The 67,895-nt window shown below is 39.5% G+C and overlaps 2 protein-coding genes and 5 pseudogenes across 7 annotated transcripts; 2 read left to right on the top strand and 5 right to left on the bottom strand.

Annotated features, from left to right (window-relative positions):
- Positions 1–4,546: 4,546 nt before the first annotated feature.
- LOC307143067 (transcription factor HES-5-like) lies at positions 4,547–5,112 on the bottom strand (the record flags this gene model as incomplete). The annotated part of the gene is made up of 2 exons (XM_079844333.1): positions 4,547–4,951; positions 5,056–5,112. 2 exons carry the CDS (start codon positions 5,110–5,112, stop codon positions 4,547–4,549), a joined length of 462 nt encoding a protein of 153 aa, XP_079700459.1.
- Positions 5,113–14,092: 8,980 nt separating this feature from the next.
- LOC307143064 (transcription factor HES-5-like) lies at positions 14,093–15,007 on the bottom strand (annotated as a pseudogene). Its single transcript has 2 exons — positions 14,775–15,007; positions 14,093–14,661 (listed from the first exon to the last, which is right to left on the bottom strand). The product of its transcript is annotated as a transcription factor HES-5-like (transcript).
- A 1,998-nt stretch (positions 15,008–17,005) lies between these two features.
- LOC307143070 (uncharacterized protein) lies at positions 17,006–17,372 on the top strand (the record flags this gene model as incomplete). Its single annotated transcript, XM_079844335.1, has 2 exons — positions 17,006–17,055; positions 17,141–17,372. 2 exons carry the CDS (start codon positions 17,006–17,008, stop codon positions 17,370–17,372), a joined length of 282 nt encoding a protein of 93 aa, XP_079700461.1.
- Positions 17,373–28,787: 11,415 nt separating this feature from the next.
- On the top strand, positions 28,788–29,807 carry LOC307143057 (transcription factor HES-5-like; annotated as a pseudogene). The gene is made up of 2 exons: positions 28,788–29,020; positions 29,134–29,807. The product of its transcript is annotated as a transcription factor HES-5-like (transcript).
- Positions 29,808–36,016: 6,209 nt separating this feature from the next.
- On the bottom strand, positions 36,017–36,927 carry LOC307143065 (transcription factor HES-5-like; annotated as a pseudogene). Its single transcript has 2 exons — positions 36,695–36,927; positions 36,017–36,581 (listed from the first exon to the last, which is right to left on the bottom strand). The product of its transcript is annotated as a transcription factor HES-5-like (transcript).
- A 14,466-nt stretch (positions 36,928–51,393) lies between these two features.
- On the bottom strand, positions 51,394–52,149 carry LOC307143063 (transcription factor HES-5-like; annotated as a pseudogene). The gene is made up of 2 exons: positions 51,917–52,149; positions 51,394–51,803 (listed from the first exon to the last, which is right to left on the bottom strand). The product of its transcript is annotated as a transcription factor HES-5-like (transcript).
- Positions 52,150–61,210: 9,061 nt separating this feature from the next.
- LOC307143061 (transcription factor HES-5-like) lies at positions 61,211–61,966 on the bottom strand (annotated as a pseudogene). Its single transcript has 2 exons — positions 61,734–61,966; positions 61,211–61,620 (listed from the first exon to the last, which is right to left on the bottom strand). The product of its transcript is annotated as a transcription factor HES-5-like (transcript).
- Positions 61,967–67,895: the final 5,929 nt, after the last annotated feature.

Here is a 67,895-nt window from a genome sequence, read left to right as displayed (position 1 = left end):
AATGAAAATGAAAATACTGAACTGCATTGCCATTTTACATATTGCATTGCAAATGGAATATTGCTACCCATATGCTTCCATATATATTTAGTATTGCACAGCTAAATAATCATGTAGAATTAATGATTCATCACGTCAATATGTTCAGGTAAGTTTGCAAATACACGTTTAAGATATACACTGTCAAATTTTTTTTTTAAAGTAAGTAACCTGGTTGCCTTCAAATGTTGAGTTCATTGAAATTTAAAATTTGAGTCAATACAATAAAGGAAATTGGTTTATTAATATAAACTCAAAATATTATTGTATCTGAACCACATAAATAAAAATTTTGCGACAAATCATGAAAATAGCACAATTTGGCACGTTTCACGGCATTATTACAAATAAAACACAATTACGCAACATGCTTACAAAATCTTTTACTAATATTTGAATAAAGAGTGATAAAGTTCACTTTTATTTCAACAAACTCAATTTTAAGGCAACCAGGTAACTTACTTTTTAAATATTTTTTTTACAGTGTAGAAGCAAAAATATTTAATATGCAAATCAATGCATTTCATTATTAAGGGTTATTATAGTTAACTAAAACCATAAAAACATATTTGTTACTTGAAATAAGGAATACTGTTAACTAAATTAAAATATAAACTTGATGTACTAAAATAAAACTACAACAGAAATAAAAATGAATAAAAACTATGAATAAAAATGTTTTAAAACATAAAAATGACTTTACAGGCGAAAAATACAAAATATTTTTTAAAAATGCAGTTCAAATGATAATAAAATAACATTGTGTTGAATTGAGGTATGGGAAGATTGAATATATTTACATATTTGATAACAATATTTTAAGTTGCTGACCTCCAAGAAACCTTTTGAAACCTTTTTAATGATTTAATTCAAAATTTGGTTTTAATGTAACATTTTTGTGTCATTCAAACACTCTAGGGTGGCTTTTCTCCCAAAATGATTGTATCACCTGGAGTTGGGACTGATGACACACAGGCATGTTCCAATTACAAGCCTTTGTGTGCCTGGGTCTGAAGCGTCTGATGCTTTCCCACACTCACGGGCCAATCACAGGGCTGTCTGTAACACTTGATAACATCAGCAGCTTGGACCTGAAGAGGACAAGAGGAGGAGGAGGAGGAGGGCGATCCTGAAAGGGGATCTGTCTGTGTGTGTGTGTGTGTGTTCACTAGAGGTGTGCCGTCTCCTGATTACACTGCCTGACACCTTCAGAAACCAAAGGCTTCCCGCTGCTGTAAATTCAACAGAGGCACACGGCCATCCTGAGGTCTAATAAAATGCGTCTCACCTTCAGTGTATGCGGTGAGAAAAGTGTGTCAGCACTTTAATTCTATCCTCAAATCTCAGTGAATAACTCGGTTGTGAACTTGGTCAAATCATATTTTTTTAATGAAGTATAATTGCTTGCAAGAGTACACCTTGCTCTAAAAGAATTATGCATTTCAATTAATAGTAAAAATTCTGTCAAATTGAATAATCCTTACATATTATGAATTATGAGTTTAATAAAAAACTAAAAATCACACAAACTAGATTGTCCACTCCCTTGTTCCATTACACTCTAAAAAAATGCTGGGTTAAAAACAACCCAAGTTGGGTTGAAAATGGACTAACCCAGCAATTGGGTTGTTTTAAGCAAAAATGTAACCCAACCGCTGGTTTAAAACAACCCAATTGCTGAGTTTGTTCATTTTCAACCCAACTTGGGTTGTTTTTAACCCAGCATTTTTTAGAGTGTAAGATTTACAAGGAGTGTAAATGTTTTATTACGTTTTTTTACTCATTTAAAATTCTTAATTCCCAAAATGAATATGTACAGATTATTCAATTTGATGGAATTGAAATGTGTAAATCATCAAAACTGTGTAAAAACTTTTAAAAATGCTGGGTTGTAAATTAAATGCATACAATGCATTTTAAAAAATAAAGTGTTTTACAAATAAATTGTCAAATACTACACTCTAAAAAATACTGGGTTGTTTTAACTCAAATTTGGGTCAAATATGGACCGTTGGGTTATTTTTTTTTAATTAAATCTTTAACCTAACAATTGGGTTTATCCATATTTGACCCAAATTTGGGTTAAAACAACCCAGCATTTTTTTAGAGTGTAGTATTTGACAATTTATTTGTAAAAAACTTTATTTTTAAAAAATATATAAAAACTTGTATCTGTTGTACTTGCATTTAATTTACTCCTAGAATATTTTATTTAAATTAAATACTTCAACTTGACTGCATAACTATAACCTGTATGTTTATTAATTCATGTTTATATTCTTTTTAATGTGTCTTGTTTTCAGTGTTAATTGTTCCGAAGCCACATTTCCACCTAAAGTTTAAAGAAAATAAAGTTTCTGGAATATAAAGAACTTTAAAACTCGCATGACCTGTAACAATAGATCACTTCAAGTGTGCAACAAGTAGATTCAAACAACAAGTGAATGACTGTTTCCCAGGGGGCTCAGATTTAAATGAGGGCCAATAGAAGGGAAGGGTCAGGATTCACACCGCCATACCTAATGGATGATTTAGTACGGCACACTTCCTTCATGTCGGATCTGAAACGGGAGCCAGAGTCGCGGGTGTGGGAAATCCTGGGAGAAGCCGGCCCCACACATGATGGGAGACGCCACACCAGCTGTCTGATGAAACCAGAGCTGACAGCACACACTGCCTATTATCAAGGGTTTCACAGTACAAACACCAACATTAAGGCCCTGCGCTCTCTCACACACACTCAACTAGTGCATGCCACTGATTACCTTATTTAAAAAAATACTTAAAGGGCATTAAATTGGCATATTTCTGAAGTTATATTGGCTGCTACGTCCCTGACGGTGAACGTGATTTCACCAAGTGCAACATTATCAACATATTTGTTGTTCCTGGATCAACATTTCAATCGCTCTAAAAAATGCTGGGTTAAAAACAATCAAAGTTGGGTTGAAAATGGACAAACTCAGCAATTGGGTTGTTTTAACCCACACTGTAAAAAAATCCAACTTATGTTTTGTATGACAAATTCAGCTTTTAAAGTTTATTCAACTACACTGAACAAATCCAACTTATGTTTTGTATGACAAATTCAGCTTTTAACGTTTATTCAACTACACTGAACAAATCCAACTTATGTTTTGTATGACAAATTCAGCTTTTAAAGTTTATTCAACTATTTAACATGAAAAAAGTTTGTACAACTAAGTTGAGAAAACTCAAAAATGTTCTGCAGCTGGTTGCCTTAAACTTTTAAGTTTTCTCAACTTTTTTTTTTTTTTTTTTTTACAGTGCCTCGGTTGGGTTAAATGTTTGCTTAAAATAACCCAATTGCTGGGTTTGTCCATTTTCAACCCAACTTGGGTTGTTTTTTAACCCAGCATTTTTTAGAGTGTACAGCTTATGTCAAGTTTAGGCTTTCAACCAGCTTGTTTTTCACCTATTATTTCACTCTGGTTTTAGGGATAACTTGTGTAGGTTTAGGAATAGAACTACATTTTTGGGCAGGAATGTCTGTTCCTGACACGTTTACACTCATTTACTAGTCAAAATGTAAGGGATTGTTCCTGTAGGGGGTCATTATTGGATAAAAACCCAGTTAAATTGCTCTACACTCCAACTTTGAAAGAGTTTACCATCACTCTAAAAAATGCTGGGTTAAAAATAACCCAAGTTGGGTTGAAAATGGACTAAGCCAGTGGGTTGTTTTAACCCAGCGGTTGGGTTAAATATCTGCTTAAAACAACCCAATTGCTGGGTTCAAATAACCCAATCACTGGGTTAAAACAACCCAATTGCTGGGTTAGTCCATTTTCAACCCAACTTGTGTTATTTTTAACCCAGCATTTTTTAGAGTGATGTCTTTACCATGGTTTTACACTCATTTACTAGTCAGAATGTAAAGGATTCTTACTGTAGGGGGTCATTATTGGAAAATAAACCCAGAGACATTGCTCTACTCTCCAACTTTGAAAGAGTTTCCCCTTGAGGTAAACGTGTAAATGGACGCCCATTAGCTGAGAATGAGATCACTTGACAACTGAGATGGATTTGTTTAAATTTCAAGAATCAATTAGAGGAAAGCAGGATTGTTTATATTCAAATGGTGTTTATTCATGTGACAGTATGTTTGCACAATTAACATGTCACCATAAATTAAGTGAAAAATCACATCCTTCATAAGAAGAAACAATAACATTTGCATTTGAAAGCACTGATCAAGCATATCAAACACTGCAAATAATTACTTTGTCGCAGACTCCATAGGAGTTAAACCTTGACTCTTCATTGTGAAGATTATATTCTGTCCATCCATGAGGAAAGGCATATAACGAGCGTAATACGATTCACATGGTGAAACCCATCCTTCCACAAACTTCACAACATGAAGTACCATAAAAAAGACATTCTTTCAACAGAAATGATCATAGAAATATGGAAATGTTTATCTCCTACAGCACAAGAGACGGTAAAACCACCATCTAGTTTGAGTGTGAAAGTCTTTGGGTCTCTACCAGGGTCTCCAGAGCGGTCTGTGGGCACATGGTTCCTGCTTCACCTTGGTGGGCTGATGGGAAGCCGGAGACGAGGGAGTGAGGTCTGTGGCTGACCTCTGGGCTTCTTGGCTGTGGTTCAGATGCTGACGCACAGCGTCCACCTTGGAGTTGACCGATAGGAAGCTCACGGTCTCCCTCCAACACTGGGAATAGCCGTCAAAGTGGGCTTTCTGTGGAGCCGAAGTCTTGGGCTGCAGCTGCTGCTTCAGGAAGACCACGGTCATCTCCAGGATGTCGGCTTTCTCCAGCTTGGCGTTCGGGTCCTGCTGGTTGAACTCCTTCTCCAGCATGGCTTTGAGCTGCTCGATGCAGTTGTTGATGCGATCTCTCCGCATCTTTTCCACCACCGGTTTTCTTAGCTGTTGAGGAAAGAGACGTCTGGTCAGTTCTTTGCTCCGTCTGATCACAATTCACAGCGGAAGGAAAGAGGAACGGCTGATTTGTAAAAGTCAACAATACTCACTTTATGTTTCTCCTTGTTGGAAAGTTTGGAGTAGTCGGTGGTGTAAGCCGGAGCCATTCTTTCAGATGGAGAGATGTTTCTCTGAGGAGAGCAAGGCGGTTGTGTTGGGAATGAGGCTCGTGCTCCTCCATTTATAGGAGCTCATTAGCATTACAAAGCCATGAGTCCCAGTCAGGATTAGCTTTCCCACACTCTGAGGCCAGTGGGTGAGGCGTCCTCAACAAATCAAATCAAACACTGGCTGTACAAATCCCACAGGACTTACATTTACCTTATCTGGTTTCAATTAATCAATAGGTCAATCGCTCCTTCAATAATTCAATTGAGCGTTTCATGCTCGAAATGTGTGATTAAACTGCATTTTTAACTGTTTTTATATCTAAACATTATTTTGACTTACAAAATCCAGTGCTGGGAACAGTGTTGGGTGTAACTACCAAGTAATATAGTTACTGTAATTTAATTACTTTTCCCTTGAAAAGGCAAAGTTAGGGATTACTCTTATTTTTTCTGTATTTTAATCAGTAACTTTTGATGTAATTGAAGTAAATACTGTGTAAAGACCAATTAAATATAAAACTCTCTAAAAAATGCTGGGTTGAAAATAACCCAAGTTGGGTTAAAAATGCACTAACCCAGCAATTGGGTTGTTTTAACCCAGCGGTTTGGTAAAATATTTGCTTAAAACAACCCAATCGCTGGGTTAGTTCATTTTCAACCCAACTTGGGTTATTTTTAACCCAGCATTTTTTAGAGTGTACCTACAATAGTGGAATTAACATCAACATTTAAAGTCTAAGCATGTTTTATGTATCACACTCACATTTACAATAGCCTACTTTGATCGATTAAAAAGAATAATTTATTATTTATTTGAATGAGTTAAAAGAGAGGCGTTTCATGTCTATCCTTGAATCATTTAAGGTTGATATAGGATATAAATTTTAGTTTTTTTGTACTAATTACATTATTGAAGATGTAATTAGTAAATAGTAATTCATTACTTTTTTTACCCAACTTACCCAACACTGTCTGGGAATATGTGACCCTGGACCACAAAACCAGTCATAAGGGCCAATTTTTTTATTTTATTTTAGACTTATACATCATCTGAAAGCTGAATAAATAAGCTTGATGTATGGTTTGCTAGGATAGGACAATATTTGGACTATCGATAATATATGTAAATATGAAAATCTGGAATCTGAGGGTACAAAAATATATAAATATTGAGAAAATCACCTTTAAAACTGTCACCGTCCTGCTGGCGGGACGCACGGCGCTCCTTTTTTGATCGCCTTTTTCCGTATCATATATTTTAGTAATAATCATAAATTAGGCATACGAACTCAAAATTCATCCTGTGAAACCCGTTTTGAAATTGAATGTTGCGTTACCATGGAAACGGTACTCTAATTTCTTCTACCGGGCTCCTCCCCTTAGTGGGCGGCGCCATGTTTCGTATTACAAAATGTATTTTAACTACTTTATAATCAAAATCTTTTCTAATCTTGACAAAACACATATCGTCAGAAAGGTCTCAGTCTCAAGGGTCCATATTTTGTGATGGAAGTGACATTTGGACAGAAATGTACAGGGAAATGCATCAAAAAAACAATCAATGGAATATGGATGACACCCGGTGGCTATTTTTGGTACAGCGCCTATACAAAATCTCATGGGGACTTCAATTTTTATGATATCAACTTCAAATTTGTTTAGACAAATGGCTTTGATTTTATAGTAATTTTAGATTAAAGCATTTTTATTTATTACAGTATTTTTCATTTACAGTAAATTTAAATTTCCATAACTTTTTCATACTTTCATATTCTGAAATGCTTTCACTTCAGGCGAGTATCTTCTTTAAAACAAGACCAAACTTAGGTCTATATTCCAAAGCATACTTGAATTACAGCCCTTTAAGTTTGGATAGTGCAATTTCATATTCTCAAAAAGGGGGGTGACGGTTAAGAGGTTAAAGTTGTCCAAATGAAGTCCTTAGCAAGGCATAATAATACATTTTGATATATTTACAGTAGGATATTTACAACATATCTTCATGGAACATGATCTTAATATCCTAATGATTTTTGGCATGAAAGAAAAATGTATAATTTTGACCCACACAATGTATTGTTGGCTATTGCCACAGATAAACCCGTGAGACGCACGACTGCTGTTGAGCTCCAGGGTCATATATATTTTTTAAATGCAAATTTTTCTCATTTTGTATACAGTCATAAAATGTATTTTTACTGAAACTAGGATGTATTGGTAACACTTTACAATAAGGTTGTATTAGTTAACATGAACAACTCACTGTCACTGTGCATGATTCGCTAATAATGTCAGTTAATAATAGCCTAGCCTATCTATATTTATTTCTCTGATTTCTATCAGGAAGAACACATTTCTTTAAGTCAAATTAAAGTGGTTTAACTTTTTCACCTCTGATAAAATGAAAGCTCAGGCACGTGCGGATTACATTTGTTGCACATCCATATCAGCATTTCTTTGTAGACCCTTTGTAACGTACACCAATGCCATAAACTGCGACCTGAGGCTGGGAAAGTCCGCGATAACACCTCCGCGAGTATCAAACACTGTCTGAAGCGTGTCTGTCTGACTTGCTGGTCTTCTCAACACTACTGGACTTGTAAGCAGGTGTCAGGCACACTTTTAGTGGCCCGTGACTTTCCCACAGCGGGAGAGGAAGGAAGCTCACGTGCTATAAAACCACCGTCGGGTTTAAAGCACGCGGCTCCTGCTTCTCTCTGATTGGCTGGCAGTGTGAGAACGCAAGTGAAGCGCGTGAAATGGATAGATGCTCTTTTATGATGGATAGATGCTCTTTTATGATGAATAGATGCTCTTTTATGATGGATATATAATAATAATAATAATAATAATAATAAATAATTCATTTTATTTAAGGCGCCTTTCAGAACACTCAAGGTCACCACACATCAAAGTAGCAACAATAAAAATAAATTAAAAAATACAATAAAAAATGAACAGTAAAGAGCAATACCAATAAACCATAAAGAAATCAACATTTACAAACATGACCATCACAAACACAAAGTGCTAAAAGTGAGTGCACACAGTAATCACGAAGGAAAAGCTAGTCTAAATAAATGGGTTTTAAGTCTGGTTTTAAATTGAGGTAATGAATCAGAATTGCGGATGCTGACTGGGAGAGAGTTCCAGAGGCGAGGAGAAGCACGGCTAAAAGCCCGATGACCCATAGTGGTTAAACGAGCCGGGGGTGCATGGAGAAGACCCAATGAGGAAGAGCGAAGAGTTCGAGAAGGGGTGTAGGGCTGTAAGAGAGCTGAAAGGTAGGATGGAGCAAGGTTATGAAGAGATTTGTAAGTGAGGAGAAGAATTTTAAATTCAATCCGGGATTTGATAGGAAGCCAGTGAAGCTGCTGAAGTGATGGAGTAATATGTTGAACTGAAGGAGTCCGGGTTATTATTCGTGCAGCAGAATTTTGAATAAGTTGAAGTTTATGAAGAGATTTGTGTGGTAAACCAGATAAAAGAGAATTACAGTAATCAATGCGAGAGGTGATAAGCGAATGAACAAGAATAGCAGAACTACGCGGAGTGAGAAATGGACGGAGGCGAGAAACATTACGGAGATGAAAATAACAAGACCTGGTTATGTTGTTAATGTGTGCTTCAAATGAAAGGGTGCTGTCAAAGATGACTCCCAAGTTCCTAACCTGACGGGAAGGAAAAACGGAGGAACCGTCAATGGATAAAGCAAAATTGCCGGACCTGGACAGAATAGAATTAGTGCCTATGAGGAGTACTTCAGTTTTACTGCCATTCAGTTTGAGAAAGTTGGCAGAAAACCAGACTGTTATTTCCTGGAGGCAGTTGGTGAGACAGGCCGGCGGAAGAATGGAATCAGGGTGTGTGGACACGTAAAGCTGTGTATCATCAGCATAACAGTGGAATTTAAGACCAAATTTAGAGAAAATACTACCAAGCGGGATGAGATAAATTAGGAACAATAGGGGACCTAGGACAGAACCTTGGGGGACACCACAACTAACAGAAGAAGGTTGGGATTGAAAATTATTTAGTTGTACAAACTGTGTTCGGTTTGAAAGGTAAGACGTGAACCAGGCATAAGGAATACCATTGATACCAATAGCAGATAAACGATTCAACAGAATATTGTGTGAAATGGTATCAAAGGCAGCACTTAAGTCCAGCAAAACAAGAATAGATAAAGACCTGCCATCAGCCGCCATTAACAGTATATGCACTTTTATGATGGATAGTAGATGCACTCTTATGATGGATAGATGCACTTTTATGATGGATAGATGCACTTTTATGATGGATAGTAGATGCACTCTTATGATGGATAGATGCACTTTTATGATGGATAGATGCACTTTTATGATGGATGGATGCACTCTTATGATGGATAGATGCACTTTTATAATGGATGGATGCACTTTTATGATGGATGGATGCACTTTTATGATGGATAGATGCACTTTTATGATGGATAGATGCACTCTTATGATGGATAGATGCACTTTTATGATGGATGGATGCACTTTTATGATGGATAGATGCACTTTTATGATGGATAGATGCACTCTTATGATGGATAGATGCACTTTTATGATGGATGGATGCACTTTTATGATGGATAGATGCACTTTTATGATGGATAGATGCACTCTTATGATGGATAGATGCACTTTTATGATGGATAGTAGATGCACTCTTATGATGGATAGATGCACTTTTATGATGGATAGATGCACTTTTATGATGGGTAGATGCACTTTTATGATGGATAGATGCACTTTTATGATGGATAGTAGATGCACTCTTATGATGGATAGATGAACTTTTATGATGGATAATGTCGTGTTATTGGGCATAGATTCAAGCGACACATTGTAGAGCAACTGAACAGCATTTATTCATGCGTCATTTTCCAACTCACATTCCTTCACATCCCCCCGAGCACCTAGTAGTTCCGGTACTTCCTGTTAGCCGCTTCATAATAAAACCCCCCCTTCATAATAAAACCCATTACACCACAGATAAATGCACTTTTATGATGATAGATGAACTTTTATGATGGATAGATGCACGTTTATGATGGATAGATGCACTTTTATGATGGATGGATGCACTTTTATGATGGATAAATGCACTTTTATGATGATAGATTAACTTTTATGATGGATAAATTCACTTTTATGATGGATAGATGCACGTTTATGATGGATAGATGCACGTTTATGATGGATAGATGCACTTTTATGATGGATAGATGCACGTTTATGATGGATAGATGCACTTTTATGATGGATGGATGCACTTTTATGATGGATAAATGCACTTTTATGATGGATAGATGAACTTTTATGATGGATAGATGCACTTTTATTATGATTAGATGCACTTTTATGATGGATAAATGCACTTTTATGATGGATAGATGAACTTTTATGATGGATAGATGCACTTTTATTATAATTAGATGCACTTTTATGATGGATAAATGCACTTTTATGATGGATAGATTAACTTTTATGATGGATAAATGCACTTTTATGATGGATAGATTAACTTTTATGATGGATAAATGCACTTTTATGATGGATAGATTAACTTTTATAATGGATGGATGCACTTTTATGATGGATAGATGCACTTTTATGATGGATAGATTAACTTTTATGATGGATGGATGCACTTTTATGATGGATAAATGCACTTTTATGATGGATAGATGCACTTTTATGATGGATAGATGAACTTTTATTATGGATAGATGCACTTTTATTATGATTAGATGCACTTTTATGATGGATAAATGCACTTTTATGATGGATAGATTAACTTTTATGATGGATGGATGCACTTTTATGATTGATAGATGCACTTTTATGATGGATAGATGCACTTTTATGATGGATAAATGCACTTTTATGATGGATAAATGCACTTTTATGATGGATAGATGAACTTTTATTATGGATAGATGCACTTTTATTATGATTAGATGCACTTTTATGATGGATAGATGAACTTTTATTATGGATAGATGCACTTTTATTATGATTAGATGCACTTTTATGATGGATAAATGCACTTTTATGATGGATAGATTAACTTTTATGATGGATGGATGCACTTTTATGATTGATAGATGCACTTTTATGATGGATAGATGCACTTTTATGATGGATAAATGCACTTTTATGATGGATAAATGCACTTTTATGATGGATGGATGCACTTTTATGATGGATAAATGCACTTTTATGATGGATGGATGCACTTTTATGATGGATGGATAAACTTTTATGATGGATAGATGCACTTTTATGATGGATAGATGAACTTTTATGATGGATAGATGAACTTTTATGATGGATAGATGTACTTTTATGATGGATAGATGAACTTTTATGATGGATGGATGGATGCACTTTTATGATTGATAGATGCACTTTTATGATTGATAGATGCACTTTTATGATGGATAGATGCACTTTTATGATTGATAGATGCACTTTTATGATGGATGGATGCACTTTTATGATGGATAAATGCACTTTTATTATGATTAGATGCACTTTTATGATGGATTGATGCACTTTTATGATGGATGGATGCACTTTTATGATGGATAAATGCACTTTTATGATGGATGGATGCACTTTTATGATGGATGGATGCACTTTTATGATGGATAAATGCACTTTTATGATGGATGGATGCACTTTTATGATTGATAGATGCACTTTTATGATGGATGGATGCACTTTTATGATGGATAAATGCACTTTTATGATGGATGGATGCACTTTTATGATTGATAGATGCACTTTTATGATGGATGGATGCACTTTTATGATTGATAGATGCACTTTTATGATGGATGGATGCACTTTTATGATGGATAAATGCACTTTTATGATGGATGGATGCACTTTTATGATTGATAGATGCACTTTTATGATGGATGGATGCACTTTTATGATGGATGGATGCACTTTTATGATGGATAAATGCACTTTTATGATGGATGGATGCACTTTTATGATTGATAGATGCACTTTTATGATGGATTGATGCACTTTTATGATGGATGGATGCACTTTTATGATGGATGGATGCACTTTTATGATGGATAAATGCACTTTTATGATGGATGGATGCACTTTTATGATGGATGGATGCACTTTTATGATGGATGGATGCACTTTTATGATGGATAAATGCACTTTTATGATGGATATATGCACTTTTATGATGGATGGATGCACTTTTATGATGGATAGAGGCACTTTTATGATGGATAGATGCACTTTTATGATGGATGGATGCACTTTTATGATGGATAGATGCACTTTTATGATGGATGGATGCACTTTTATGATGGATAGATGCACTTTTATGATGGATAGATGCACTTTTATGATGGATGGATAAACTTTTATGATGGATAAATGCACTTTTATGATGGATGGATGCACTTTTATGATGGATAAATGCACTTTTATGATGGATGGATGCACTTTTATGATGGATGGATGCACTTTTATGATGGATGGATGCACTTTTATGATGGATAAATGCACTTTTATGATGGATAAATGCACTTTTATGATGGATGGATGCACTTTTATAATGGATGGATGCACTTTTATGATGGATAGATGCACTTTTATGATGGATAGATGCACTTTTATGATGGATAGATGCACTTTTATGATGGATGGATGCACTTTTATAATGGATGGATGCACTTTTATGATGGATAGATGCACTTTTATGATGGATAGATGCACTTTTATGATGGATGGATAAACTTTTATGATGATAGATGCACTTTTATGATGGATGGATGCACTTTTATGATGGATAGATGAACTTTTATGATGGATAGATGAACTTTTATGATGGATAGATGTACTTTTATGATGGATAGATTAACTTTTATGATCGATAGATGTATACTTTTATGATGGATAGATTAACTTTTATGATGGATAGATGAACTTTTATGATGGATAGATGTACTTTTATGATGGATAGATGAACTTTTATGAGCTGCCATTATAAAGCTTTGAAGAGCCAGGACATGTTTTAACATAACTCTGATTGTATCCGTCTGAAAGAAGAACGTCATACACACCTAGGATGACTTGAGGGAGAGTAAATCATAGGATAATTTTAATTTTTGGGTGAACTATCCCTTTAATGCAACATTTGCATCCTATTTTGGATTTAAGTTTGAAAATCGTCTACAATGTACGACAAGCATAACGTCATGAGAAAATCCTGTCATTTGAGCTTTAGTCTCAATCGGTGCCTTTTGTAAAGGCGTGTTTTTGTGAACTGATATCACTTATTAAACATTCCTTGCATTTAAAATGTTGTGCCCATAAGTTTCAATACCAGTGAAAAGCAAAAAGTGATTGAAGAGCAATTTGATTTATTAGATCTCTGCCATGTTTTTGCATATTGTGCATGCAACGTCAAATACACACGTATATTGATACAATACAAGTGAAGCAAAACTTCATGAAGTTTTCATTGCAATACATGCCTTTATGAAAGGCATGAGTTCATTAAGCAACTTGTTCCAAAAAGGAACGTTTCACAACATAAATTGACAAGATTTGTCCAGACATAACTAAATAATCTAGCTTCAATGTGAAGCGCAAATTGAGATGACTTGAAATAAGTAATAGAAGCCATCAAAATAGATGGGAATATCATTCTTTCTATAAACAGAAATGTTTTTAAACTGATTCATGCACATTCAAGGGCATACATCGAACGTAAAGTGAAGCAAATTTTTCACACGTTCTTAATAAACACTTTTTGTCCAGAAGAGAAGATATCAGATTATAAATGGCCTTTAAAATAATAAAGGAAGCGTTTCCTTCACATCTCATGAAGATGCATTTCATGTAGAAGTCAATGTTGTCTAATGTAGACGTCAGTTTATGTTCCCATCAGGAACTCTTGACAGGAAGTCTTCACAGAAGATCGGATCATCAGAGCACTTTGCAGTGCAAATATCTCTTCCAAACTGGAACTCATGAAACACTTTTTGTCCAGAAGAGAAGCTGAAGCGCCACATCCACTGAGTCTAGTGTAGACGTTCAGTATGTGCTGCTGTTGCTGTAAGGCTCTACCACGGCCTCCAGATGGCGCTCTTGTTGACATTCATCTCTTTGCTGAAGGTGTTCTGGTCTGGGCCGCTCAGCCGAGGCAGGACACTTTCCCTCCTGTTCTGATCACATGATGTCTGCAGCTTCTGGAAGAGCTTCAGCAGTCTTCTCTGGCTCTGTGTCTTCATCTCATCTGTGGACAGGAAGTGCTCGCTCTCACACACACACACACACCTGGAGAAGCCTTGATTGACAGCATGTGAGCCGGAACGGTGGCGCTCCAGGGGGTCAGTTGAGCGTCATCTCCAGGATATCTGCTTTCTCCAGCTGGGAATCAGGAACTCTGGAGCCAGAAGACACTTGAGCTGCTCGATGCTGCTGTCCATACCATCTCTGCAGAGCATCTTCTCCACTATTGGCTTTCTCAGATCTGCAAATCAAGACAGAAAAGCATCAGGAAAGTGGCCTTGGAATAAGCCAGTGATGGAGAAGAGCCGTGAAAGCTGCTGCAGTGATGTTGCTGTAAGTAGGATGTGAATGGACCTTGTTGTTGAGAGGGAGATGCTCCTTTGAGATGATTGTAGGTGTCATGTCTGGATCTCTGTGCTGTAGATCTCTCTGTGCAGAGCCAGTCTGATGTGCTCCGGCTGCAGCTCCTCTATTTATACTCACAAATCTCCATATGAATGTGTGAGGCTTGAGCTTCAAGGAGTTTCCCACAGTTTGGAGCCAATGGAAGAGCTGGAACAGACAATGAGGGATGTGGGCCGCCACATGCTCAACGCTCAATGATCCTCTATTAGGGGCTCAAAGCCCGTGTCTCTGGGAAAGTCCTGACCCGGTGTTCACATTAATGTCACTTTACGAACACACACCCTTCATAACCAAACACATGCCGAGATTTAATTTTCTCTAATGTTAGAACGACAATAACACATCGGTGTTATCAGCCAGAAAATTGTAAGTTTGATTGTTCACTAGTGAATCAAGTTTTACTTCAGAATCAGTAGAAATGCTGTAATGATATACTGTATTTTAGGTCAATGCAACAGGATATTCTGGCGATGCAGGTGTTCTATGAAATCTGTGGTCACACACACACACACACACACACACACACACACACACACACACACACACACACACACACACACACACACACACACACACACACACACACACACACACACACACACACACACACACACACACACACACACACACACACACACACACACACACACACACACACACACACACACACACACACAGCTGGCTCACGGCACAATGTGGACCCGATCACACGCCCCAGCGCTCCTGGAGCTGGTGGGAGCCACAGAGACACACGGCTTCCCACACTTCTGTATTCATCGCATTAAATCCCTCACACAATAGAAGTGTGTCTGTTCCCACAGGGCTCGACTAACAAGGCTTCTGGAGGGAAGCCTAATGGACGCTTCTACATTTTGTTTTGATGACATACTAAATGTTTTCAGTAATGCATATTTTTTGTGTGTGAAGTGCCACCTCCAAAAGCACCATTTCTAAATTGTCGAATCTAAAAACCTATCAAATGTTTTTTTTTATGTATTTTTCTTTATGGTTTTTCATTTATTAACATTATTTAACATACAGCATTTATTCATATCAACATTTATTAATTAATTAGTTTACATTTTAAGTTATAAATGTTATGTTTGCCATGAACAAATACTGTGAGAACTTATTGTAAAGGGTCATATGATTTATAGAATACTTTATGCATAACATTTATTAAACTCATGCTCAAAAGCATACAGTAAATATTTTTGCTACATGTTTGTTTATGAATGTGTTTTAGCGAAGCATATTTTCCCTCGTTTTTTTTTTAAATGCCTTCAGAAGCTATACTTAAAAAAAAAAACTTTAATTATTATTATATCACCATGGATTACAAATGAAAATCCTCGCTTTTCTCGAAACATTTTACACCCGACCATAAATTGAACTGAATCATACAGTAAATATTTTTCTACAAATCCCCATCATTTGCTACATGTTTGTTTATGAATGTGTTTTAGCGAAGCATATTTTCCCTCGTTTTTTCTGTGAAATGCCTTCAGAAGCTATACTTTAAAAACAAAAACTTTAATTATTATTATATCAATGAAAATCCTTGCTTTTTCTCAAAACATTTTACACCCGACCATAAATTGAACTGAATCATACATACAGTAAATATTTTCTACAAATCCCCATAATTTGCTACATGTTTGTTTATGAATGTGTTTTAGCGAAGCATATTTTTCCCTCCTTTTTTCTGTGAAATGCCTTCAGAAGCTATACTTTAAAACAAAACTTAAATTATTATTATATCAACATGGATTAAAAATGAAATTCTCAAAACATTTTACACCCGACGATAAATTGAACTGAATCATACACATACAGTACATATTTTCCACAAATCTCCATTGCTAGTCTGAGTGTGAGAACATTAAAATCCCTCATGCCCTCCATTATTCTCCCACGGGCCGGCTGACCCTCCAGATGGCACCAGAGAAAGAAAATCCCACCTGTCCACTAAAGAGCTCAATTAAAAGCCATCGGACCAATGCAAATTACGGCAAGCCTATTGTTCCATTTGCCTCTGCTCTCTGATTGGCTGGCTGCAGATATGCTTTGGTATAAAAGTGGGTTAGATCCAGGGTGTTGTGTGGCATTTGGTTTTGCGACTGAAGAAGAGCCTCAGATATCTCTTGACCTGCACCAAAACTGCAAAAGCAACCTCGAACATGCCAGCCTACATGGACATCACCCCTCAAGACAACAGCCACCATGCCAGGTAAAGGAGAAGAAATGCTCCGTTCATTTGCTCTCATTGACACATGCTCGCAATGACACTAAACATGTTCTCTTTTGGATCGCAGGTGCAAACTGTACAGCTTGGAGAGGAAATGTTTCAGCAAAGTGGAGAAACTGAAATCTTCTTTGGAAGACCACCTGCATCACGGCATTCCCGCATCCGACATTTTGGAGAAGACGGTGTCCTTCTTCAGCTCGAAAAAGGCCTTGATCTTCCCCAGCGGCTACTCCAGGTGTTCTCGCGAAATCCTGCGTCTTTCTCCCACTCCAGAACAGGACGTGACGCCATTGTTCTGAAGTCCATCACACAGACTGACCTGCGGATGAAAAAGGCCAAGCACTTGATCTGATCAGATATGATCTTATGTGTTAGCACATCTACCTCGGAGGAAAACAGCACTTGTTTGCTTTTTTGTTGGACTATGAGTTGTGCACTGCACAGGCTGAGGATGCAGTTTGTGCATTTAGATATAACTTCTCTTGAAGAGAGTGTGTGTTAAGAACCGTTTGTCCATGCTCTCTTTTGGAGGACATGCAAAAAAGAACTTTTTTTCGTTTTTAAAGATACAGTGTATCATTTGATTGCTTTTGTGATGATTTTTTTGAATCAATTGTGTAAAGCTTGCATATGTTTCTATAAAATAAATAATTTTGATTGCATTGATGTCATCCTGTGATTTATGAAGTACCGGACAAATGTTTATTTGAATGGGGGCATTATTTATGAATGGGCGTGTTAAACCAATCCACACTGTAAAAAAAAAATCTCCAATTGAAAATTTTCTAGATTTTTTTAGTTGGCCAAATTGAATTTCTGTTAAATAAATTGCATCAATTCACAGAAAATTCAATTTGGCCAACTGAAAATTTTTGACAATTTTCAATTTGAGACCTGATTTTTTTTTTACAGTGCATATATATATCCAGGTGTCTTCAAATCTTAGGGTATAAGTGCAATGATAAATGTCAAAGGTTGACCAAACCACTAATTTACCTATTTATTACATGTGGATGGGTAATGAGTCTATACTGATTTATTATTCACCTTTTTGGGAAAAAAAAAAAAACTTATTTCATTTTAAAATAGCGCCATTCTCAATTTTCCCAAATTCCCACTAACATCTAATTTTCTCTAACTAGGATTTACTGTGGGAATGTTTGCGTCAAAACTATGGAAAGCGTTAGATAATTTATGGAAAACTTGTCACTTACAGTACATATGGCTTACATATTAGTAGTTAAAGGAGGCATCCAGTTCACCTGCCAATCGTAGCACATTTTGTTGTCATTCAATTTCATGAATATTTATCATTTTTGACACAATAAAGCAGGCTCATTCACGATCAATGAAACCCAAAGTGTCATGAGATGCAAAAGAACTCAAAATATTCAAATACCATGGAATTGCCTATTTATTTTAACTGTTAATCTGGCTTCCAGTTTTATCCAGTATCTTATTAATCATCCATCCAACACACAATACTCAAAAAAAATTTTTTGAGGTGAGTGTGTGGCAAGTCAAACAGTTTCATGGTTGAAATGTCAGCTGACTGAGGATTATCTGAGTGAAACGCCCGGAGGACGTGACGGACAGCTGTGTGAATGCCCGACACACAGATAAAGAGGACACACTTCTATTGTTCTGTGCGCATCCATTCAGAGCGGAGTGTGGGAAAACCCCAGTAGCTGCTGCTCTCAGTGCATTTTTAATGAGCTGCTGAATGATTGCATGAACACATTTGCAATGCAGAAAAAAATTGCTTCTCAAATATAAGGTTGGAAACAGCACAGCTATATATATAGTTTAAAGGGAAATTAAAATAATGTAATTTATTACTCATCACAAGATGAAGATATTTTTGTTGAAATCTGAAGGCTCAGTGAGGCCTCCATAGAGAGCAAAGCAATTCACACTCTCAAGATCCATTAATGTACTAAAAACATATTTAAATCAGTCCATGTGAGTACAGTGGTTCAATATTAATATTATAAAGCGACAATGATATTTTTGGTGCGGCAAAAAAACCTAAATAACGACTTGTATAGTGATGACCGATTTCAAAACACGGCATCATGAAGCTTCGAAGCGTTATGAATCAGTGAGTCGATTCATGATTTGGATCGTGTGTCAAACCGCCAAACTGATCCGAACCACTGAATCGACTCGCTGATTCGTTTCCGCTCCGAAGCTTCATGAAGCTGTGTTTTGAAATCGGTCATCACTATACAAGTTGTAATTTGAGGATTTTGCCGCACCAAAAATATTCTCGTCGCTTTATAATATTAATATTGAATCATTGTACTCACATGAACTGATTTAAATATGTTTTTAAGAGAGGAAATGTCATTGCTGGCTATGCAGGTCTCACTGAGCCATCGGATTTCAACACAAATATCTTCATTTGTGCTCCGAAGATGAACGGAGGTCTTACGGGTGTGGAGCGGCATGAGTAATAAATTACATTCATATCATTTTTGGGTGAACTAACCCTTTAATAATGCAATAATGCAATGCAGACATATGCTTATGTAATGGTGAAATATATAAGAAAACATGAAAGCCAATGATCAGCTATGAAAATAGTCATTAATAGACTAATATATACATTTTTTGCTATGGCCATTGCATCAAAACTTTTTTTTTTTTTTTAAGCCAATATTTTACACATTTATTTTTGCATCATCATCATTCAGTCGGGCCGTTTCCCTCCAGATGGTGTGTGACGTGAGGAAGAACAGAGTCTTCAGCCGCACTAATGCTCCATTCAGGACTCTGATGCTTTTGTGCTCCATTGATGTGAAGACAGAGAGTCAGTGTGGGAACCTCACATGAGATCTACTCACACTGACCAGCACACACACACACACACACACACACACACACACACACACACACACACACACACACACACACACACACACACACACACACACACACACACACACACACACACACACACACACACACACACACACACACACACACACACACACACACACACACACGTTTGTTTTTGTGAAATGTGAGGACATTCCATAGGCGTAATGGTTTTTATACCGTACAAACCATATTTTCTATCCCCTTACACTGCCCCTGCCCCTAAACCTACCCATCACACACACACACACACACACACACACACACACACACACACACACACTGCCCCTAAACCTAGCCCATCACAGGAGACTGTGCAGTTTACTTTCTGTGAAAAAAACCTTGTTCTGTGTGATTTATAAGCATTTTGAAAAGTGAGGACATGGGGAACGTCCTCATATTTCACCCTCTTTTTGTAATACCTATGTCATACCCATGTCATTATACACATTTGTGTCCTGATATTTCACAAAAACATGCCCACACACACACACACACACACACACACACACACACACACACACACACACACACACACGCACGCACGCACGCACGCACACACACACACACACACACACACACACACACACACACACACACACACACACACACACACACACACACACACACACACACACACACACACACACACACACACACACACACACACACACACACACACACACACACACACACACACACACACACACACACACACACACACATCTGCTTCATCATGAGTGTGTGACGTCACTGCAGCGACGATAATGATGAAAATATGATTTATGAATTATAAAACATTAAATCCTATATATGTTTGCACCAAAGACATGCTGTTTTCATTAAAGAATTCAATTTTGCACACAACTGCATCAGTAGATCCAGTCGTGGTAATTTGCAACACATCCAAATTAATCCTAATAATGCTTTATTAGCTTGCTCAATTAATACAAACTGCTTAAATAATGACAATAATAGTCACTCTCCACCTGCTCCCCTGAGACACTGATAGAGGAGCGTTGAGCATGTGGCGGCCCACATCCCTCATTGTCTGTTCCAGCTCTTCCATTGGCTCCAAACTGTGGGAAACTCCTTGAAGCTCAAGCCTCACACATTCATATGGAGATTTGTGAGTATAAATAGAGGAGCTGCAGCCGGAGCACATCAGACTGGCTCTGCACAGAGAGATCTACAGCACAGAGATCCAGACATGACACCTACAATCATCTCAAAGGAGCATCTCCCTCTCAACAACAAGGTCCATTCACATCCTACTTACAGCAACATCACTGCAGCAGCTTTCACGGCTCTTCTCCATCACTGGCTTATTCCAAGGCCACTTTCCTGATGCTTTTCTGTCTTGATTTGCAGATCTGAGAAAGCCAATAGTGGAGAAGATGCTCTGCAGAGATGGTATGGACAGCAGCATCGAGCAGCTCAAGTGTCTTCTGGCTCCAGAGTTCCTGATTCCCAGCTGGAGAAAGCAGATATCCTGGAGATGATGGGATTTTCCTGAGAAAGAAACACTTCCAGCAGAGCGGCTGTTCCTCCATCCATCAGCCTCAGCGAAAGGCACTGATTTATCCTCTAGCGCCCTCTGAAGGAAAGCAAACATGTCTATATTAGACACCAAGGATGTGGGCCACATTTTGGTCTTTTCTGATGCGATGAGTCAGATTGTATCATACACATCTATGTTAGATGTCATTAACAATATTATCTCCCTCGCTGGAAAGTTCTTGTGTATTGTTGAATACTTTCATATACACCTTCTATGGAGGCAAATTAGATTTTCACCATGATATGGTGCATTTTTGCTTCATGCAAAGTACAAATATCCCATATCTGGGACTAGTTTTGAATATTTTATCAGTATGATAAACGCTCAGTTGTCCTCATAGGACATTTGCTATCATAGAATCACATTTGAAGTTTGTTCTGCCATAAAATGCAATGAACTCACACCTGTGGATGGACATCTTTTCCTTTAGTGGAATATCTGAACTGTTAAGTATCTTGACATTTAATATGACCCCCTCATGTGGAGGAATGCTTATAATGATTTCTGGTAAATCATGTAACTTTTGTAAAGTTAATTAATATCTGATGTGAGTTCCAATATGCATGTTCATGCAAATGCTGTGATATGTTATCACCTATTGACAGTTTCTGTTATGCTTTAATACGACCCCTCGTGTTAATAATGATGTTTGGCAAATCCTTTTTCACATGACTTTTGTAAAGTTTATTCATATTTGATGTTCCAATGCGTTTCATGTGTTTTGGAGATATCTCTTTATGGAAATGCTGTGATATGTTATCACCTGTTTATTTGCATTCGACATCTTGACATCATAAAACAATAAACGATGTTAAATGTATTTCTGCTGTGGCATTCAGTCATGTCATGGAATGCAGTTGTCTTCTTAAATTATATATGCAACACGATCACATGAGTGTGCAATGTCGTGGAATGTATATACTCCAAAATGAGTTTTGGCGTGCATATGGTACGCAGTTTATGGCACGTATATGACACGCCATATGATATACATAATAAAGGCTAGATGTCTCGTCCGCGCTGCTGGCTAATGGAGATCATGGCGGCCATCTTGTCACAGTCAGCTCGCTCACTCGTAACATTGTGTTTTAAAGCATGTACTTTTTAAATAACCATAACTTGCTCAATTTTCTACCGATTTTCAAACTGTTTGGTTTGTTATAAACGTCAGAGATGTAGTTATGACACTGCATAGCCTACTTATGAATAATTATTCATAATTTGTTCAGGCATCCAGAATTATAGCCACATTAATAACGTTTGTAAAAAAACAAACAATTTGTAAATTCGTCAAGATTTCAGCGAGATAAGAGTATTTGTGTTTTCGGATCACTCACCTTACAAGTGAAAGCTTGCCTGTGACAAGATGGCCGCCGGTGATGACGTTAGAGACTTCGCCATAAGACATCTAGCCTTTGTTATGTATATCTATGGGTTTGTGCGTATAATACGCCATAAACTGCGTACTATATGCACGCCAATACTCATTTTGGCCTATACATTCCACAACATTGCACACTCGTACTATTGATACGCATTTTCGTGTGTGACCTTGGACCACAAAACATAAGGGCAGATTTACATATCATCTGAAAGCTGAATAAATAAGCTTGTTATGATAGGTCAATATTTGTCTGAGATATAACTATTTGAAAATCTGGAATCTGAGGGTGCAAAAAAATCTAAATATTGAGAAAATCTCCTTTAAAGTTGTCCAAATTAAGTCCTTAGCAATGCATATTACTACTAATAATACATTTATGATATATTTACAGTAGGACATGTATTATATCTTCATGGAACATGATCTTTACTTAATATCTTAATATCTTTACAGCTTGGTCACAAGCGAGAACAACTACTCTAAAACCACTGGAGTCTTTGTATAAACAATCACTAAAAATTCTTGATAAGAAATCAATTAATTTCTATCATTTTTCAATACTTAAAAAGTATAATTTTCTAAGTTGGGAAAACCTGATCAAATATGTAGATGTTTGTTTTATGTTTAAGACTATACATAGCCTGTCTTCTCCATTAAAACAGCATTAGAACAACTGCATATCGGTCCACAAGGGGTGGAGAAAGAGGGGACTGTATTATTCCTCTCAGAAAAAGTACATTTAGTTAGTCTGTATTTTCAGTCAGAGCAGCAAGGGAATGGAACTCCATCCCATCAACAATTAGAACAAAGACAAATAATATACCAATAGACAAATCAGCACTGTCAACATTAGCATCTTAATAATTTGCTCTTGTCGCTATCTCTTTTTTATCTCTTAGTCTTATGTAGCACAATATATCTTTAGACAAAAATGTTCTGTTAATGTAAATGTTTTTTTATGTGGGATTATGTACCTGTGTTTTATTTTATATTTTTGTTCCTATTTTTGCTGTTTCTTTTTTCTCTCACTCTCATTTTTCTTTTTTGTGTGTGTGTTATATTTGATGCTCTGTTCTTGATTTTATGTTGACTTTTTAACACTTCTGTCAAGGGTCTGCAGATGAAAAATAATTCTGGCACATTTACATTCGTGTTTATTAATGTGCACAGCCCCTGTAAATAAATAAATAAACAAAAAATAATAATATCCTAATAATTTTTGGCATAAAAGAAAAGTGTATAATTTTGACCCATACAATGTAATGTATACAAATATACCCGTGCGTCACATAACATCCAAATTTACCTAAAATTAATATCTACATTATTAATATTTGAGCAATAAAGAACTTGACACTTCTAATATTTGTGTTATTTTAAAATCCCTGTAATCAAGTGTTTTGCTATATATATATATATATACATATACATAGCCACTTTTATTAGGTTGATTTCTCTCATAATGTTGATATATTGTTATCAATAATTGTTCTTTATACAAGCCAAATGATAAACGTCATCTAAAAAACATGTTTGGCACCAAAAAGTGCCTTTTTATGGAATAATTGGTTATGTACCGCAATAATTTAAAGTCTTGAACCTTTAGTTTGAATTACATTTTCAGATTATGCTCTCTTACACAGATTTTTCTAATCAAAATATCTTCTAAAACTGACCAAAGGTCAGGATAGACGCTGTAATTATTTTCATTTGAAATCAGATCCCTCTGAAAAATTATGACAATAAAGTCCCGAACATTTGAAAATGTAAATCTTCTATAGCAAACTACTTAAAGCGACAAATATATTTTGCGTATTGCTCACATTTTAATAAATTGCTTTATGAAAGGAAACTGTAAACAACCTGATGTTTTAATTTCACGTATTTATTCATGGTAAATATATATTATTTTATCTTCAAAATATGAAAACTGGCTATTTAAGTTACGCTGCAAGTGTATCAGATTCTGTAATTGATTCATATTACCTGTGTTTGGGAATTAACAGTCTGTTTGATCAGGTTAAGACCTAAGACTGAACGTTTGGAGACGTGTGTGTGCTGTGGGTTTCAGGACACACGTCTATTGTTGTGTAATTGAATTGAGTGAATGACGAGAGCGTGAGAGACAGAACTCACCCTCAGAGACAATAGAGCTCAACTAAGAGACCAGGGGTCAGAGGTCAACATGAATAGATTGGACTGTAACTTTGCTCTATATGATCTATATACTAATATTACACGTTTCAAAATGAAACTAGCTGAATCAAATTAGCCTTCAGATTCATATAAAAATGTTTTCGTATCATAACAAGTGTTGAGCATCAGAGGCGTGAGAAAGCTCGTAGGGAATCTGTCCTGCATTAAGACTCATTATCATGTGAATAGACACACTTCTATTGTTGTGTTTGTGGCTCAGTGTGAGAAACTCTGGAGAACAGAGTCACAGTTCTAGTGTCATCAGCATCATAAACCCCAACACAACCCCAATATCTCACACACACACACACACACACACACACACACACACACACACACACACACACACACACACACACACACACACACACACACACACACACACACACACACACACACACACACACACACACACACACACACACACACACACACACACACACACACACACACACACACACACACACACACACACACACACATGTTTGTTTTTGTGAAATGTGAGGACATTCCATAGGCGTAATGGTTTTTATACCGTACAAACCGTATTTTCTATCCCCTTACACTGCCCCTGCCCCTAAACCTACCCATCACACACACACACACACACTGCCCCTAAACCTAGCCCTCACAGGAGACTGTGCAGTTCACTTTCTGTGAAAAAAAACTCATTCTGTGTGAATTATAAGCATTTTGAAAAGTGAGGACATGGGGAACGTCCTCATATTTCACCCTCTTTTTGTAATACCCATGTCATTATACACATTTGTGTCCTGATATTTCACGAAAACATGCCCACACACACACACACACACACACACACACACACACACACACACACACACACACACACACACACACACACACACACACACACACACACACACACACACACACACACACACACACACACACACACACACACACACACACACACACACACACACACACACACTCACACACACACACACACACACACACACAAGGGAGTCGACACACTTATGGATATTCACACACACACACACACACACACACACACACACACACACATACACACACACACACACACACACGGGAGTTGACACACTTATGGATATTCACACACATACACACACACACACACACAAGGGAGTCGACACACTTATGGATATTCACACACACACACACACACACACACACAAGGGAGTCGACACACTTATGGATATTCACACACACACACACACACACACACACACACACACACACACACACACACACACACACACACACACACACACACACACACACACACACACACACACACACACACACACACACACACACACACACACACACACACACACACTCACACACAGACAAGATGGTCTGATGATGTCACTCATGATGTCATCAGCAGTATGTCCAGAATCAGCACTATCACTATTTATTTTCCTTTACGCATCATCAACTTTTACAATGACTTTGAGCTTTTGCATCAGGTGCTTAAGAAACTTTTGTCATCTAAACACAAACATCTCTCACAAATGCAACTCAAATCTTATTTGATGCTAAAAAAAACTAAGTTATTTTTGCATATTCCATAATACATTGAATATGGAGGAAAATGGCACATTTGCATGACAGAAAGTGTGTGATAACTGACGGACTGGTTTCCTCCAGATGGTGTGTGACGTGAGGAAGAACAGAGTCTTCAGCCGCACTAATGCTCCATTCAGGACTCTGATGCTTTTGTGCTCCATTGATGTGAAGACAGAGAGTCAGTGTGGGAACCTCACATGAGATCTACTCACACTGACCAGCACACACACACACACACACACACACACACACACACACACACACACACACACACACACACACACACACACACACACACACACACACACACACACACACACACACACACACACACACACACACACACACACACACACACACACACACACACATCTGGAGGCCTGGAGTCTGAGACAATGGAGACAATGACGTCTGAATTCCAGAGCACAACTCTAAAGCTTTAGATACAAACGCATTCATCTACAGATGCTAGGCATCGACGTCTCTTTCCCGCCGGAACACGGCCCAATATAGTGTTCCTTACAACTCACCACAGATCCAGTGATCCATGGATATTATGTTTTCCTGACATTCATCACTGTCAGTCATCACATTTTTGAGAGTGAATCCTGCATTTATATGCGGATGGGCCTATGTATTGAAGTGTGTATGTGGACAAATTCTGAATATATTAAAGGCCTATTCATTATTTTTATATCGCCTAGACGGCGCGTAAAGAGCGCTCCGTTTATAATCACTAAAAGCTGTTGCTCAATCAATGAACGCAATCTCACAAAGTTCCGATGTATTACATAAAAAGTATTATTTATTATATACTAAAGTATTAGTATTAAGTCGAATGTATACTAAAAACACATTTCCTTAAACTGCAGTTTGTAGTTAAATATTTAGAGCACTGTTTATTGTCAGTGTAAGTGCAACGTACACTAAAACAAGGTGACTATAAATAAACACACAGACACACACACACACACACACATTGTATTTTTGTATTTTATGGGGACTTTCCATAGACTTTTATACTGTACAAGCTGTAAATTTGACCCCCTTACACTAAACCTTCTGCATTTTTAAATTTTCAAAAAAAACATCACTTAGTCTGATTTATAAGCTGTTTTTCTCATGGGGACCAAAACATGTCCCCACAAGGACAAGGATTTTGGACATTGTCATCTTTGGGATGGCATAATTTACAGTTTTTTACAGACGCTAAGACATTTCGCAATACTTATAGGTCACTTATTATCACAGTTCTCCTGACCAACTTTCAGCTTGGCAAAGCAGTTCATTTCACATTCAAAATGTACAACTACCAAAACACTTTATTCAGGTCTCAAATCAACTCATTCTTCCAGAACACTAGCAAAGGTTGACAGCCGACAAACACACTTTGTCACGCACAGAACAATGAGCTAAAAAACACACACAACACGTAGTATTATACAATACTAGGACACATCTCTGTTTATAATTCACTGCAATATATGTTACTGGAATCAGTCAGACATGATGCCGTTTAGTAATTCCAAAATACAAGAATTTGTATACACACCATCCACCATCTACAATGAGAATCAGTCCAATTGTTTTTATAGCATTTAATCTTAAGATTTAAAATATATTTCATTAAAATATTACTGTAGGAATGTAGCAAATTGCTGTCTTATTCAGTTTTGTATTGTTATTGTTTTGAACATAAGTTGAACAGTTTTGAAAACAGTATGTAAGCATGTGCATATATTGGCCTGTACATACACAGAGTTTTGGCAGTTGTTGTGTCTGAGTGAGAAAAGAATTCATGAAGTTTGAGAGATGTAGTCATTGAATGCATTTTGTGCCAAAGCAATGATAATTGATCCTCAGTTTAGCCCACATAGACTTCTGTTGTGCTCACTGTGTGAAGTGCAAAAGTGACCTAAGTATTGAGAAATGTGTCCTAGCGTCTGTAAAAAAACTGTAATAAGATGGACAATAAGCTGCCTAATGCTCTGCAAAAGCTTCTCCACACGTGTGTCTCATGATGAGCAGCTTCAGTGACTCTGATGTGAACATGAGCTCTACAGGTCAGCACTTTCCCAGATTCTCCCCTGAGACACTGATAGAGGAGCGTTGAGCATGTGGCGGCCCACATCCCTCATTGTCTGTTCCAGCTCTTCCATTGGCTCCAAACTGTGGGAAACTCCATGAAGCTCAAGCCTCACACATTCATATGGAGATTTGTGAGTATAAATAGAGGAGCTGCAGCCGGAGCACATCAGACTGGCTCTGCACAGAGAGATCTACAGCACAGAGATCCAGACATGACACCTACAATCATCTCAAAGGAGCATCTCCCTCTCAACAACAAGGTCCATTCACATCCTACTTACAGCAACATCACTGCAGCAGCTTTCACGGCTCTTCTCCATCACTGGCTTATTCCAAGGCCACTTTCCTGATGCTTTTCTGTCTTGATTTGCAGATCTGAGAAAGCCAATAGTGGAGAAGATGCTCTGCAGAGATGGTATGGACAGCAGCATCGAGCAGCTCAAGTGTCTTCTGGCTCCAGAGTTCCTGATTCCCAGCTGGAGAAAGCAGATATCCTGGAGATGACGCTCAACTGACCCCCTGGAGCGCCACCGTTCCGGCTCACATGCTGTCAATCAAGGCTTCTCCAGGTGTGTGTGTGTGTGTGTGAGAGCGAGCACTTCCTGTCCACAGATGAGATGAAGACACAGAGCCAGAGAAGACTGCTGAAGCTCTTCCAGAAGCTGCAGACATCATGTGATCAGAACAGGAGGGAAAGTGTCCTGCCTCGGCTGAGCGGCCCAGACCAGAACACCTTCAGCAAAGAGATGAATGTCAACAAGAGCGCCATCTGGAGGCCTCAGCTCTCAAATTCAAGGACCACATTGGTCAAAATACATGTATCTTAATTTGGGCTTACTTTCTTCATTTCTTTCACATGTGAAAGATTCGTCTCTAATCTGAACACCATGTTTTGTTTTTCTAAGCGTGTCCAATATTTGGAAGTGATATTTATGATTGTTTTAAATCATATTGAGATTCATTTGAAACCCAACTGGGCTTGTATTTGTGTTTCCAAGGAAACTTTATGTCAATCATAAAGATTGTGACTCAAGAGGTTATACTATCTATCTGTACTGTGTATAGTGCTGTTGAACTGCCTTTCATAAGGGCATTTCCATTGTGACAACCGTTTCACTGTGTAAGTGAAATCAAGTTTCCTTCTGTGAAGGAATTCCTTTTATTAAAGTATGAATTGAAAAGGCCATTGAATGTATTTCAATCAGTCTGTGGCGAAATAAAACAATCAAAAAAAAAAAATTGTCCTGTTGACTAATCATTTAGAGAATCAAAGTATATTACAGTTTTTCTCAGTCGCTTTGGTACATTTCTCAGATCAGAATTGAAATTCTCAAAGCTACCTGTTCAATCTTCACATCATCGTGTCACTTGAGCACATCAAAAAAGCAGTTTCTCATTTCTTTGAACAAGTTGCAAATGCTTGTGTACATCCATGCAAATGATAATGTACAATTCTCTGCTGTTTCCTACATTATCAGTTGCTAATGTCATGTTGATCAGAATGTATTATAATGGGTCTCTGTTCAATAGTCTCACCCCCCACAACATTTAGGCATTAGTTCATAGCATAAGTCTTTACATTCAAAATGGTTGAACAAGTTGTCATAAAATGTCAAGCATATTTCTATACATTTCCGTTAGACGTTCACATTTCTACTTTTGTTTTTCTGGGTTTTTTTTTCTTTGTGCTATGCAGTGCTGTAGCTGCAACAAATTACAGTACAAACAGTAAAAGCATAAATGAGAATCTTGTCCAGTCTCTTGCATTCAAACTCCCACATACACTGAGGTGTAACCAACAATTTACAATAATTGTCATCAAAACTTTAGCCATATTTACATCAGAACATCCCTCCAGAGTACTGTTATATTGACAACATGACTAAGCAATCTGACTGTGTTATTCATACACAATGACACAAGGACTGTCATTCTGATGGCACTGACATGTTCATTGACACAGAGATTTACTTTTGAGAGATGAACTGAGGATTTTGAGCAAGAGACTGGCTTTTGCAGATCCATGGTGTTTTGCTATTTGTATGAATTGTTTTGAGAAATGCACTTGCTGTTTTGCAAATGTCGAGGATGATTCGAGAAATGTACCAAAGCGACTGAGAAAAACTGTAATGAATGATTCAGTGATCAAAAGCATTCATTATTCCTGCATGGGGTTTGTTTATGGCTGCTCATGACGGCCCTTCTGAGTTGATTTTAACAAGATGAAGAGTTTTAATAGCTTTTATTCAAACATTCTTTCACTGTGTTTCGCCTGTTCATATGTTGGAAAGTGACACTCAGCATCATTAACTAATGAAAATGCCTTTGTAATTATTATTAATCTGGAACCTGCAAGGTTTTAAAAAAGAATATATGCGTAAAATAACAGGAAAAGTACTGGCAGCTTATTACCCAGACATTTCCGTTAACCATAAAACACAAGGCAATGATGTTCAAAACTCAAAATACAGGTAAAACACCTGAAAAAATAAATACATTCAGCAAATTAATACAGTACTTTGTGCCCTATTTTAACGGATATTTTAGAGCGTGACCAATGGCATAAGTGATTTGATTCTGAAACTTCTGTGTAAATGTCTTGTTTTCTTTTATATTTGTTTATTTTTCTTGCATGCACAAAAAGATGACTTGCTGTCGCAGAAAATTAAAACATAATTTAATTCAACGAGATATTTTAAATGTACATTTCTGTTGTTCTTTTAATGCAAATGTGTGCTTAAATCTGGTCAGTTTAGTTATTAAAATGTTCATGAATGTGCTGGATTTTAAACTTTTGATATGGTCGTGAACAAGTTAGTTTTTTCTTGTTTCAGAGTCCCTAAACATTGAGATTTATTGAGGGTTTTGGGATGCTAATGACACCGAGCTGTGACTCTGGGTACCAGAGCTTTCCCACACTGAACAATAGACATGTGCCTATTCAGATGCTAATGACCGCCTGATCCTATAATAAAAATTCCCCCGGGAGACTGTTGAATGCTTGTCATACAATGACCAGATAAACCCCCATCTATGTGCAGAGTGTGGATCTTCAGGTGTCTAATGGAACACTTAAAGACGTGTGTGTGTGTGTGTGTGTGTGTGTGTGTGTGTGTTCTTAGAAAGCTCTGATTAAGAACGATGCATTTCTCAAAACAATTCGTACAAATAGCAAAACACCATGGATTACCTGCAAAAGCCAGTCTCTTGCTCAAAATCCTCAGTTCATCTCTCAAAAGTAAATCTCTGTGTCAATGAACATGTCAGTGCCATCAGAATGACAGCCCTTGTGTCATTGTGTACGGATAAGACGGTCAAATTGCTTAGTCATGTTGTCAATATAACAGTACTCTGGAGGGATGTTCTGATGTAAACTATGGAGAAAGTTTTGATGAAAATGATTGTAAATTGTAGGTTACACCTGACCTTAGTGTATGTGGGAGTTTGAATGCAAGAGATTGGACAAGATTCACATTTATGCTTTTACTGTTTGTGCTGTCATTTGTTGACAGACCATGTAATTCCGATACAGAAATGAAAAGACAGCACTGCATAGCACAAACCAAAAAACTAAACAAAAGTAGAAATGTGAACGTCTAATGGAAATGTATAGAAATATGCTTGACATATTATGACAACTTGTTCAACCATTTTGCATGTAAAGACTTGAACTAATGAACTAATGCCTAAATGTTGTGGGGGTGAGACTATTCAACAGAGACCCATTATAATACATTCTGATCAACATGACATTAGCAACTGATAATGTAGGAAACAGCAGAGAATTGTACATTATCATTTGCAACTTGGTCAGAGAAATGAGAAACTGCTCAAGTGACACATGATGTGAAGATTGAACAGGTTGTTTTGAGACTTTCAATTCTGATCTGAGAAATGTACCAAAGCGACTGAGAAAAACTGTAATTGAAGTGGTAATATTAAGCTTTAACTTTGACATAACCCATAAAATTACATCATATTTTAAATATATTTTTATGCTGAAAACAAAACAAAACATATATATATATATATGGATGGACGGACGGACGGATGGACGGACGGACGGACGGACAGACAGACAGACAGATAGACAGATAGATAGATAGATAGATAGATAGATAGATAGATAGATAGATAGATAGATAGATAGATAGATAGATAGATAGATAGATAGATAGATAGATAGATAGATAGATAGATAGATAGATAGATAGATAGATAGATAGATAGATAGATAGATAGATGGACAGAGGGATGGACAGGTGAATAGATAGATAGATAGATAGATAGATAGACAGACAGACAGACAGACAGACAGACAGACAGACAGACAGACAGACAGACAGACAGATAGATAGATAGATAGATAGATAGATAGATAGATAGATAGATAGATAGATAGATAGATAGATAGATAGATAGATAGATAGATAGATAGATAGATAGATAGATAGATAGATAGATAGATAGATAGATAGATAGATAGATAGATAGATAGATAGATAGATAGATAGATAGATAGATAGATAGATAGATAGATAGATAGATAGATAGATAGATAGATAGATAGATAGATAGATAGATAGATAGATAGATAGATAGATAGATAGATAGATAGATAGATAGATAGATAGATAGATAGATAGACAGAGGGATGGACAGGTGAATAGATAGAAAGATAGATAGATAGATAGATAGATAGATAGATAGATAGATAGATAGATAGATAGATAGATAGATAGATAGATAGATAGATAGATAGATAGATAGATAGATAGATAGATAGATAGATAGATAGATAGATAGATAGATAGATAGATAGATAGATAGATAGATAGATAGATAGATAGATAGATAGATAGATAGATGGACAGAGGGATAGATAGATAGATAGATAGATAGATAGATAGATAGATAGATAGATAGATAGATAGATAGATAGATAGATAGATAGATAGATAGATAGATAGATAGATAGATAGATAGATAGATAGATAGATAGATAGATAGATAGATAGATAGATAGATAGATAGATAGATAGATAGATAGATAGATAGATAGATAGATAGATAGATAGATAGATGGACAGAGGGATGGACAGGTGAATAGATAGATAGATAGATAGATAGATAGATAGATAGATAGATAGATAGATAGATAGATAGATAGATAGATAGATAGATAGATAGATAGATAGATAGATAGATAGATAGATAGATAGATAGATAGATAGATAGATAGATAGATAGATAGATAGATAGATAGATAGATAGATAGATAGATAGATAGATAGATAGATAGATAGATAGATAGATAGATAGATAGATAGATAGATAGATGATAGATAGATAGATCAGCAAAGCTTTTGAATTAAACCTTTTTTGGGGGGAAAACTTTATATTTTCGGGCACAAATGGTACCATCCAAAACTTTACAAAAAGTTACTCAAATAAAAGATTAGTATAGAAGACTGCAAACAAAGCATGTAAATTATTTCAACATGCATGTTTAGTTTTAGATTTTAATAATTTCTGTAAATTACAAAGCTCTGTTTTAATAATGCTAAAATGTAAACTTTGGAGGAACAGAGCAGCATGATGAAGGTCAGGTCACTCCATTGACCTCTGACCTCTGGTCTCTTAGTTGAGCTCTATTGTCTCTCTGAGGGTGTTTCTCATGGCCTGTGCCTTCTCTCAATCAAATTAAACAACAACCTGGACATCACATTCACATGCACTTTGAGTAAAGTTTTTAAGGGTTGTTATAGTTTCAGTATTTATTGAGCATGAGTAGCCCATAAAAGAGTTTGAAATCACACTCACAGTATGAATGTTAGATACATCTTTTAATATTGTGCCATCTAATGCAATGTCATCCAGGCATTAAGTGTGACTATAGTGTTGAAACACTTTGAGACATCTTAGAAAATAAATGAAACCACATAGTTGAGTTGAGCTCCGTTTATTTTTTTCTCCATATGGAAAATATTTCTTTCACTGTTGAAAGCATTTGTTTCAATTCAATCTGCTTCATTAGCAGAGACACAACAACACGCATGTCATATGTGAACATAACACATCAGAAGATTTACAATAACGTAAAACATATACAGCAGTATATAGAGTTTGCATGTAAAGATCAATATCTATAGACTTAATATACATTAACCCTCACAGAGGGATCGAACATTGTTTTCAGAAGTACAAAAAATGAAATTACATGAATTAAAACTCCTCATAGAAGATAGTAACATTTTTCAAAACAATGAATATGATCAAAAGATCAAGAAATGCATTTCGCTATTTGCAAAAAATGAATACTGTTTCAACATGAAACCAAAATAAAAGTTGATTTGACTTTATAGTCACATAATGCATCACCTCAAAGGTGAAAATTATACCCAAAGGATATGAAAAATGCAGATACACACTTTTATAAAATGACAAATGCCACTATGAGAAAGTTTGTCATGAGAATATAACCCTTCACAGAAGGAACAATGACGGCTGTATACAGTACAGGAGAAGATTCAGAGAGCGCTGAGAACCAACACACACTTACAAACCCTTCAAACTGGGTCAATATGAATATGATCTATATAGACCAAAGAGGAAAAGATCAAATATGAATCATAAAGTCTCTGTAAAATGGTAATCTCAGAGGGAGACAAATATGAGCCCAATTTGAGCCACTTCATATAAACAGCACAGAATTCATAACGCATCGCATTCATATCAAGAAATTATAACATTTCATAACATTTTCTGTGTAAATTGATCAGCTTTTAGGACAAAGCTTGAGTATGTTAAATCAAACTGATTATAAAATAATAAAGAAATGGTTTTCTTCACATCTCTTGAAGATTTATCTAATGTAAGTCAATGTTGTCTAATGTAGACGTCAGTATATATTCCCATCAGAGAAAGATATCAAATATAAATCATAAAGTCTCTCTATGACGATCGTCTCAGAGGAAATTAAACATAACCCCAATTTGAGCCACTTCATATAAACAGCACATAATTAATAATGGAGCATACATACATTAATATCAAGAAATGATAACATTTCATATAACATGTGCTGCGTAAATCAACTCTTTATCAGCTTGAGTCTGATATCAGATTATAAATGGCCTTTAAAATAATAAAGGAAGCGTTTCCTTCACATCTCATGAAGATGCATTTCATGTAGAAGTCAATGTTGTCTAATGTAGACGTCAGTTTATGTTCCCATCAGGAACTCTTGACAGGAAGTCTTCACAGAAGATCGGATCATCAGAGCACTTTGCAGTGCAAATATCTCTTCCAAACTGGAACTCATGAAACACTTTTTGTCCAGAAGAGAAGCTGAAGCGCCACATCCACTGAGTCTAGTGTAGACGTTCAGTATGTGCTGCTGTTGCTGTAAGGCTCTACCACGGCCTCCAGATGGCGCTCTTGTTGACATTCATCTCTTTGCTGAAGGTGTTCTGGTCTGGGCCGCTCAGCCGAGGCAGGACACTTTCCCTCCTGTTCTGATCACATGATGTCTGCAGCTTCTGGAAGAGCTTCAGCAGTCTTCTCTGGCTCTGTGTCTTCATCTCATCTGTGGACAGGAAGTGCTCGCTCTCACACACACACACCTGGAGAAGCCTTGATTGACAGCATGTGAGCCGGAACGGTGGCGCTCCAGGGGGTCAGTTGAGCGTCATCTCCAGGATATCTGCTTTCTCCAGCTGGGAATCAGGAACTCTGGAGCCAGAAGACACTTGAGCTGCTCGATGCTGCTGTCCATACCATCTCTGCAGAGCATCTTCTCCACTATTGGCTTTCTCAGATCTGCAAATCAAGACAGAAAAGCATCAGGAAAGTGGCCTTGGAATAAGCCAGTGATGGAGAAGAGCCGTGAAAGCTGCTGCAGTGATGTTGCTGTAAGTAGGATGTGAATGGACCTTGTTGTTGAGAGGGAGATGCTCCTTTGAGATGATTGTAGGTGTCATGTCTGGATCTCTGTGCTGTAGATCTCTCTGTGCAGAGCCAGTCTGATGTGCTCCGGCTGCAGCTCCTCTATTTATACTCACAAATCTCCATATGAATGTGTGAGGCTTGAGCTTCAAGGAGTTTCCCACAGTTTGGAGCCAATGGAAGAGCTGGAACAGACAATGAGGGATGTGGGCCGCCACATGCTCAACGCTCAATGAACACGCAGCTGCTTTCTAACAGATCTTTATTCTGCTGGAGTCACACACACACACACACACACACACACACACATTCACACACTTCTGTATTCATCACATTAAATCACTCACACAAGAGAAGTGTGTCTGTCCTCACAGGAGGAACTTGGTTCCCAAACACTGAATCATCTGCGCTGTTTTTATAGCTAAACTGCTGTAATTGGGACAAAATACAATAAATAATCAAACAAGAATATACTGTATAAAAAATGAAATTAAAATAAATTCCTCTAAAATTTGAAAGAGAGACTAAAAATTGGTGCAAATGTTTGTATAACTGTATTTTTCTTGAAATTGACACAGATTGAAAATGTTGATAAAGTTTAAAAACATTTTGCACTGAAGTCATATTGAAGTGAACGGGAATGACGTGGGAAACGCTTGAAGATCAAAACCATTTAGAGTTTAAATCCCTGGGGTTTAATTAGTGTTTGTGCGTCTCATTATCATGTGAATAGACACACTTCTATTGTTGTGTTTGTGGCTCAGTGTGAGAAACTCTGGAGAACAGAGTCACAGTTCTAGTGTCATCAGCATCATAAACCCCAACACAACCCCAATATCACACACACACACACACACACACACACACACACACACACACACACACACACACACACACACACACACACACACACACACACACACACACACACACACACACACACACACACACACACACACACACACACACACACACACACACACACACACACACACACACACACACACACACACACACACACACACACGGGAGTCGACACACTTATGGATATTCACACACACACACACACACACACACACACACACACACACACACACACACACACACACACACACACACACACACACACACACACACACACACACACACACACACACACACACACACACACGGGAGTCGACACACTTATGGATATTCACACACACACACACACACACACACACACACACACACACACACACACACACACACACACACACACACACACACACACACACACACACACACACACACACACACACACACACACACAAGCTTTATCCTGCAGTTTCTTGTGAGATGTTCAAGAGTCCTCAAGATCAAAATCCATCCGTATTAATTTTTAATTCTCTTGTACTTTCAAATCCGGTGTTGATGCACTAAAGAACTAAGATAGAGATTAAGCCGAAACCTAAATAAAATTTTAGTTGAACTTTTTTAGCCTTTGCGTTTTGTTTGATATTCTATAATATACACTTGAAGACAATAAAGCTCAAACCTGTGCTGAAGTATATTATTCTTTGCCTGTTTTATTGTCTTCAGAGCACATTGACTGTAGAAGTTGAGCTGTAACTGCAGAACTCTTGAGTTGAACATCTTGTGGGAACCTGAAATGTCCTGCGTCCCCACATTCATAAAGATGAATATAAGTGACCTCACTGGCAGATGGCAGAGGAGAACATCCCACCATCCACTCATCATCACAGGATTGTTCAAAACTCAGAGGCTTCTGATTGGCTGAGAGCAGTGAGGTGTGAGTATAAATGGAAGCTGAAGATGAGACGACATTTCCCAGCGAAGACACTTCAGTCCAAACTGAGCTTGAGCTTCAACAGTCATGGCGACCTACATGGACGTGTCTTTCCAGAGCAGCCTCAAGACTCAACATGTTCAACACGCAAGGTGAGATCTTCAGAAACTCATGGATGCCTGAAGCGTTATCTTCTGCTGTTTTATTCAGTGTTGATGAACTAAAGTCATCGTGTTGTTGTTTTCAGATGCGTTCTTACATGTTTGGAAAGAAAGTGTGGCAACAGTTTGGAGAAGCTCAGATCTGCTCTTGGAGAGTATCTTCAGAACGGCATCCACACCTCAGATCTTCTGGACAGGGCCGTGTCCTTCATCAGCCTCAGACCACTTTTACTTTCCCATGACGGCTACTCCAAATATTCCCGTGACTTCCTGCGTCTTTTCCCGGATCACACAGAGGATGTAGCAGCGTTGTGCTCTGAAGAATGAACATCACCTGGAAAACTCTTCACACAAACCGCTCTTAGAAGAAAGACTCAACATTAAGAAGACTTGAAGATCTCTCACTAATGCCTTAACTCGTGTATATAACTTTAAGCTTTAATGATTGTTGGATTTATATTTCTTGCTCAAAGGAATATTTTTATATTTTTGTTTTTACAAATGCTGTTTTATGCATTATATGCATTATTTCTGGCAGTTACACTGCAATATCTTAATCTTTGTGTTTGTGAATGAATGCTGTTTTCATTTAAACTTCATGAAGAGATTTTAACCCCAAACTCCTTTAATGGAGTAAATGTTGTTGTGATTCAACAATGATCTCAAACCGTACAAATGGACAACTGCGTCCAAAAGAGAGAAAATAAAAGTAGTTTCTTTGTTTACAATTTCCATTTCTGTTTCTTATTTGATGTGTTATGAAGGTTTCCTGCTCAATAACAGGTCAGGCTCGCACATATAAAATATGCCTCATGTTTCCGCTCTCAGGTTGAACACAGAAATGCATTTGATCATTTCACTCACGCATTAAATGCATAAAAGGAACTGTATGTAAGAAATGTATTTCAATTAATCATAAAATGGCCCTGATATGTCACTAGACATTAAGAAATCATGTTAATTTCAAATACTTATATCACTGACAACGGTTGTCCGGCCAAGATATTGTCATTTTAAAAGTGAAGTTGCAGCCCTCAACTGATGTTGATGTTGACATGTTGTGTTTTGGCCTGAAGCTCCACCCTCCACCTGTCGACCAATCACGAAGTCAGTAGTGTTTCTGCATTCGGGTGGCCAGCTCTGCTCTAGTTACCACAGCTGCAGCTACACACTTTTTGGATAAACAATGTCTAACTTTACGAAACCTAAACGACCTCGTTATGAATCAGAAAAATGTTGTGACAGTGTCTGAAATAAAACAAGGATTTGAGATGCCTTTGAAAGATAGAGACGGCTGAAAACGGAGAATAATTTGAAGACTGATGCCAACGTTGCTAATTTTCTCCTGGACAGGTAAGGTTCATCTGTTTGGCTAACTTGTACTTAATGTAAATGGACATTTCAAATATTCATGACAGTCGAACAAAGATATGCATGTTCGTGCAAAGTAACGTTAGGTTAGCGCAGATGGAGGAGGTGGGTCCAGGGGCGTAAATTTTATCTAACAGTAGGGGGGGACGATAAACATGAAATTTCTCAAGAGCAATTTTTGAAGGGGACACAAATAATATAGCCAAAATCGTACTTGTAAGGATATGTGTACCACAAAAAAAAAAAAAAAAAATGTGTGCTTATTTGCCGTTTTGGTGCACTGAATAATTATCTAATGTCCGTTTTTCTTTTCTCTGTCATTTTATCTGACCAACAACACAAAGCAATAGTTGTTTAAATATGAGTAGGTTCACCACACAGTCATATTATTTAAAATTATCTTGCATCCTCCACATAGTATTTTATACTATGATATTCAGATCTTTAGATATTCAACTGCAGCAAGCCCTCTGATCTGAAACCCAACACAGATCTGACACAGCGCCGCGCGCATATACTTTAGATTTAGAATTAGCGCCAATTCGAGGGTGGTGTCACAGATGCATCAGCGTCAGACCTCTACACTCCGCCCATCCGCTCCGCTTCACCCGAGTTCTGATTCATCGCACCTGTGTTCATCACCTGTCCCTAATTCCCCATCACTGCACTTCCTGTTATAAGCACCTTCAGTTCCTACAGTCATTGTCAGGTCTCGTCGATACTACATCGCCATACTGACTCACTCACTCGATCCTTACCTTCAGAAGACTTACCTGTGTTCCTTCATCCGACGATCCTTCCTCAACCAGCCTGCCTTCTTCAGATCACCAGCCTTGAACTTTCACCATCCCGACTTCCATCCTGCATCAGATAAGAGACTCATTCAGAACACTTCATCAGTTACCGCTCCAGTTTATCTCATCACTTCTTCCTGTCTGCCGTGACCATTATATGTTTGTGTTAAATAAATATCCTTTCAACTTACCTGTTTGTGTCATTCAGCAACCCTGACAGAAGACCTGACCAAACATGCACGAACCATCTGGTCACGGCGACGGAGAAGCTTCCACGCCGATCTTCACCACTGGATCCTCACCTGTCACTTCATCACCCGCCATCAATTCTTCTTCGTCTGCCTCTGTCAGTCCCATGGCCCGGCCAGCGCCCTTCTCTGGCGAGGAGGGGGAGTGCAGCGGATTTCTCCTGCAGTGCGAGCTGTTCATGGAGATGAACGCATCACAATTCGCCTCCGAGAGATCTAAGGTAGCTTTCTTCATTTCCCTTCTCACTGGAAGAGCATTGCTTTGGGCACAATCGCTTTGGGAAGCGAAAGGAGCTGTGACTGAGACCCTGAACAACTTTATTAGTCACTTCCGGGTTGTATTTTCTCCAGTCGCTAATGCTTTATCAGTTCATGATCAATTATTTCATCTACGACAAGGCAAGTCATCTGTTTCTTCATATGCCCTTCAGTTTCGAACCCTAGCAGCCTCTAGTGGATGGAATGAGCCGGCTTTAATCACCGCCTACCGGCAAGGGTTAGATCATGAGATCCGGTTACAACTCACCATTCATGATGATGCCATTGGTTTGGAAAGTCTCATTCAGCGTTCCATCAGAGTGGACCAACGCCGCACTGCCTGTCTGCTCGCTCAACCTGCACTGCCTCCTCCTCGTCCTTCCACCACAGTCAACCCTCTAACACCAGAACCCATGGACCTCAGTTCTGCACATTTATCAGCAGTTGAACGCCAGAGACGTATCTCTAACAACCTGTGTCTATACTGTGGATCCGCTGGCCACCTGCTAGTCTCTTGTCCAGTTCGTCCCCCACGACCGGCGGTGAGTACAGTACATCTTCCATCACCCATTTCTCAACTGAAATACACTACTGTTCAGATCTCACATCGTCAGCACTCTCTTCCAGCACAAGCGCTAATCGACTCTGGGTCCGCTGGTAACTTTATCTCCCGTTCCACTCTTCAAAAGCTACAAGTCCACCATGAATCCATCCCGCAGTCTCTTCAAGTGCATTCCATCCTCGGCAGACCGCTCGGTCGTGGGAGGATATGTCACCGCAGCCCCTCTGTAACAATGAAAGTTGGTTGTCTTCATCAAGAGGAATTGTCTTTTCTGGTGTTGGAGGGTTCTACGGCAGATATCATCCTGGGACGCCCGTGGTTGGAACTTCATTCTCCAGATATCAACTGGTCTACGGGAGAGGTTCGTCAATGGGGAAGTAACTGCTTTTCACGCTGTTTATCTCAGGTTAAAAGGGTGTCTCACCATCACTCATTACCCGTCCACCATCACTCATTACCATGGTCCATTTCCATGTGTACTACCTCCATTGAAAGCCCAGCTATTAACGACCATCATGAGATTCCTCACAGTTACCGGGCGTTCCAGGATGTCTTCGATAAGCAGCTGGCCACGAAACTTCCACCACATCGGCCATGGGACTGTGCGATTGACCTACTGCCTGGGGCGGTCCTACCGCGTGGTAAAATCTACCCACTGTCCATCCCAGAACAGAAGGCCATGGAGGAGTACATCGAGGAGGCACTTCACCAAGGATACATCCGACCTTCTACTTCCCCTGCTGCTTCAAGCTTCTTTTTCGTCGGTAAGAAGGACGGAGGCTTGCGCCCCTGTATAGATTACCGGACCCTCAATAATTCCACCGTCAAGTATAGGTATCCTCTTCCTCTGGTCCCAGCCGCCTTGGAACAGCTTCGTGGTGCAAAGGTATTCACTAAACTTGATCTCCGTAGTGCTTATAATTTAATTAGAATTAGAAAGGGAGATGAGTGGAAGACCGGATTCATCACTCCTGCAGGCCACTATGAGTACCGCGTCATGCCCTTCGGGCTGTCCAATGCTCCAGCGGTCTTCCAGGGGTTTATGAATGAGATATTTAAAGATTATCTGAACCAGTTCGTTATAATCTACATCGATGATGTCCTTATATATTCTACCAGCCTGTCTGAGCACCGCCTTCATGTCAAGTCAGTTCTCCAACGTCTTCGGGATCATCAGCTGTATCTAAAACTTGAGAAATGTGAGTTCCATCAAGAAACCCTCCACTTCCTAGGGTATGTGATCACTCCTCAGGGAGTCACCATGGACCAGAGGAAGGTGGATGCCGTTGCCAACTGGCCATTACCCATCACCATCAAAGAGCTGCAACGATTCCTGGGCTTCGCAAACTTCTACCGTAGATTCATTCAAGGTTACAGTCAAATCAGTGCTCCTATCACCTCACTCCTGAAAAAAGGGGCCAAGTCTCTGTCCTGGACCTCTGAAGCCACCCAAGCGTTTGATGTGTTGAAGCAATCATTCAGTTCCGCTCCTACCCTTGTGCATCCCAATCCAGATCTTCCTTTCACCGTCGAAGTGGATGCGTCCAACACTGGGGTAGGAGCGATCCTCTCTCAACAGCAGGGGAAGCCTCCTCGACTCCATCCATGTGCCTTCTTCTCCAAGAAGATGTCCCCGGCGGAGCAGAATTATGATATCGGCAACCGGGAACTGCTGGCTATCAAGCTAGCTCTGGAGGAATGGAGACACTGGCTGGAGGGAGCGAAACATCCCTTTATAGTCATCACAGACCACCGAAATCTGGAATACCTTCGAGAGGCCAAAAGACTCAACACTCGTCAAGCTCGCTGGTCCCTTTTCTTTACAAGATTCAACTTCAAGGTAACATACCGTCCAGGGGACAAAAATGTCAAGGCTGATTCACTATCTCGTATACATCAACCCGATACCTTCACTCCAGAACCAGAACCTGTCCTCCCTCCAGCCTTGATTGTTAGTCCCATCCAGTGGGGTATAGATGACCATATAGCCGACGCCACCCGAACCGAACCTGCTCCGCCGGGAGGGCCAGTGGGACGGACTTATGTTCCCACGCGTCTACGTCCGTCCCTCATGGACTCGGTCCATACTTCGCTGGGCTCTGGACACCCAGGCAGTCAACAGACCCTCTCGCTCCTTCAACGTCGGTACTGGTGGCCCAGTATGAGCCAGGATGTGTCCCAGTACGTTAAGGGCTGCTCAGTCTGTGCCATGGCCAAGGTCCCTCGTCGGCTCCCAGAAGGTAAATTAGTACCCTTGCCTATTCCAACCAGGCCGTGGTCCCATCTGGGGATAGACTTTGTTACCGATCTCCCTTCTTCTCAATCTCAAACATGTATACTGGTGGTTGTTGACCGTTTCTCGAAGGCCTGTAAACTCATCCCTATGCCAGGTCTACCCACTGCCTTCGAAACGGCAGAAGCATTATTTAACCAAGTCTTTCGTCACTTTGGGTTACCAGAAGATATCGTCTCCGATCGCGGACCTCAGTTTATATCCAGGGTATGGAGAGCCTTCTTCAACCTTCTGGGAGTCACAGTCAGCTTGACGTCAGGATACCATCCCCAGTCCAATGGCCAGACTGAGCGGAAGATACAAGAGGTCGGACGGTATCTTCGATCCTACTGCCATGACCATCAAGACTGCTGGAGCAGGTATCTACCCTGGGCCGAGTATGCACAGAATTCCCTTCAACAGTCTACTACTGGTCTCACGCCGTTTCAGTGCATACTCGGCTTCCAGCCGCCCCTGTTTCCCTGGTCAGGTGAGCCTTCAGATGTTCCAGCAGTCCATCATTGGTTCCAGGAGAGCGAGAGGGTCTGGGACTCAGCTCATGTTCATCTCCAAAGGGCTGTTCGGAGACACAAGAGTCAGGCCGACGCTAGAAGATCTGCGACTCCGAGGTATCAACCAGGGCAAAAGGTCTGGCTCTCCACCCGGGACATCCGTCTCCGTCAGCCCTGTCGTAAGCTGAGTCCCCGATATATAGGTCCATTCGCAATACAGAGGCAGATCAACGACGTCACCTACCGGTTATCACTCCCTGCACACTACCGCATCTCACCTTCATTTCATGTCTCCCTGCTCAAACCCTATACTGATCCTTTGTTTCCTCACTCCTCAGAGCCTGGCGCTGATGAGGTACCTCCTCCTCCCGTGGACCCCGCTGACGAGAACATCTACCAGGTCCAGGGCATTCTCGATTCCCGACGACGGGGCAATCAACTGGAGTACCTCGTGGACTGGGAGGGTTTTGGACCTGAGGAGAGATGCTGGGTTCATCGTGATGACATACTAGACCCTATGCTCCTACAGGACTTTCACTCATCTCATCCCAATCGTCCGGCGCCGAGAGGTCGAGGTCGGCCCCGTCGTCGGGTCTTTCGGCCCTCAGGAGCTGGCCGTGGAGGAGGGGGTACTGTCACAGATGCATCAGCGTCAGACCTCTACACTCCGCCCATCCGCTCCGCTTCACCCGAGTTCTGATTCATCGCACCTGTGTTCATCACCTGTCCCTAATTCCCCATCACTGCACTTCCTGTTATAAGCACCTTCAGTTCCTACAGTCATTGTCAGGTCTCGTCGATACTACATCGCCATACTGACTCACTCACTCGATCCTTACCTTCAGAAGACTTACCTGTGTTCCTTCATCCGACGATCCTTCCTCAACCAGCCTGCCTTCTTCAGATCACCAGCCTTGAACTTTCACCATCCCGACTTCCATCCTGCATCAGATAAGAGACTCATTCAGAACACTTCATCAGTTACCGCTCCAGTTTATCTCATCACTTCTTCCTGTCTGCCGTGACCATTATATGTTTGTGTTAAATAAATATCCTTTCAACTTACCTGTTTGTGTCATTCAGCAACCCTGACAGGTGGGTTGCTTGAATTATGGGTTCATTAGCCTATTATTCTTAATGAAAAACACAGCAAGAAAACAGTACAATGACACACTCCCTTAAATAGGCACTTTTACATTTCGCTTTGAAACCAAAACTTCCGCGATCATCTTGTCTGTCAGCTGTTTGCTCTAATGATGAATGAAATCTGACTCTCCTTCGGCTCGTGCTGTATTGAGCAGACACATTCAGTTTTTAATTGTTGTGTCTGGTCTCTAACTAAACAAAATTATTTTATTACTATAAAAATGAAAACAACGGTGGCCCGGGGCGGTGCCGCGGTGGGCAAGTGACGCTAACAGTGTTTTGCCTAATCTGTATTAAAGAGAAAAGAGTCACTTCATCTGATGTTTAAAGTGAATAAAATAGTATTGACAGCTTACTGGAGTTTCACAACTGCTGTCTGAAGAGCTTTGTTCTCTCCCCAAACTTGTGGTGGTAGTTTTTTTTTACGTTCAATGGGTAACGTTAGTTGAGGTGCGCGGTGGATCAAACCACTGTGGGGCAAGGGGGAGGGGGGACTCAAAATGTTTCTAAACTTAAACGCATTTTTTGTCCCGTTTGCTTTTGTATTGTTTTACTACTTACACATTTATTTTAAGTATATATCATTATATTATTTACAATACTCAGCATGGTTTTTAGGGGGGGACAGCCCTCAGATTGGGGGGGTCCTGTCCCCCCCCGTCCCCCCCGTGATTTACGCCCCTGGGTGGGTCATTGAATTGAAAAGGTAACGTTAAGGAATTGTTTGGTAAATAAAAATGGCGAGTCGTCATTGCTAACATTAGTAATGCATTATCAGAGCCCGTTTCTCTGTCATTATGCTGGGACGCTGAGGAAAACAACATTAGCACGCCTGTTAGCACTGTGTAAACGTATTTGAGACAGTAGCCTAACGTTACCTCAGTAAAAATGATTCCTCATTCGTTCTTCGCATATATAGTGGACAAAACATGCTGCAAGTTGACCTGTATGACTATTGCTAATGTTATTTAGCTTTGCTGTAAATGTACTGCTTTGCTGGGAATGTACTGTCACATATGAGCGTTCATATTTACGATTATATTTGGCTAATCGCCATTATTACATTTTTGCGATTCATAATTACTTCACAAAACATCGCTCTTGAAGCATAAACATAATTAACAGAAAGAAAAAAAACTTACTGTGTACGACTCGTCACTTGCCATTGAAAGCTCCGTGTAGCAGCCTCGAGTCAGGGGAGGGGGATACACCGCTCTACAGTCATTTGAAAGTGATTGCAGTACCAGTTTTGGCCACAGTCCTACACACAGAGCCGGATTAACGCAAAGGCAAACTAGGCACGTGCCTAGGGCCCGATTGGCTGGATGGGGCCCAGACAGAGGGACAAAAAAAAAAAAATTAAAATGTACAAATGTCCTATCTACAATTTATTTCAATATTTATTAATTAACAAAAAATAGTGATGATGTTTATCTTAACCATAGACTGTTACATTACGTCACATTAACGCCAGCCCATGACTGTATTTATTATAATCAGGTCAGAGCGGGACAACAAAGCTAGCAGGCAGGTGTTTTGAGTAGGCTAACATTCAAGATGCTTTTGGTGCGGCAAAACGTAAAAAGAAAAAAATGAAGAGGAACAAAAGAAGAGACAGCGGGGGGCTTTATAGAAGTTTCTGTCGGGCAGCTGTGAACCTGCTCGAGTCAGCAGAGCCAAAGGCCGAGCCATGCCCGGAGACACGGCCCGAAGACGCGGTGGAAGATGCGGCGGAAAATAAGTAAAACAACATTTCCGTGTCAAGTTTTATGCTGCGTTCACACCAAACACGAATAGAGCGTCTGGCGCGAGTGATTTCAATGTTAAGTCAATGGAAAGGCGCGTTTACGCGCGTCTGGAGGTCATGGGCGCAGAAGGCGCGTTTCGCGCGGAACGCAGCATTAAGTTACAAGAAAATCTAATTCAAAATGATAATAAAAGATAAAAACAAATGTAAAAAAAGAAATAAATCATTAAAAGAATAATGGCATGGCCCTACTTTACATATGATATAATAATCATGTATGGCTCCCATAATTGTACAAAGTCCTTTATTTTACTCTTGGAGATATAAGTCAGCCTTTCCAGTCCAATGCACTCTGAAAGTTCTTTTATCCATTGTTTTATAGAAGGTGCTTCCATGCTCTTCCAGTTCAGCAATGGCTCTTCTGGCATGTAACAATCCAAAGTCCAATAGTCTAGTGTGTTTCTTTGTTTGTGAGAAACCTGTAGGATATATTCCCAGTACACAAAGTTTGGCACAATGTGGTATTTTAAGATTAAACCGTTCTGACAAACAGTTTATGACATCCTTCCAGAACTTCTGTATATCAGAACATTCCCATAGACAGTGAATTAGAGTTCCTTTATAATTTTGGCATTTTGTATATATATCAGGAATATTGCTAGACATATGATTGAGTTTTTCAGGTGTTATATAAACCCTTGTCAACCATTTATACTGTAATAATTTAAGCCGCGTGTTTATGATTTGTTTTTGCGCTTTTAAACATGCTTCAGTCCATTCAAATTCCTCTATTTATTCTTGAATGGCTTTCCTCCATGCGTTTAATTTGTCTACAGCAGACTCTTTATAGTTAGACATTATTAAATTATAATATTTTGACAATTGGCCCTTTTCACCTCTTTTTTCAATTATTTCCTTAATTAATGACAGTTTGGGAATGTACATAATATCTGTAGACCTGGAAGACATAAAACTTTTAAGCTGTGTATATATATTTTTTTTAAATGTTTTGAGGGAATCTGGTGTTTATCACACAATTCTTGAAATGTAAGAAGTATACCATCCATATACAAGTCTTTAATAGTCTGAATACCTTTAGTTTTCCATAGTTTAAATCCTCCATCCTTATATTTATTATTATTTATTGTTAGACAGTTTCTAAATGGTCTTGATGAATGTGAAGGGGTCATGTTTGCCTTCTTGTTCTTAATTACAACATTTATAAATGTTGTAAGCTATTGCATTTTGCAGAAAATCTTAATTAAATGTGTTGATTAAATGTAAACAGAGCAAATAAGATAAACTTATTTGCTCTGTTTACAGTTTACTGATACCTATTGTTTATTTACTGGTACTACTGCCTTAACAATTACACCCCCAATGGATGAGGATAATTTAATAGCATTTAATAGAGCCATGTAATGACGTATAAATAATGAATATCAAAAAATAGTCTGATGGACTGTTTAATATACAACAATTTGTAACCAAAGACTAGGCTATGTAAAATGTGAATTCAATTTTATTAGTAACTTTGGTAAGTTTCAGATTTCAATTCATAAATAACATCGATGGAGGGGGGCCCAAAAAATGCAGCCTGCCTAGTGTAGTCCATTTATTTAATCCGGCTCTGCCTACATACAGCTCCTTTAACTATCAAGAGGGCATTTTAAGTCAGTGATTCCTCGATCTGGAGTTCATGTATCCCAGCTCCTGATGTAAGGTGAGTGATCTGAACACAAATACTCTTATCTCGCTGAAATCTTGACGGATTTACAAATGGTTTGGTTTCTTATGAACGTTATTAACGTAGCTATAATTCTGTAAGCTTGAACAAATTATGAATAATTATTCATAAGTATGCTATGCAGTGTCATAACTACATCTCTGACGTTTATAACAAACCAAACAGTTTGAAAATCGGTAGAAAATTGAGCAAGTTATGGTTATTTAAAAAGTACATGCTTTAAAACACAATGTTACGAGTGAGCGAGCTGACTGTGACAAGATGGCCGCCATGACCTCCATTGGCCAGCAGCGCGGACGAGACATCTAGCCTTTATTATGTATATCTATGGTGACAAATGGGTCCCCCTGAAATCCTCATTTAGGACCCCAAGCGATCCCATTGGTTCAGATTGCTTTTAATAGGTATTCTCTTTAGTGCCTGATTACAATTCCTGCAAAATCATGTTATGATAAATGCTGTTTCAACTACGTCATAATGACCATTTATGTCTGTAGTGTTAGTTAGCTTTAGCATAGCATACAGATAAGAGATTAGCCTGATAGGTTAGTTTATACACTATATATATTATTATTATTATTAAGCTATTATTATTGATTAACTGTTAATCAAGTGTAAGAAAGTACGTTTTAATGTGCACTCATTTCTTTTCATACACAATATTTAGTAAGCTACGCATATTTTAAATGAATATCATTGGTATATACTAAGAGTAATCATTAACTGACAGTTTGGAAAGACCCGGTTTGTCATGACTCTGAGTTTGCAGCGTTTTCATGAGAAATTCAGTGAAAAATGTGGAAAACATGTTTGTTATTTTGGCTTATTTTCATTCCAGACAAAGAAGAAGAAGAAGAAGAAGAAGAAGAAGAAGAAGAAGAAGAAGAAGAAGAAGAAGAAGAAGAAGAAGAAGAAGAAGAAGAAGAAGAAGAAGAAGAAAAGAGTCGGTCATGTAAGATATAATGACATTAATAATCACAGAAGATGTCAGGTGTTCAGTTGATTGTTTTATTGCAGCAGAAATACATTCACTGAACTGCTTTAGTGTTTTAAAACTTCAGTTGCCTTCACAGAAAGACACAAATGATCACGTGATCAATTAAAATGACAAATGCCACTATGAGAAAGTTTGTCATGAGAATATAACCCTTCACAGAAGGAACAATGACGGCTGTATACAGTACAGGAGAAGATTCAGAGAGCGCTGAGAACCAACACACACTTACAAACCCTTCAAACTGGGTCAATATGAATATGATCTATATAGACCAAAGAGGAAAAGATCAAATATGAATCATAAAGTCTCTGTAAAATGGTAATCTCAGAGGGAGACAAATATGAGCCCAATTTGAGCCACTTCATATAAACAGCACAGAATTCATAACGCATCGCATTCATATCAAGAAATTATAACATTTCATAACATTTTCTGTGTAAATTGATCAGCTTTTAGGACAAAGCTTGAGTATGTTAAATCAAACTGATTATAAAATAATAAAGAAATGTTTTTCTTCACATCTCTTGAAGATTTATCTAATGTAAGTCAATGTTGTCTAATGTAGACGTCAGTATATATTCCCATCAGAGAAAGAGATCAAATATAAATCATAAAGTCTCTCTATGAAGATCGTCTCAGAGGAAATTAAACATAACCCCAATTTGAGTCACTTCATATAAACAGCACATAATTAATAATGGAGCACACATACATTAATATCAAGAAATGATAACATTTCATATAACATGTGCTGTGTAAATCAACTCTTTATCAGCTTGAGTCTGATATCAGACTATAAATGGCCTTTAAAATAATAAAGGAAGCGTTTCCTTCACATCTCATGAAGATGCATTTCATGTAGAAGTCAATGTTGTCTAATGTAGACGTCAGTTTATGTTCCCATCAGGAACTCTTGACAGGAAGTCTTCACAGAAGATCGGATCATCAGAGCACTTTGCAGTGCAAATATCTCTTCCAAACTGGAACTTATGAAACACTTTTTGTCCAGAAGAGAAGCTGAAGCGCCACATCCACTGAGTCTAGTGTAGACGTTCAGTATGTGCTGCTGTTGCTGTAAGGCTCTACCACGGCCTCCAGATGGCGCTCTTGTTGACATTCATCTCTTTGCTGAAGGTGTTCTGGTCTGGGCCGCTCAGCCGAGGCAGGACACTTTCCCTCCTGTTCTGATCACATGATGTCTGCAGCTTCTGGAAGAGCTTCAGCAGTCTTCTCTGGCTCTGTGTCTTCATCTCATCTGTGGACAGGAAGTGCTCGCTCTCACACACACACACACACCTGGAGAAGCCTTGATTGACAGCATGTGAGCCGGAACGGTGGCGCTCCAGGGGGTCAGTTGAGCGTCATCTCCAGGATATCTGCTTTCTCCAGCTGGGAATCAGGAACTCTGGAGCCAGAAGACACTTGAGCTGCTCGATGCTGCTGTCCATACCATCTCTGCAGAGCATCTTCTCCACTATTGGCTTTCTCAGATCTGCAAATCAAGACAGAAAAGCATCAGGAAAGTGGCCTTGGAATAAGCCAGTGATGGAGAAGAGCCGTGAAAGCTGCTGCAGTGATGTTGCTGTAAGTAGGATGTGAATGGACCTTGTTGTTGAGAGGGAGATGCTCCTTTGAGATGATTGTAGGTGTCATGTCTGGATCTCTGTGCTGTAGATCTCTCTGTGCAGAGCCAGTCTGATGTGCTCCGGCTGCAGCTCCTCTATTTATACTCACAAATCTCCATATGAATGTGTGAGGCTTGAGCTTCAAGGAGTTTCCCACAGTTTGGAGCCAATGGAAGAGCTGGAACAGACAATGAGGGATGTGGGCCGCCACATGCTCAACGCTCCTCTATCAGTGTCTCAGGGGAGAATCTGGGAAAGTGCTGACCTGTAGAGCTCATGTTCACATCAGAGTCACTGAAGCTGCTCATCATGAGACACACGTGGCGTCAGTGACACCGGCATCATCTCAGTCCACAGATGAGCATCTCAACATCACATCATTCCTGCACATCTCATCTCCATCACTGTGAGCTTGTAAATGAGCAGTTTTCATCTGCGTTCCCGAGTTTAATATCAAACTACAATAATATTATAACCAATTAGATCAAGTCAAATCATGCTTTATTTATGGAGCGCATTTAAAAACAACAGAAGATGAACCAAATTACTGTACAGCTTAAGAATAAAGTTTAAACTTGAGAAAAGCAGAACAAGAATCATAGAATAAAATACTGAATAATGAAATACAAAGTGTGTGTGCATAAAGTTCAACATTTCAAGTCTTTCACAGAAGTGCAGATATTTAGTGTGTGATTTATGATGTTCAGCAGTGACGTCACACACTCATAATGAAGCAGATGTGTGTGTGTGTGTGTGTGTGTGTGTGTGTGTGTGTGTGTGTGTGTGTGCTGGTCAGTGTGAGTAGATCTCATGTGAGGTTCCCACACTGACTCTCTGTCTTCACATCAATGGAGCACAAAAGCATCAGAGTCCTGAATGGAGCATTAGTGCGGCTGAAGACTCTGTTCTTCCTCACGTCACACACCATCTGGAGGAAACCAGTCCGTCAGTTATCACACACTTTCTGTCATGCAAATATGCAATTTTCCTCCATATTCAATGTATTATGGAATATGCAAAAATAACTTTGATTTTTTAGCATCAAATAAGATTTGAGTTGCATTTGTGAGAGATGTTTGTGTTTAGATGACAAAAGTTTCTTAAGCACCTGATGCAAAAGCTCAAAGTCATTGTAAAAGTTGATGATGTAAAGGAAAATAAATAGTGATAGTGCTGATTCTGGACATACTGCTGATGACATCATGAGTGACATCATCAGACCATCTTGTCAAGCTCGTGTGTGTGTGAATATCCATAAGTGTGTCAACTCCCTTGTGTGTGTGTGAATATCCATAAGTGTGTCAACTCCCGTGTGTGTGTGTGTGTGTGTGTGACTGTGTGTGTTTGTGTGTGTGTGTGTGTGTGTGTGTGTGTGTGTGTGTGTGTGTGTGTGTGTGTGTGTGTGTGTGTGTGTGTGTGTGTGTGTGAGATATTGGGGTTGTGTTGGGGTTTATGATGCTGATGACACTAGAACTGTGACTCTGTTCTCCAGAGTTTCCCACACTGAGCCACAAACACAACAATAGAAGTGTGTCTATTCACATGATAATGAGTCTTAATGCAGGACAGATTCCCTACGAGCTTTCTCACACCTCTGATGCTCAACACTTGTGACAATAAATGATGTTTTATTAACAAGGACTCTGAGTTCAGGCCTAAATCCGAGCCTGAAGTTACAGTTACAGTAAAAACAACAGAAGAGCTCACCTGTTAATGCTGAAGCTCTGTTTGCTGATTGTAAAACTGTGTGATGGTGTTTGTCCATGTGATGAGTCAGAAAACAACTGATGTTCTGCAGGACAATTGTGCCAAATGCAGAGAATTGTGTGTAGCGTTTTGAAAAAAGTGTGTTTTATAACTGCAGTTTGAGTGTAAAGCAGGAATTCTGCTTTTAGTTTAGCGGAATTGGTTCATGGGTGCATGAGTTCGGGGAGAGCAGGGGCGAAAGTACCATTTTTCGGAAAAACGTGATTTTAAAAGATAATGTTTTAGACAGAGATATATTTTTGCTGTGGTCAATAAATAACAAGTGTGATCTATCAATCGCAGGTGGTATTTTGTACAAATGTAGAACGACTACAGTATAATTTCACTTTGAACAGAAGCTGCTCATTGTTACTTTTGACCCCATCAGTTGGGACGAAAGTAACACAACAATACAAGCTAGATTTTTTTGTGTTACTCTTGTTTTTATTAAACATACCTGACTTTGACCTTGTTAAATGTATCTGCCATCATATTTTGTCCTTTATTTTTGAAAAAAAAAAAAAAAAAAAATTCATTTTAAATGTTACTGTTTCATCAAATGTTTCAATTGTTTAGAATATTTTTTTATTTGCAAAGTAAATCTATTTGATAATGTTTTTCTTCAACAGTTTGAACAATATGAAAATGTTATTACATTAAATTAGTATAATATGCATTATATATATATATATATATATATACATATATAATAGCGGGACAAAAGTAACAAGTGTTACTTTCGTCCCGACAGGAAGTCCTGACATTTAAAGGCGATTTACTTTTATACTGAAAAACTGCTCGGGTTATGTATATAACCCATGTTCCCTGAGAATGGAACGAGCACTGCGTCGGAACGACACTTTGGGGATGCTCCTTAGGCATCAGCGAATCTGAAGTCAGAATGACAACTAGGCCAATCCGATTGGCGTGCGTGATGACGTAACTGTGACGGCATACCCGGAAGTATAAAAGGGGAGCCGGCGCGTAATGTCGGCAGTAATTGCTCTGAAGCATGCGCTCCAAGGAACATGGGTTATATACATAACCCCAGCAGTTCCCTTTCGAGGGAACTCTCACTGCATCGGAACGACACTTTGGGGAACGAGTACCCACTAGGCCACACCGAGGGTAGCGCCTGCCCTAGTGTGAAGCCGGAGACCGGGCACAGGACTGGAGCACCCTAGCACCAGGTGTCGTAGGGAGATCCAGGCTATAAAACCTGATAAAGGTGTGTGGGGTAGCCCACCCAGCTGCCTCGCAGATATCCTGCAAGGGGACCCCAGAAAGAAGAGTCACCGAAGAGGCCATGCCTCTGGTGGAATGAGCCCTCACGGCCACAGGTGAAGGCAAACTGCGCACCTGGTAGGCCATGGTAATTGCCTGGACAATCCAATTACTGATTGTCTGAGTAGACGCAGGCAACCCCTTCTTGGGTTAGCCAAAACACACCAAATGTTGTTGAGATCTCCTCCACTGTGCAGACTTCGCCAAATAACTCTGAGAGCCCTAACCGGGCAGAGTAGGTGAAGTCTCCCTTCTTCCGCCGTCACGTGAGGCGGAGGATGGAATGCCTGCAGAACCAAAGACCTAACCACCCTTGATGGCACCTTAGGCACGTAGCCCGGCCTAGGGTGTAAGATGGCCTTTACTCCACCCGGGGCAAACTCCAGGCAGGTTGGCGTTACCTCAGAGGAATCTCCCACGGCTGACCTGCTAGCAGAGCTATGATATCCGAGAACCAAACTTGAGTCGGCCAACGGGTTGCTACCAGAAGTAGGCTGACCCCCTGTCGCCGGACCCTTCCAGGACTCCCGGGAGCAGAGCAATCGGGGGAAATGCGTACAGACGCAGCCTCGGCCACGTCTGAACCATGGCATCCAACCCCAGCGGGGCTGGATGCGTGAGGGAAAACCACAGTGGACAGTGGGACGTCTCTCGAGATGCAAACAGGTCCACTTCCACTGGGCCGAACCTCTCGCACATGGCCTCCACCACCTCTGGGTGGAGTCGCCACTCCCCGGGCCTCAGCCCCTGCCTCGACAGGATGTCTGCTCCCTGATTTTGGACCCCCGGGACATACATTGCCCTGATGGACAACAGTTTCCCTTGGGACCACAGGAGGATGTGATGCGCCAGTCTGCATAGAGGGCGCGACCTCAAACCCCCCTGATGCCCTGCCCCAACCAGTGAGGGAGGCGTCTGTTGAAACGGATTTCCGGCAACAGGACGCTCTCCAAAACACTGGCACCTGGGACAGAAACCAAGGTTTCTTCCATATGACTAGGGAAGGCCACTGCGCGTTACCCTGATCATACAGAATGGATTTCCCCTCAAGGAAAGCCACCTGGTTTACTTCCGTATCAGGACATGGTGGCCGCAGAGGTCCGGGAAAAAGCTCCTCAGAGCTTTGTAGACCGCCAGCATTTCCAGGCAGTAGATGTGCCAGGAGAAATGCCGGGTCTCCCACAGACCTCTCACAAAGCGGCCGCCATGACCACGTCCCAGCCAGTGAGGGAGGCGTCTGTTGAAACGGATTTCCGGCAACAGAACGCTCCCAACACTGGCCCTTGGGACAGAAACCAAGGTTTCTTCCATATGACTAGGGAACGAAGGCATCTGCGCGTTACCCTGATCATACAGAATGGTTTTCCCCTCGAGGAAAACCCCTTGATTCCCAGCCACCACTGTAGGGGTCTCATGCAGCAGGCCAAGAGATATTCTGTTGGACGCAGGCGCAATGAGCCCCAGCAGTCCTTAAACTGCTTCACAGTGATGCTGTGGCCTAGCTTCATTTTAGAGACCACTGCCCGTATGGACTCGATACGTGTGGGAGACAATTGTGCCCACAACGTAGAGAATCCCATACGACTCCCAGGAACACAGTTCTCTGAGAAGGCGTCAACACGCTACTGCGAGTAGAGTCTCAAAGGGCTAGGCCGCCTGGAAGAACCCGATATTGGTACGCTTTGCCCCCAAAAGCGAACCTCAGGAACTTCCTGTGACACAGAAGGATGGATACAGGGAAGTATACGACCTCTTCAGACCCATCGTGACAGACCAGTCCTCAGACACAATGGAGGAATTGCTAAGCATCTTGAATCTGAATCTCCTCAGAGAACGATTCAAGTACCTCAGGTCTAAAGTTGGATGCAACTCGCCATCCTTCTTAGGAACTATGAAGTACCGGCTGTAGAACCCGGACTCCCTGTCTGGCGGAGGAGCACATTCTGTGGCCTCCCTACCAACAGGGAGTGAACTTCCTGTTCCATTACCCGAACCTGCCCAGGGACCACTGCCGTCCAGACCACCCCACTGAACTTCGGGGGAAGGTAACCGGACTGCAGTCTGTATCCCCTTTTCTACAGTGGCAGGCCCCAAGCTGATATATTCAGAGGCATAACCATGCGCCGAGATAATCTGCTAAGGGAACCAGCCTCTTGAGGCCGGCCTCGGGTGTCAACCGAGCCTCCTCCCCGACCCCCTGAAGCGGCTAACCGGCAGGGCGAAATCGAGGAAGATTTTCGGTGTGCGTACGCGTTTGCTGGACCACCGCAAGTCTCGCTGGAGGCAGCTGGTGCAGCGCGCGCTGGTAAACGATGTGGCCCGAAGCGTACTAGACGACGGGAACACAGCATAGACTCCCGAAAAACTCCACAGGGGAGACGACCTCGATCGCTCCTACCCGGGAGAGGGGGCTGGCCAGCAGGGGCCTCATCTAAGGGAGCAGCTCGACAGGGCCACAACACTAGAGCGGACACTACGATTAGCAATTGCCTGAAACTGATGTGTCCCGCAGGCCACAAGGCGGCGAGAACGACATCAACTTCAGGAGGGCTCCATCTTAGATGAATATCCAGTTCACAAGTTAAACACGCTTGGGTGACAGAATTAAAGTATCCAACTTATCAAAGTCGGATAACATGACACTCAATTCCTCGGAATTAAATGCCATCATAATCACCAAACCCGTGCAACCTGATCTGAATGACAGGCTGAATAAAAAATACATCGAACTCCTCAAAGTCAGATAATATTTTAATTTAATTCCTCAGAATTAAATGCAGCCACAATAAGGTGAAACATAGTCTGAATGATAGGCTGAATATCTAACTCCTCAAAGTCAGATATATTTTATTTAATTCCTCAGAATTAAATGTAGCCGTAATCATCAGACGACACTGTTTTATTTGTATTTATACGGACTCATAAACCCCGCGTTGCCTCAGCAAAGTGGTACAAGCCGTCATAATACAATTGGCTTTCACCCCTCGAGAAAAAAGCCAAACAGTATCACACAATACGGTGAAACATGGTCTGAATGATAGGCTGAATATCTAACTTCTCAGAGTCAGATCATATTTCATTTAAATCCTCAGACTTAAATGCAGCCATAATCATCAGACGATACTGTTTTATCGTACTACATGGACTCGTAACCCACACGTTGCCGTAGCAACGTGGCTCAATTCGTTAAGCCAACCAGTATCTCATGCACGCCGATCGCGTGTGTTCACTTTAATTGCAGACCCATAACCTGCGCGCTGCCTCGGCAATCGCGAGATTGAATCTTGCATATATAAGAAGTGCTTATATCTTCGACTGCCTCGATGCTGAGCACGTCTAATTCCTCAGAATCAGACCGCTCAAGCATCGGGTCCTCCGCCCCGGGGGGAAGAAGCCACAGCGCGGGCTTCCACACGGGGAAGGAGAACATCTGAACTGTCAGACAAAGACTGGGAAGATGCCTCAGCAGTCCTAAGTCCCGCTGACAGTCCATCCGTGAGCCCCATGACCGGCCTCGCCGCACCGCCTCAGCGGATGCGGGACCGATCCACGGGGCTCACGAGGCTGGCCGGCCTCATCGAACACGGCCAGCCGAGAGCGGAGCAGCCTGAGTGTCAGCTTCTCATAATGCTCGAGAGCCGCCTGAGCATGCTGAACACCCAGACACTGCACACACAGCAGGTGTGCATCCGAGCCCGACATGTAACGGGGACACGGATGCACACACTGCTTAAACTCTCTTATCTTTCTTTTCCATCATTCACACACTTTTGCTTTCACTCTGACAGAACAACAGTATATAGACAGACAATTGTTTTCAACAGAGAGCGCTATGCTGAAGAGCAATAACTGCCGACATTACGCGCCAACTCCCCTTTTATACTTCCGGGTATGCCGTCACAGTTACGTCATCACGCACGCCAATCGGATTGGCCTAGTTGTCATTCTGACTTCCGATTCGCTGATGCTTAGGGAGCATCCTCAAAGTGTCGTTCCGATGCAGTGAGAGTTCCCTCGAAAGGGAACATGAAAAGACAAACCTTCAGGGTGTGTAACAGAATAACCTGTAGATTGATCATTACTGTGACACATGAAACGAGAAACACAACTTGTAATTAGAAAAAAAAAATACAGCTTCAGTAATTTACTTGCCGTACTTGAAAACTGTATTTCGGACCTAACCGCGGGAAACGATGAAATCACATGATATGTGGCAGATCCGTCAAGGGTTGTGCTGAACGTGCTGTCATAGCCTGGAATACAAATGTAGTCAGAGCTCTGAGAAAATCACTTTATTACTTTTGCCCCGGTTCTCCCCAACATGTTGTGCTCATTGTGTCTCAGTGTTTGTGTGTAAACATTTGAGAAAAACTGTAAACATATGTAAACCAAAAGTATATTCTTTAGAATACAGTAAAGAACACAATTGGGTCTGTGTGTGTGTGTGTGTGTGTGGGTCACATGATCAACAAGTGTTGCCCTAATCTCATCAGAGATGGCTCTCCTTCCTTCTCTTCTTTGCCCTCGTCCTCTTCTTCTTCTTCTTCCTCCTCCTCCACTTCCAACTCTTCGTCTTTGAATTTGTCCTCGTCCTCTTCTTCTTCTCCTTCCTCTCCCTCCTCCTCCTCTTGCTCTCCGTCCGTTGTTAGCATCCATTGTTCAAAACAGGTAATCTGACCTTTGACCTATTTATAGGCCTGTGCTACAGTAAAGCAGCGATTGGTTTGTGATCAGTTAAGCCATTAGTGTTTGCACATGTGTGTGTGTGTGTGTGTGTGTGTGTCTGACCTGGTGAGTGTAGAATTTTGATTGGTTGTGTTTGGAAAAGGAAAGCAAGTCACTTCCTGTTAGTTTGTGTTTTAGGCAGAGAATTGTGTGTAGCGTTTTGAGAAAAGTGTTTTATGTGATTGAAAACTGAGTCAAAGGCTGAGAAATAGCTTGACATCAACAGATTTTGTGTGTAAGCAGTTGGAAAAACTGTAATAATAATAGTTTTTTTTGTTTGTTTCATATTTTAAGATATTTTATGTCTGTTTTGTCTGGATATAAAAAACTAAACACATAATGCAGAGACAGAAATAAAGTCAACTGATTTTATTGTCATGAATATTAGTCATTGAGGAAATGACATCATTCAGTCATAGAGTGATAATATATCACAACATGAGCTCGGAGAATCTCCAAGAGACATTGATGCTCTCCATAGAGCAGAGTTTATACATCATAAAACATCATCATATTCAACACAGAACTGAAGCGGTTTATGATCAAACAAACATGAATATGATTCAGAGATTCAGAAACGTCACACGGTGACTGTAAAATATCAAAAGTACAAATCAAACATGACAGAACTTTAACAATCACAGAATCTTTCAAAGAATTAAAAAGATTTCTGTAAAATAAACAGCTTTTATAAAAGCCAATTCAGATCAAAAAATATTAATCAAAACACATTGAGATTTAATTAATAAATCACAGGTCCATTCATAGAAAATCTTCACTGGAGACAAACATTTATATTATAGAATATAATAATATTATATAATTTCCCCAAAACAGGAAAAATGTACATGTCAAAAATCTCAAAGTTAATGTATAAAAATCCATTATAAGAGATATTTGATCAAGACATTCAGAGATTTGAGATAAATTCAATCTCTCAGTCCTGAAACAGGACGATAATAAAAGCACATGAAGAATGTAGAAGTCAATGTTGTCTAATGTAGACGTCAGTATATTCCCATCAGAGAAAGAGATCAAATATAAATCATAAAGTCTCTCTATGAAGATCGTCTCAGAGGAAATTAAACATAACCCCACTTTGAGCCACTTCATATAAACAGCACATAATTAATAATGGAGCATACATACATTAATATCAAGAAATGATAACATTTCATATAACATGTGCTGTGTAAATCAACTCTTTATCAGCTTGAGTCTGATATCAGACTATAAATGGCCCTTAAAATAATAAAGGAAGCGTTTCCTTCACATCTCATGAAGATGCATTTCATGTAGAAGTCAATGTTGTCTAATGTAGACGTCAGTTTATGTTCCCATCAGGAACTCTTGACAGGAAGTCTTCACAGAAGATCGGATCATCAGAGCACTTTGCAGTGCAAATATCTCTTCCAAACTGGAACTCATGAAACACTTTTTGTCCAGAAGAGAAGCTGAAGCGCCACATCCACTGAGTGTAGTGTAGACGTTCAGTATGTGCTGCTGTTGCTGTAAGGCTCTACCACGGCCTCCAGATGGCGCTCTTGTTGACATTCATCTCTTTGCTGAAGGTGTTCTGGTCTGGGCCGCTCAGCCGAGGCAGGACACTTTCCCTCCTGTTCTGATCACATGATGTCTGCAGCTTCTGGAAGAGCTTCAGCAGTCTTCTCTGGCTCTGTGTCTTCATCTCATCTGTGGACAGGAAGTGCTCGCTCTCACACACACACACACACCTGGAGAAGCCTTGATTGACAGCATGTGAGCCGGAACGGTGGCGCTCCAGGGGGTCAGTTGAGCGTCATCTCCAGGATATCTGCTTTCTCCAGCTGGGAATCAGGAACTCTGGAGCCAGAAGACACTTGAGCTGCTCGATGCTGCTGTCCATACCATCTCTGCAGAGCATCTTCTCCACTATTGGCTTTCTCAGATCTGCAAATCAAGACAGAAAAGCATCAGGAAAGTGGCCTTGGAATAAGCCAGTGATGGAGAAGAGCCGTGAAAGCTGCTGCAGTGATGTTGCTGTAAGTAGGATGTGAATGGACCTTGTTGTTGAGAGGGAGATGCTCCTTTGAGATGATTGTAGGTGTCATGTCTGGATCTCTGTGCTGTAGATCTCTCTGTGCAGAGCCAGTCTGATGTGCTCCGGCTGCAGCTCCTCTATTTATACTCACAAATCTCCATATGAATGTGTGAGGCTTGAGCTTCAAGGAGTTTCCCACAGTTTGGAGCCAATGGAAGAGCTGGAACAGACAATGAGGGATGTGGGCCGCCACATGCTCAACGCTCAATGAACACGCAGCTGCTTTCTAACAGATCTTTATTCTGCTGGAGTCACACACACACACACACATTCACACACTTCTGTATTCATCACATTAAATCACTCACACAAGAGAAGTGTGTCTGTCCTCACAGGAGGAACTTGGTTCCCAAACACTGAATCATCTGCGCTGTTTTTATAGCTAAACTGCTGTAATTGGGACAAAATACAATAAACAATAAAACAAGAATATATCAAAATAAATAAATTGCTCCAAAATTTGAAAGAGAGACTAAAAATTGGATTTAAGGGTGCAAATGTTTGTATAACTGTATTTTTCTTTAAATTGACACAGATTGAAAATGTTGATAAAGTTTAAAAACATTTTGCACAGAAGTCATATTGAAGTGAACGGGAATGACGTGGGAAACACTTAAAGATCAAAACCATTTAGAGTTTAAATCCCTGGGGTTTTATTAGTGTTTGTGCGTCTCATTATCATGTGAATAGACACACTTCTATTGTTGTGTTTGTGGCTCAGTGTGAGAAACTCTGGAGAACAGAGTCACAGTTCTAGTGTCATCAGCATCATAAACCCCAACACAACCCCAATATCTCACACACACACACACACACACACACACACTCTCACACACACACACACACACTCTCACACACACACACACACACACACACACACACACACACACACACACACACACACACACACACACACACACACACACACACACACACACACACACACACACACACACACACACACACACACACACACACACACACACACACACACACACACACACACACACACATGTTTGTTTTTGTGAAATGTGAGGACATTCCATAGGCGTAATGGTTTTTATACCGTACAAACCGTATTTTCTATCCCCTTACACTGCCCCTAAACCCTAAACCTACCCAATACACACACACACACACACACACACACACACACACACACACACACACACACACACACACACACACACACACACACACACACACACACACACACACACACACACACACACTGCCCCTAAACCTAGCCCTCACAGGAGACTGTGCAGTTCACTTTCTGTGAAAAAAACTTGTTCTGTATGATTTATAAGCATTTTGAAAAGTGAGGACATGGGTAACGTCCTCATATTTCACCCTCTTTTTGTAATACCTATGTCATTATACACATTTGTGTCCTGATATTTCACAAAAACATGCCCACACACACACACACACACACACACACACACACACACACACACACACACACACACACACACACACACACACACACACACACACACACACACACACACACACACACACAAGCTTTATCCTGCAGTTTCTTGTGAGATGTTCAAGAGTCCTCAAGATCAAAATCCATCCGTATTAATTTTTAACTCTCTTGTACTTTCAAATCCAGTGTTGATGCACTAAAGAACTAAGATAGAGATTAAGCCGAATCCTAAATAAAATTGTAGTCAAACTTTTTTAGCCTTTGCATTTTGTTTGATATTCTATAATATACACTTGAAGACAATAAAGCTCAAACCTGTGCTGAAGTATATTATTCTTTGCCTGTTTTATTGTCTTCAGAGCACATTGACTGTAGAAGTTGAGCTGTAACTGCAGAACTCTTGAGTTGAACATCTTGTGGGAACCTGAAATGTCCTGCGTCCCCACATTCATAAAGATGAATATAAGTGACCTCACTGGCAGATGGCAGAGGAGAACATCCCACCATCCACTCATCATCACAGGATTGTTCAAAACTCAGAGGCTTCTGATTGGCTGAGAGCAGTGAGGTGTGAGTATAAATGGAAGCTGAAGATGAGACGACATTTCCCAGCGAAGACACTTCAGTCCAAACTGAGCTTGAGCTTCAACAGTCATGGCGACCTACATGGACGTGTCTTTCCAGAGCAGCCTCAAGACTCAACATGTTCAACACGCAAGGTGAGATCTTCAGAAACTCATGGATGCCTGAAGCGTTATCTTCTGCTGTTTTATTCAGTGTTGATGAACTAAAGTCATCGTGTTGTTGTTTTCAGATGCGTTCTTACATGTTTGGAAAGAAAGTGTGGCAACAGTTTGGAGAAGCTCAGATCTGCTCTTGGAGAGTATCTTCAGAACGGCATCCACACCTCAGATCTTCTGGACAGGGCCGTGTCCTTCATCAGCCTCAGACCACTTTTACTTTCCCATGACGGCTACTCCAAATATTCCCGTGACTTCCTGCGTCTTTTCCCGGATCACACAGAGGATGTAGCAGCGTTGTGCTCTGAAGAATGAACATCACCTGGAAAACTCTTCACACAAACCGCTCTTAGAAGAAAGACTCAACATTAAGAAGACTTGAAGATCTCTCACTAATGCCTTAACTCGTGTATATAACTTTAAGCTTTAATGATTGTTGGATTTATATTTCTTGCTCAAAGGAATATTTTTATATTTTTGTTTTTACAAATGCTGTTTTATGCATTATATGCATTATTTCTGGCAGTTACACTGCAATATCTTAATCTTTGTGTTTGTGAATGAATGCTGTTTTCATTTAAACTTCATGAAGAGATTTTAACCCCAAACTCCTTTAATGGAGTAAATGTTGTTGTGATTCAACAATGATCTCAAGCCGTACAAATGGACAACTGCGTCCAAAAGAGAGAAAATAAAAGTAGTTTCTTTGTTTACAATTTCCATTTCTGTTTCTTATTTGATGTGTTATGAAGGTTTCCTGCTCAATAACAGGTCAGGCTCGCACATATAAAATATGCCTCATGTTTCCGCTCTCAGGTTGAACACAGAAATGCATTTGATCATTTCACTCACGCATTAAATGCATTAAAGGAACTGTATGTAAGAAATGTATTTCAATTAATCATAAAATGGCCCTGATATGTCACTAGACATTAATAAATCATGTTCATTTCAAATACTTATATCACTGACAACAGTTGTCCGGCCAAGATATTGTAATTTTAAAAGTGAAGTTGCAGCCCTCAACTGATGTTGATGTTGACATGTTGTGTTTTGGCCTGAAGCTCCACCCTCCACCTGTCGACCAATCACGAAGTCAGTAGTGTTTCTGCATTCGGGTGGCCAGCTCTGCTCTAGTTACCACAGCTGCAGCTACAAACTTTTTGGATAAACAATGTCTAACTTTACGAAACCTAAACGACCTCGTTATGAATCAGAAAAACGTCGTGACAGTGTCTGAAATAAAACAAGGATTTGAGATGCCTTTGAAAGATAGAGACGGCTGAAAACTGAGAATAATTTGAAGACTGATGCCAACGTTGCTAATTTTCTCCTGGACAGGTAAGGTTCATCTGTTTGGCTAACTTGTACTTAATGTAAATGGACATTTCAAATATTCATGACAGTCGAACAAAGATATGCATGTTCGTGCAAAGTAACGTTAGGTTAGCGCAGATGGAGGAGGTGGGTCATTGAATTAAAAAGGTAACGTTAAGGAATTGTTTGGTAAATAAAAACGGCGAGTCGTCATTGCTAACATTAGTAATGCATTATCAGAGCCCGTTTCTCTGTCATTATGCTGGGACGCTGAGGAAAACAACATTAGCACGCCTATTAGCACTGTGTAAACGTATTTGAGACAGTAGCCTAACGTTACCTCAGTAAAAAGGATTCCTCATTCGTTCTTCGCATATATAGTGGACAAAACATGCTGCAAGTTGACCTGTATGACCATTGCTAATGTTATTTAGCTTTGCTGTAATTTTACTATAGTATTTTTTCATGTGGGAATGTACTGTCACATACGAGCGTTCATATTTACGATTATATTTGGCTAATCGCCATTAGTACATTTTTGCGATTCATAATTACTTCACAAAACATCGCTCTTGAAGCATAAACATAATTAACAGAAAGAAAAAAAACTTACTGTGTACGACTCGTCACTTGCCATTGAAAGCTCCGTGTAGCAGCCTTGAGTCAGGGGAGGGGGATACACCGCTCTACAGTCATTTGAAAGTGATTGCAGTACCAGTTTTGGCCACAGTCCTACATACAGCTCCTTTAACTATCAAAAGTGCATTTTAAGTCAGTGATTCCTCGATCTGGAGTTCATGTCTCCCAGCTCCTGATGTAAGGTGAGTGATCTGAACACAAATACTCTTATCTCGCTGAAATCTTGACGGATTTACAAATGGTTTGGTTTCTTATGAACGTTATTAACGTAGCTATAATTCTGTAAGCTTGAACAAATTATGAATTATTATTCATAAGTATGCTATGCAGTGTCATAACTACATCTCTGACGTTTATAACAAACCAAACAGTTTGAAAATCGGTAGAAAATTGAGCAAGTTATGGTTATTTAAAAAGTACATGCTTTAAAACACAATGTTACGAGTGAGCGAGCTGACTGTGACAAGATGGCCGCCATGACCTCCATTGGCCAGCAGCGCGGACGAGACATCTAGCCTTTATTATGTATATCTATGGTGACAAATGGGTCCCCCTGAAATCCTCATTTAGGACCCCAAGCGATCCCATTGGTTCAGATTGCTTTTAATAGGTATTCTCTTTAGTGCCTGATTACAATTCCTGCAAAATCATGTTATGATAAATGCTGTTTCAACTACGTCATAATGACCATTTATGTCTGTAGTGTTAGTTAGCTTTAGCATAGCATACAGATAAGCGATTAGCCTGATAGGTTAGTTTATACACTATATATATTATTATTATTATTAAGCTATTATTATTGATTAACTGTTAATCAAGTGTAAGAAAGTACGTTTTAATGTGCACTCATTTCTTTTCATACACAATATTTAGTAAGCTACGCATATTTTAAATGAATATCATTGTTATATACTAAGAGTAATCATTAACTGACAGTTTGGGAAGACCCGGTTTGTCATTACTCTGAGTTTGCAGCGTTTTCATGAGAAATTCAGTGAAAAATGTGGAAAACATGTTTGTTATTTTGGCTTATTTTCATTCCAGACAAAGAAGAAGAAGAAGAAGAAGAAGAAGAAGAAGAAGAAGAAGAAGAAGAAGAAGAAGAAGAAGAAGAAGAAGAGTCGGTCATGTAAGATATAATGACATTAATAATCACAGAAGATGTCAGGTGTTGAGTTGATTGTTTTATTGCAGCAGAAATACATTCACTGAACTGCTTTAGTGTTTTAAAACTTCAGTTGCCTTCACAGAAAGACACAAATGATCACGTGATCAATTAAAATGACAAATGCCACAATGAGAAAGTTTGTCATGAGAATATAACCCTTCACAGAAGGAACAATGACGGCTGTATACAGTACAGGAGAAGATTCAGAGAGCGCTGAGAACCAACACACACTTACAAACCCTTCAAACTGGGTCAATATGAATATGATCTATATAGACCAAAGAGGAAAAGATCAAATATGAATCATAAAGTCTCTGTAAAATGGTAATCTCAGAGGGAGACAAATATGAGCCCAATTTGAGCCACTTCATATAAACAGCACAGAATTCATAACGCATCGCATTCATATCAAGAAATTATAACATTTCATAACATTTTCTGTGTAAATTGATCAGCTTTTAGGACAAAGCTTGAGTATGTTAAATCAAACTGATTATAAAATAATAAAGAAATGTTTTTCTTCACATCTCTTGAAGATTTATCTAATGTAAGTCAATGTTGTCTAATGTAGACGTCAGTATATATTCCCATCAGAGAAAGAGATCAAATATAAATCATAAAGTCTCTCTATGAAGATCGTCTCAGAGGAAATTAAACATAACCCCAATTTGAGCCACTTCATATAAACAGCACATAATTAATAATGGAGCATACATACATTAATATCAAGAAATGATAACATTTCATATAACATGTGCTGTGTAAATCAACTCTTTATCAGCTTGAGTCTGATATCAGATTATAAATGGCCTTTAAAATAATAAA

The sequence above is a fragment of the Gobio gobio genome (assembly GCF_949357685.1).
Source record: "Gobio gobio genome assembly, chromosome: 19".
Taxonomy (NCBI): domain Eukaryota; kingdom Metazoa; phylum Chordata; class Actinopteri; order Cypriniformes; family Gobionidae; genus Gobio; species Gobio gobio.
Note: the sequence above shows the minus strand (reverse complement) of the source record. Positions and strands in the feature narration are given on the sequence as shown.